The 58,961-nt window shown below is 34.5% G+C and overlaps 1 protein-coding gene across 1 annotated transcript; it reads right to left on the reverse strand.

Moving 5' to 3' along the window:
* Positions 1-480: 480 nt before the first annotated feature.
* Positions 481-54,370, reverse strand: LOC111061328. The gene is made up of 7 exons (XM_039425968.1): positions 54,180-54,370; positions 53,551-53,596; positions 23,015-23,253; positions 22,618-22,827; positions 3,176-3,342; positions 2,252-2,411; positions 481-1,526 (listed from the first exon to the last, which is right to left on the reverse strand). The coding sequence occupies exons 1-7, from the start codon at positions 54,250-54,252 to the stop codon at positions 1,330-1,332; spliced, it is 1,092 nt and encodes a 363-aa protein (XP_039281902.1). The 5' UTR covers positions 54,253-54,370; the 3' UTR covers positions 481-1,329.
* Positions 54,371-58,961: the final 4,591 nt, after the last annotated feature.

A 58,961-nucleotide genomic window follows, 5' to 3' on the forward strand; every position in this document is an offset into this window, starting at 1 on the left:
GCAGGTAAGGCAGCTCTCGGCAGCTTATCAATAATGGAGAGCTAATATTTCAAAAACAATTTAGGCACCTCTATCCTTTACCTCATTCCTTACTGGCAAATGATAACAGGAAAGTACCCAAAACAAATCAGCAGTGACAAAAAAGTGTACAGTGCGGTTCTGGAAGCTGCTGTGTAGAGTTGCTGCATCATCTCTCATGTTGCCGTGAGTTGTGCCAAAAAATCCACATTTTGTCAAAAATATCCAGAAGTTCACTGATAAAACTGTGTGCATGTATGCAATCTATTTTTAACATCGTCAGTGAGTACAAAGATAAACATTATTTTATAAATTGTCATTACTTTCTATCCATATTCATCCTACATAATATCAATTTTCCTGATTAGATTTTCCTGTATTTCAAAAATAAATTCAATTCCATTCATTGAACCCTCTTTTTAAAAATGTTTGCAAATTATCAATTTCGAAAATAATATAAAAATCCTTACAGTAGGTAGAGCAGTTTATTCAAAAGAACACATATTCGAGATATTTCACCTGTAGAACACTTCTTTTGACAACTTTCAAAAAATTGTCAAATTTCACAATTCACACAAAGGAAAATGTACTCTGAAAACAATATAGTTTTAAATATGTAGCCACCAATCGTCATTAATTTATTCCCCTTAATGATTCTCGTTTAAGAATGAGGCTTTCAGTTCAATGTGCGAGGAAAGTTGTCTGAGTGTAGCACATCAGATTTCTTTTGGATCTATTTCAGTGAAACTTTGAGTGTTACCGTATTGTTAATCTGGAAGGTTTATCGCTTCTAATGAAAATGTAGGGAGTATATGTAACACAATGTTGTCTGTAACACAAACAAATAAAAATCAAATGCCAAACCAATTGATTATTGATATTAATTATTCGTTTCATAAACGTTCATTATTATTATTCATGAATATAATTCTTATAAAGCAATATAATTTCAACTCAACATATAGATACAAATATATTACAGAATGATTGAATCTTGTGACAAGACTAAAATTTATTTATTATATTATACTGATCTTACAAATCGTATTTTTTCAGCTACAGTTAACAAATTACAATCATCTAATACTGTGTAATAACAACTATGGCATTGCAAAGTTACTAGTTAACAAAATCTTATTCAAAAACTGTAGATATTGGAGATGATATAATATTTTCCAATTCCAGGAATTATTTTCCAATTTTCAATGACATGATAGATAATGTCAATATAGCAGTAATATGTGTGAGGTCCATACGTTCACAGTTTGGTATTCAGCATTTGAAATTCAAGAAGAATTTGATGATTGAGACTTATTTTCCGCGATAGTTTTTGTCAATCAAATCAGAATAGAAGCGTGTCATGTCATCTAGAGCCTCATCCGACCTGGGTCCAACAAAAATACTGAAAGACTTGAACAAGCGTGTGAGAACACCAACGGATCGATTGGCTTTCAAATCTTCATCATAGTAAATAGCTCCGGTACCGAGAAAAGATTCCGGGAATCCTCCTGAAAGGAAATTGGAAAATATCAGAGATGGAGAATTATTGCATCCGGAAGAGTTTAGAGAAATTCATAAAAATCTCAGATTCAAATTCCCGATGATAATTCTGATTATTCTATTTTTAAGTTTTCAGATTGAAGATACTGCTTCTATCCCTATTATTTAGAAAAATGAAGAGATAAAACATTCTAGCACATAATTTCCATTATTTAGAATCAATACCAATATTAAATCATTATTATTGTAGAGTGTTGGGTCTGGTGTGATACAGAATTTGAATAACTGAATGATTGGCATATTGCCAATGTGTGAACACACTGATTTAAGATTCAATGGTACAGATGAATCTCTTTCGATGAATTGTTTTCTATCTTGATTCTCGATGTACCATCTTTATGTGAAAACTTGTATCTCTAAAATTCTGTCTTCTGTTGAACTCACTTGCGATATGTGAACTATCTCTCTGGGAAGAATTTATTCGACACAATTAGATATTTTATTCCTGACCAGCAAAGCAGTATTCGATAGATAGTCAGACCAGTGGGGCTTTAAACTAAAGAGGGGGGGCTTTAGTCAGAGAGTATAGATTGTGAGTATAGTATAGAATATCATAGCAGTATAATAAAATGAATGAATAAATAATAATTGACTAGAATTATATCTAGGATGTTATTCTATACCTAATCTCTCGTTCTAGTGAGCCAGTATTGTAAGAATGAAAATTACTTACTATCAGTGCAATAGCTACCAAACTTCTTTATCTCACTCTCAAGCTGTTCACGTTCTTCATCATCCTCATCCAATTCTGAAATCAATTCTCTGCAGTCTGCATTATTGTAGAATGTAGTTCTGAATGAAAAGCGTTTTCCTGATTTGTCCCAACCTGTTACCTATACAAAAGTCAATGAAAATTTTTCATATTCAAATCAACTTCCATGAAGGTTGAAGTACAATCTATGGGAACGTTCATATTGGATTATAATGAGCTATATGAGGATTAAATAGCAATATCAATATCAATAATAACAATATGGAATCATATATGAAAGCAGTTCGAGAATGAGCTGAGTCGGCTTGTAGATTGGAAATGAATAATCGAATAATAATAGTTATGCTTGTGCAAAGTTTGCAAAATTGTTGAAATGAAATAATTGATTTCTATATTTCCAACTTCAGTTGATTCTCCTTGATTGATTATAATGATGTGAATAAAAGTTGATGATCAATATGCCAAGTTATTACACATTCTCCTCTGCTCATATCTATTTGGTAGATGGTTTAAGTATAAAAAAATCATACATTATTTATTAATCTACTAGCAGTCTCAAATCATGATATAACTTACTATATGATCAACATGAACTTTCTACTCTAAATTTTGATTGTTACTGAGTTACTAAATAACATCATAGAATAAATATTAGTTTGAAAATTGATAAATGACATGAGAAACTCTTCCAGTAAACGTACACAAATTAGGTGAGCTGAAATGGAGTCGTGCTTATTTCATGTGTACTACAAGTCATCCAACTGGGAAGTTAATATTCAAGATGGAAATGGACATGACTTTATAATGATTAATTTGAAAAATGAAAAATTGAAATTTTTATACATTTGCTCTGCCCATAACTATTGAGTGATCAATGTAACTCACTGTTCCATTTAAATATCTTATGTTGGATTTGGAGACCTCATGTCGATGACCTTCCAAATGTTTTCGAGAGCAAATTGCTCGAACAAACGAATTGAATTCGACTCTGCCTTTCAGTAGCAGAAAAGACATCGATTTGAGCATTTCTAGAACACCCTTGTAGCCCTTTGCTGCTATCAAATGAAGAAGAAGAAGAAGAAGAAGAAGAAGAAGAAGAAGAAGAAGAAGAAGAAGAAGAAGAAGAAGAAGAAGAAGAAGAAGAAGAAGAAGAAGAAGAAGAAGAAGAAGAAGAAGAAGAAGAAGAAGAAGAAGAAGAAGAAGAAGAAGAAGAAGAAGAAGAAGAAGAAGAAGAAGAAGAAGAAGAAGAAGAAGAAGAAGAAGAAGAAGAAGAAGAAGAAGAAGAAGAAGAAGAAGAAGAAGAAGAAGAAGAAGAAGAAGAAGAAGAAGAAGAAGAAGAAGAAGAAGAAGAAGAAGAAGAAGAAGAAGAAGAAGAAGAAGAAGAAGAAGAAGAAGAAGAAGAAGAAGAAGAAGAAGAAGAAGAAGAAGAAGAAGAAGAAGAAGAAGAAGAAGAAGAAGAAGAAGAAGAAGAAGAAGAAGAAGAAGAAGAAGAAGAAGAAGAAGAAGAAGAAGAAGAAGAAGAAGAAGAAGAAGAAGAAGAAGAAGAAGAAGAAGAAGAAGAAGAAGAAGAAGAAGAAGAAGAAGAAGAAGAAGAAGAAGAAGAAGAAGAAGAAGAAGAAGAAGAAGAAGAAGAAGAAGAAGAAGAAGAAGAAGAAGAAGAAGAAGAAGAAGAAGAAGAAGAAGAAGAAGAAGAAGAAGAAGAAGAAGAAGAAGAAGAAGAAGAAGAAGAAGAAGAAGAAGAAGAAGAAGAAGAAGAAGAAGAAGAAGAAGAAGAAGAAGAAGAAGAAGAAGAAGAAGAAGAAGAAGAAGAAGAAGAAGAAGAAGAAGAAGAAGAAGAAGAAGAAGAAGAAGAAGAAGAAGAAGAAGAAGAAGAAGAAGAAGAAGAAGAAGAAGAAGAAGAAGAAGAAGAAGAAGAAGAAGAAGAAGAAGAAGAAGAAGAAGAAGAAGAAGAAGAAGAAGAAGAAGAAGAAGAAGAAGAAGAAGAAGAAGAAGAAGAAGAAGAAGAAGAAGAAGAAGAAGAAGAAGAAGAAGAAGAAGAAGAAGAAGAAGAAGAAGAAGAAGAAGAAGAAGAAGAAGAAGAAGAAGAAGAAGAAGAAGAAGAAGAAGAAGAAGAAGAAGAAGAAGAAGAAGAAGAAGAAGAAGAAGAAGAAGAAGAAGAAGAAGAAGAAGAAGAAGAAGAAGAAGAAGAAGAAGAAGAAGAAGAAGAAGAAGAAGAAGAAGAAGAAGAAGAAGAAGAAGAAGAAGAAGAATGAGAAGAAGAAAAAAGAAATAAGAGGAAGAGATTATATAATTATGGAGATGATGGAGACGAAAAATTAGACAAATTTAGAACATGAGAGAAGGAGAGTAGGTACATGAGAGATCATAGAGAGGAAGTGGAATAGGAATAGAACATAATAATGAAATGGGAAGATGAGCGTGATAGAGAAATTTATTGGGATTGCCCTCTGACTAGTAGTCAGAGAGGAGTTTTGACTCTACCAGAATTACGAAACATAAATCTACCATACATAAATAATGACATTATTCACTCTGAAGTGGTGTATAACATCAGTCATTCAATTGCCATTCTCATCAAAATAATCACTCACTTCCAGAGTTTGAGAGTAGATATCACGTTCATCATTCCAATCAACATGGGTTTTTCCCATGTTGAGTTGTTGAGTTGTAGCAGTGGTAGCGGACGGTTGTGTTTTGGAGCAGCTCAGATAAGATAACCTGTTTCCATTCATTTCTTGCTTTTCAGAAATTAACGTAGATTTTCGTTTCATAACTATTACAGTAACATAATATCTTAATTTTTGCACGCCATTACATTTAAAAAATAACTTTAATAACATCATTCAGTAAGTAACCTCTTTAATAATATTATCATTAATTAATAATTTTTTTTATACTAATACCTCAACCTCTCACTGCATCAAATACTGAATCAGTAGTTCAAATTAAAGGTAATTTAAAGGTAACTTCAGTAGTTTCTTACTAATAGTATTTTTCATTCTCTGTTTTATCAATAGATATAGTAATAATAATAAGAATATAGTATAAAATAAATTAATTCCATATTTAATCAAGAATTGATCAACCATTTCCTTTTCATTCACGACAGAAGTTGGCAAAGTACATTTATTCATTGTAAATCCACGTTTATTATATCAATCTAAATTTACTCAGTGAAGTTCAAATATCTATTGAAACTTCTATTTTTATCAAATAACTAGTACAATTAATAAATAGAATTACTTTATTTCAACAATAAATTTGAATAATCTAAACCTTTTTAAACGTTCTCAACAATTTGAACGTGTCAGACCATTGTGATAGATTCAGATCACTCCTTTCCAGAACCAAATTCCGTTTCAACCATTTTCTGTAATAAACTTCGTAATTATTTGTCTTCTCATCGCTATTTTTCACGTTAAACAGATATTGTACAGGCCGAAATGGATGTTGAATTGGCGAGCTGCTTTGTGGAATATCTGTAAACATCGCATCTTGCGGCAGTTGCTCGTGGCCTGGGCCATGACAGGGCACGACCAACATTAATCCATTTCGCATTATTTTTTGCCTGATTGTTATAATTGAAATAATTATTTTTTCCGGTTATTGGTGGAGCGGAGTTGGGGACGGGGAGAGTCTGAAAGCCGTTGTCAGGGTTTGATGCGCAAGTGAAATTATCGTGAAGATAAGACTGGTTTTTGTTCGAGTCAGATAACCGCTATCTCCTTTTCATTCAACAGCAATAACTTTGAATTTTTCTGCTTTCCAATCTACAGGATACAGTACCTATTTTAATTATTATCAGCCAGTACAGAATTTTCTCAGCCGGTAATAAAAAAAATAAATAAAAATAAACAGTATCATAATATATTAGTATCATAATAATTAACATCTAAATCTCCTCTTTCAGTTAAAACCTACTTAAAAAAATAATAATAAAATAAAACAAAAATTATCAATCGGATGTAATAATCAAAATGAAATAGATAATTTAAAAACTATTGATACCTGGGACATTGATTTTTCTTTCAATACTAACTTCTATATTTAGAGTAGTTCCATCACATTTAATATTTTAGCAAATAAATTGGTGTTGATGTATCTGTCTAGTCGTATTGTTTCTTACTGGTATTGAGTTGCATTTGAATATTGTTGCTGTAAGAATTGTGTTTATGAGTCGCAATATTCTCTCTGTTCAAGTGTAATAGTCTTAGCATACGGTACGATAATAATGGCACTTGAACTTATAAAGACTGCTAAAGGGCAGCCAGGAATTGTATTTGAAGATTTCCGGTACAGTAGGGCAGTCAAACAGCGCTCAGGGGAAATTGTATGGCGTTGTACTAATAAATACTGCTCAAGCTGCATTCGAACTGACTCTATTAAATCTAAAGTGGTGGGAGAGCCAGGTAAACACAATCATGATCCACCAGCAACTAAACGGATGTTAGACGTACAAGAAGAAAATGTTGACAGCGATGATGCAAATTCGACAGGCCCGTCCTCACTCACATCACTACTCTCGCCTTATGTAACACTTACACCAGAAACTCCAAAATATAAATCTATTTCAGAGGAAAATAAATATCTTAGGCAAAGAGTGGCTGAACTAGAATACATGAAAAATGCGTTGACAGATAGAGCAGTAGAACTAGAGCAGCAATTGATGGAAAGGGAGGAAGCTACTACAAATAGGAAGTGTGATGGAAATTGTAACAGTAACTCTAAGCACATGATAGATATCGCATCACAGACTGATGGTTCCTCTGATGTTGTATATGACTCGCATTTGAAAGAGGACAGCGAGAGTGAGAAACGGACCAAGTCGCTATCCACTGGGGTGGAAGACTCCTCAACTATTGAATCATTATTGAATCTGCATCGCAAATCTGTTGATTATTTAAAAAATGTTAACGATAGGTTTCAAGAAGATATTATGGCTCTACAGAGAGATCTGTTGGAGAGTCGCCAACAGCTACTCAGAACAGAGGAGACAAATTGTTGTCTTCAGCGAACAATTAGTGATCTAGCAAATGATATCGCTCTATTCAAAGAAATGAAACCGATCCAAATGAATTCCACAGATGAATTTTCATGCAGAAGTAGTATGAGCAATCTTAGGAGATCTGATGAAGTGAAGATTAACATATGGTCGGATAGTCATGGGAGGGGAGTCCGTGAGTTGCTGGATCAGGCCTTGCCCTCAAATATTACTTGCACCTCATTTGTAGCTCCTGGAGCTCCTATTGAAAAAATATGTCAATCTATATTAAACGATTCTCAGATAAAAACTAGTCCTAATAGGGAAAATGAATGGACGATTATAATAGGAGGTACAAATAGTGTCACTGATGATTTTTCTGAGAATCATATTAAGGTGTATCTGAGGTGGCTGGTCAGGGTTATGGAGGAACATGCTAATAGAAATTTAATTATTACTACTATTCCTTACAGGTACGACTTATTTGCTAACTCACACATAAATTTGATGATTACTAAACTGAATAGAGCCATCCGAAAAATTCAGTATGTGAGTAACGTTAAAATTGTCGATCTCTGGATGTTTGAACCGACTAAGCATACACGGCATGGCCTTCATATGAACAGGTTGGGAAAGAAAACAGTATGCAAATTGATAGCGGGTATCATAACAGGAAAAAGAGAGCAGATAGAACAGACACATGAAAACGGCAGCCTTTACAAGCAGAAAAAGAATAATGTAATTGCATTTAAAGACACCATACAACCTTCACACAATATTCAATCTGTTGAGACATGTGACCTGATTGATTTAAACTGATTAGTCATGACAACTATGATAAAAATTATTTTTTATCAAGGCAAATAAATGACATGAATAAAGATAATGTTCAGAAGAGGAATATAGACAACACTTCTACAAAAGAGGTGAATTTTATGACAGAGGTAAATAATTGTGTAGATTTAACAGAGCAAGAGTCCTTAATAGATGAAAGTAATGGGTCAAGGGTGGAACAAGGTGAGATTATGGATCTGAATGGACTCGACAGGTCATATGTTATGTGTTTGAATATCCAGGGGTTTGCAGGGAAAATTGATGAAATAGAGGCTACCTTTGAAACATATAAGCTTAGACCATTGGCAATCTGTTTGAGTGAGCATTGGCTGGAGGCGGCAAATTCAGGTATCCTAAACTCTCTCACTGGCTATTCCTTGAGGTCTCTTTTTTGTAGGAAAAATAAGGCTAGAGGAGGAGTTGCAGTTCTACTCAGAGATGAAATTTCTTATCTAGTGAGAGATGATATTGGCGGTTTGTCAGTGGAGTGTTTGCTTGAGATTTCGGCAGTGGAGTTGAGGGATGATTGTTTTCAAAAAGGAAGGGGCACTGTTATCGTTTCAATCTATAGGCCACCCAATGCTTCATTCAAGGAATTTTTATTTAGTCTTGAATTGCTTTTTAAAAGATTACGTCTTGAGTCAATAAAGAAAAGTATATTTGTTTGTGGCGACTTTAATATTAATATATTGGATCAAAAGTCTAATAATAGCAAAAAGTTCCTGAATCTATGTTCTTCTTATCATTTAGGACCTATGAATAATTCCCCTACAAGAGTTCAATTTCAATGCAATCACACATCTATATCTTGCATAGATATTATTTTGACAAACTTAGAAATAAGTAATTTGAACTGTACTACTCTGGATATTGGGCTGTCAGACCATCATGCATTGTTCTTTCAGGTTTCTGAAGCTGCTTTGAAAATTAAAGGATCCTATGTAAGTAAAAGATATTTTCCAGAACCTGCTATTAAAAATTTTACCTCACGGTTGGAAAGGGAGACTTGGGAGAGTTGTTTGAGAGCCACTTCCTGTTTGGAGGGTTTTGGCAGGTTTTTTCATAGTTATAGACAATGTTTCTTGGAGTCTTTTCCATTGAAAACATTCAAGGTGAACACTGGTGACAGAGCTTGTAGGGGATGGCTGACTAAAGGTATTAAGGTATCATGTAAACGCAAAAGGGAAATTCTTGAGATGTTGCATTGCAATCCTAACCCTACCACTATGGAATATTTCAAGAAATATAAACTAATTCTGAGAAATGTTATAAGATTGGCAAAAAGGAAATTCCTATCTCACTGCATTACTTCTTCCAGCAATGTAACAAAGACAACTTGGAGGGTTATCAAAAATACACTTGGTAATAATAAAACTGCAGGTCCTTGTCCGGTACTCAGGATGGGCTCCAGCTTGATCTCTGATCCACAACAGGTGGCCAATTCCTTCAATAAGTATTTTAATACAGTTGCTGAAGGATATATAAACTTGTCTTCAAGGAATTCGGCTGGTGGAAGGAGATATGAGAGGACCTTTGATGCTCCCCATAATAAGCCTAAATCAGCTTTCCATTTCAAAGAAATAACATGTGATGAGGTACTCAATATTATCAATGGTTTAAAAAATAGCAGATCATCAGGGTGGGATGAAATTCCAACATTTATTTTGAAACGAACTGCTCAGCTTATTTCAAAACCTCTCTCACATGTTATCAATTTGTCGTTTGGAAGGGGGGAATTCCCAGATTTACTAAAATTCTCATCCATAAAGCCACTGTATAAGAAGGGTGATTCACAGGAAATGTCAAACTTCAGGCCAATTTCTCTGGGAACGGTATTTTCAAAAATATTTGAGAGAGCAGTTCATATTCAGTTGAATTCCTATTTTGAGAGAAATAATCTTTTCTGTGATTCCCAGTTTGGATTCAGGAGGGGTAGAGGTATTGACAATGCTGTTTTTGGACTGAATAAGGAGGCTCTTAGTGCTTTGGATGGATCGCAGAAGGTACTTGGTATCTTTTGCGATCTGTCCAAGGCCTATGATTGCGTGGATCATGACCTGCTTTTGTCCAAGTTGTGGCACTATGGTGTGAGGGGAGTTGAATTTTTGTGGCTGCAATCATTCTTGCGGGGTAGATACCATAGGGTTTCAGTTGTTGCTGATGGAATGGTTTTCAACTCTACTTGGTTGGCAATGAATCGGGGTATTCCACAGGGATCTATTTTGGGACCATTGCTCTATCTGGTATATGTAAATGATATCTCAAAGTTTGTTAATTATGATCTAACTCTATTTGCTGATGATACAACAGCTCTCATTAAGGGTGGAAATGTTGATTCTTTGATTGAGGGAGCAAAAACTTGTTTGAATGAGCTTAATGAGTGGTTCAACTATAATGGTTTGTCATTGAACCCTAGTAAAACCAAATTGGTGCCTTTTCATGCTCGAAATGCCCAGGGAACGTTTCATGTTAAACTAGACTCAGATACCACCTTGAAGCCCTCTGATGGAACCACTTTTCTGGGATTGTTCTTGGATAGTGATATGAAGTGGAAGTCTCACTCTTCTGAACTGTTGAGGAAGCTGAGTAGAGCAACATTTGCGGTGGGTGTGATCTCCAGGGTTGCAGGTACAAGTACAGCGTTAATTGTGTATCATGCGTATTTTGCATCCCATCTACGCTTTGGTATCATTTTTTGGGGCAGAACAACAGAATTTGAATCTATTTTCAGGACTCAAAAAAAAGCTTTGAGGCGAATATTCGGCCTGACAGACAGGTGTTCTTGCAGACCCATATTTAGAGAACACTCCCTCCTTACAGCCCCGGCAGTTTATGTCTTAGAGTTAGCTCTATTTGTTTTTAGAAATAAGGACCGTTTCCAGGAGAGACAAGTGGCGCATTTATATAACACGCGATTCAGGGGACTCAGGTATCCAGAGCACAGGCTGACTCTCTTGGAGAAGGGCCCTTATTACATGGGCATCAAGGTTTACAATGTCCTACCACAGATAGTCAAGGAAAGTGCTACTCCTGGTTTATTTAAGAAAAAATTAAAAACCATTCTCATAGGTATGTGTCCATCTAACGCTTTCCCATTTTCCTGCACGCATGGTGCAGCTGAAAAACAAAAATTATGGTCTCAGACATTTTATTGGGATGAAAGATGAAATGGAAGTAATAGGATGAAGTTTCTTTATCCTTCATCCTTCATTCCCTACAGATAATATACATACATTATTTATTGGATGATAAGCCTATTTTCTTCAATTCACTAGGCAAATCAAATAATCAATAAGAAACAAGTCTCAAACTATTTAAAAGGAATGAAATAAAAGATACCATCAGATCCCAGATTTCAATGAAAAAATATTCTCATACATACCGTATTGTATGTTTTGTTTTGTTTTTTCATAAAGAACGGTGATAATTTATTTACGCTCATATATGAACTCCAGTTTGATGGAACAGCCCACCTTTTATGTGAGACTGTTTATTCCTGAGTTGAGAGACAAGTCACCTTGTATCTATGCTGCTAAGTATCTAAGTATATATATCTAAAGTATATATAAAAATTATATTCAATTATAGGATATATTCACTGTTCACATTATTGATGTCACATGGTTACACTTCATGGTTGCTATGGGCAACCAACTTAATGATGACCTTGTTTATAAGTTATTCAGTTTGTACTCAACTATATAACAAAATGGATGTTAATTGAACATATAATATTAATTACTTTAGAACATAACATTGGCGACGAGGGTAATAATTGGATAAATTGATAATGCCGAAGAGAAATACTACGGTGCCGACGAGGCACAAGGAAGGAAACGATACGGAACTAAATGTACAAACAACCTTCTCAAACCAAGAGAATTGGCGATAGACTCAGACTCTCCTATGGCTGAAAGGGATTGGAATCACTGAAGAAATACTTTTGAAAATTTTATTCAGGTTTCTGGAACGAAGCCTGAATACCAAATGATGATGCTGACAAATTCTCTATTACCTGCACTATACGAAATAGTGGAAAACTATTCAAAGTACAAGGAGATGATGTCCATGTTGGAAGAAATGTTTGTTAAACCCAAAAACGAAATTTATTATCGATACTGTCTTGGTACAGCGAAACAACAAAATGGTGAGTCAATCGATCATTTTTACACTGAGTTAAAAAGGCTCAGCTTAGCATGTAATTTCACTGGTGTAACTACCGAAGAGAATAGAAACGTAAGAGATGCTTTTGTTTCGGGGTTAGATTCGACAGAAATCGATGAAAAACTTTTCAATTAGGGAATATGAGCCTGGAAGAAACTGTAGCTCAAGCACGTATTTTTGAAACCGCTAAAGCACATGCAGATTCATTCAAAAATACATACATCAATTATTTTTATAATAATTTTTTTATAATAATTTTTCAATTATTGATGTATGTATTTTTGAATGAATCTGCATGTGCTTTAGCGGTTTCAAAAATACGTGCTTGAGCTACAGTTTCTTCCAGGCTCATATTCCCTAATTGAAAAGTTTTTCATCGATTTCTGTCGAATCTAACCCCGAAACAAAAGCATCTCTTACGTGTTCGTTTCTATTCTCTTCGGTAGTTACACCAGTGAAATTACAATAGAATTATTCTATTGATGAAAATGGATTGAATCAGTTTAACAATGGAAATAATCGATATAAAAATAACACTAAAAAGGAGTTTACAATGCAAAATGAAACTCGTAGCTCTAAATTTTCGTGAAACCAAGACAGGTACCATTTTCTCTCAAAAGTAAAGTTGAAAGTGATCTCACAAGATTAGAAGATTGTGGTATTCTAACCAAAGTTGATAACTCGGATTGGGAACTCCAATTGTTCCAGTTGTTAAACCTAATGGACAAGTGCTGATTACAAGGTCACTGTGAATAAACTAATCACAGATGAGAACTACCCAATTTCAAGGATAAAGGACATTCAATCACAAATGAATAGAGGCAAACTTTTTTGCACTCTGGATTTCTCTAATGCAAACTGTTTTGCACTCTGGATATCTCCATATGCAAATGGATAAAAGGCATGTATAGAGTTGACCGGTTAATGTTTGGAGTCAAATTAGCACCTGCTTTTTGGCAGAATTTCATGGATAGAACTCTGCAAGGAATTCCTGGTGTACAATATTTCTTTGACGATATAATTATTCAGGGTAATTCAGCGGAGGAGTTGATGGCTAGACTGTGTATGGTACTAGAACGAATGTGACGTAGCAATTTGAAACTGAACAGAGATGGATGTAAATTCTTTGAAACAAGTATAAAATACCTTGGACATTGACGCTCAAGGACTTCACAAATCAGAAGACAAAGTTGACAAAGTTTATCTGGTAGACAGTCAGATAATAGCTAAAAAGACTAAAGAAGATAAGTTCTTACAACCAGTACTACGTGCACTGCAGACAGGAGAATCTGTTGAGAGATTGGGTTTCCATGACAATGAACTGTCACTTCAGGATGGATGTATATTCAAAGGTTGTAGGATACTAATACCAGAAACGCTTCAACGCAATCTACTCAAAGAACTGCATGTACATGGAAAAACATAGACAAGGACATTGAAAATATGGTAAGGACTTGTGAACAATGTTGTTTGAAACAGAATCAACCAGAGAAAGAACCAAATCATACATGGCTTGCTACTCAAAGACCATGGGAGAGGATACATATCGACTTTGCAGGACCAACACAAGGGCAGTACTATTTCATCATAGTGGATTCATTCACCAAATGGACTGAAGTAATTCCCACTAAAAACTCGTCTTCAGAATGGTGTATCAAGGAGCTACAAAAACTATTCGCCACATTTGGCCTACCCTTGGTTTTGATCTCGGACAATGGGAGTCAATTCACATAATTTACTTTCAATAAATTCTTATCTGCAAACGGAGTGTACTCAAAACAGTGGCAACTTACCACCCATCTTCCAATGGGCAAGCAGAAAGATATGTCCAGACCGTAAAGAATTCATTGAAGGCAATGGAAGATGAAGGAGGAAAACTGGAAGTTAAACTCTTCTGGTTTCTTATGCAGCTTAGACAGTCACCCAATGCAACTGGATCGAACGCCTACAGCTTAATTCACGGGATAGATATTAGGACACGCCTAGGACTGTTGCGGCCACGGTCTAATACAAGTGCAGGAGCACACGAAGGAACTAGAAGAGCCAGGCGAGAGTTTAGGGTGGGAGACAAAGTACAGGCACGAAATTATTCAAATCCACGACTGAAGTGGAGCTTTGGAGAAATAATTGCAAGAGAAAGTGAACTTTTTATATAAAGTGAAAATGGAGGATGGTTCAATATGGAGAAGACATATTGACCAATTCCTCAAGTGTGCAATTTGAGTGGGGAGAAATGTCACATGGTTACACTTTATGGTTGCTATGGGCAACCAACCTTATGATTATACCTTGTTTATAAGTTATTCAGATTGTACTCAACTATATAATAAAAAAAATTTCAATTGAACATATACTATTCATCACTTTTGAACATAACAATTAATGATAGATATATGCATATATTGTCAAATATTAATATTATAATAATCATGAATATTGTCATGAGAAGAAACAGTTCCAGCCTGATATGTTAATTTCTTCAAAAGTTACATCACTTTATTCTATCCTCTAAATAAGTATTATGTTTTATCAATGTTATGGAAATTAATTCCACTATCCATTAAAGAACATAATATTATTTATTATTCAAAACTTCCCTATTCAAGTTCATGAATCGTTGTTGATAAAGCATCGCACTTGGATTCTCGTAGCTAATAATTCGTTATGTTACTCATCAATAACAAATAATAATATTAAATTCTCCTGGTATATTGGAAGTATAAGATGGAATGTGAATTCTTCAACAGACCTGTCACAATTAGATCAGTTCCCACAATAGACGCACTGCAAACAAATACAAAATTTTCAGAAGTATTGCTCCATATGTAAACTCCAGCAATCCAGGGAGAAGACACAACTTCCATCAGATCTGTATCGTTCGATTTGTATTCCTTGTCAATCCCTTCACAAGCTGTGGAATATAATTATGGTGAAATACTCCATCATCAATATGAAATGAAAACATCACTGTGTATTTTTCCAGTGCTGATCAACTAGTTCTCTGGTTTTCTTTCGAATGGGTCTAAACTTTACATGATTCAAAGGAGAAAATCAGAGGGGAGGGGGTAGTTGGTTCGATAGAAAAATGTATATTTCATAGCAAATAATAAGATATTTTGAAAGCAAATCAAATCAGAATTATATAATTATATTATGAGAGTAATGGTACAGTATAATGAGTATTATGGCACAGCAGTAACGCGCGTGATTCTGGTATTGAATGTTTCCGATTCGAATCCAGCCGAATTCGAACGGATTTGCTACAACTGGTACGAATTTTTCAACTCCAATAAAATAATACTTAATGCTTTTTTTGCTCATTTCCAATTTTCACTTATTGCGTAGCGCGAGTTACACCTGTCCAATGAATTATTAGTAGCTGCTTACAGTTAGGAGTATATTTATGTCACTAGTAGTTCTGTGAACAGTAGACCTTACGCAGTTTTCTCATCCACAAGAATCTAGTGTCACCTGTTTACTAGCTTCTCCAGATATCAGTGTAATGCATGCTATGAGTAATCCACTTGTCAGCTGATTGATTATGAATAGTTCAATAGTCTGATTAATCCTAGCTTCAGAGTAGATGATATAGTAATAATATCGGAGTATGGAGGAACTTCGTTTTCCTCTCATATTATCTTAAAAATGCAAAATTTCAAAAAACCTTGTGTATATATCGACGCGCAGTTTCAAAAGGATTATTCCTGCCAAATCTCATAGAATTCTTCCAACATGTTTGGCCGTAAATGCGTTACATACACACAGGCGAGAGAAAATCTAAATAAATAAATAAATATCTTTATTGTCACAGAATGTTTACACATTATAGACAACGTCATGTTTGGTAACTCTAGTAAATACAAGGCAAACATGAGCCTGCAACAACAAGCACACAAAGTCAATTTTACAAAGTTCAATACATCCATTACACTCTAAATTAGGTATAAATTATATTTCCCAATCACTTATCAACTACTTATATATCATTTATCATATTGATTATATATACATTTTCCAATTTATAGAAAAATAGTCGGCTATTTTATATGGGGTTTCTTCTATTAAAGCTTCCTTTACTTTCAACTTAAAAGCACTTTTACATAAAGATCTTATAGTGGCAGACAAATAATTATAAAGTTTCACCGCCATATAGGGATTTAGTTTTTGAGATGCACTGTGCTGATACCTAGGAACTCTTAAGCTATTTTCATTTCTTGTTGCATAATTATGGTGGTGTCTATTCACATCAAATTTTTCAATGTTAAAGTGTACATATACAACTGTGAAATGAATATAGAGAGCTGGGAATGTCATCACTCTCATTTTTTTAAACAAAGGTTTGCAGCTTTCTCGTTATTCTGCATTGCATAGGAGCCTCATTATCTTTTTTTACAACCTGAAAATCTTAATTGTCTCAGGATTATTCCCCCAGATCATAACACCATAACAAAAGAGGCTCTGTACATGAGCATAATAAACCTTGAGCAATATTTCAACTCCTACACATGTTCTCAACCTTCTAATAAGATAAAGACCTTTTGAGACGTTCCTTATTACATAGTTAATATGATGATTCCATGTCAGGTGTCTGTCAATCCAGATACCAAGAAACTTGATTGCCACAGGGCAGCTACTGGGATCATCATTTTTTCTAAACGTGAAATAGATATCACTAATTTTGTCCTCATTCAATGAAAGGTTATTCGCCGAGCACCAATCTTTTAAATCAGTTGTGAAATTGGATAGAGCATTTTCAACTTCAGAATTTGGCTTACCTTTAACCTTTAAGCCAAAATCATGAGCAAACAAGAAGCCAGAATTAGATTCACTTGCAATAGAGTCAGGGAGATCATTAATGTATATATTGAAGAGTATAGGTCCCAATGAAGACCCTTGAGGTACTCCATAACTTATGTGTCGACCTTTAGAAAGACTACCATTTGTATACACAAATTGCGTTCTATTGCTTAAGTATGATAAGATAGTTTTAACTGAGGTTGTATCTAAACCATAATGTTTAAGTTTATTGCACAGAAGTTTGTGCTCTACAGTATCGAATCCCTTTGTCATATCGTATGATCTGAATCCAACACTCGACCCCTGATTCAAATCAGACACAACAGAGCTGATAAGAGAAGATACTGCATGACTAGTTCCCCTCCCTACCTGGTCTCAAGCCAAATTGAGTTTCAGTGAACAAATTGTTTCTTTCAAAAAACTCAGAGAGTTGATTATGCATCAGAGACTCGAATAACTTGGAAAGAAATAGGTACAATATGTATCTCATGCGCATGCGCAGGATATGTAAGCAGGCTCTAATATAGCTCTTCATTTAAACATTGAATTTAAAATTTTAATGGTGAAGTTTCAAGTTTTATTCACGATATTGTAAATCACAAAGGTGGTAGTTGCTGTATTGTGAAATTGATTTCCTGTGCACTGTGAGTTTTTTATTGGTGATCGGTGGTTTTATTTCTGACTATCTACTTAACCTAAGTTTCAACCAGCTAAACTGAGTAGACAGTGGTTTGTCATTGCACGTTTTCTCTTCTTCAACATAAATATAAATCCGGGAACTTATCGAGTGACAGATGTATACAGCTATATAAGAATTGAACTATTGTTTTCACTTTTGGACTGCTTCAAGTGATAAGATAAGGTAGTATAGTTCGTTTCTGAATTCAAGTGCTCTTTTACCGCTAGTGAGTGCAATCAGCTGGGCCAACTTTTAACATTTATGCGGGAAATCTAGTATCCTAGCAACCTGTAGATTTGTTTATGCGTAGTTCTGATCGAGCCACCGCGGCGGGAGGTTTTGAAATTGAACAATCAACTCCGCATTCAGTTACTTTTTTTCGGTAACTGATTGACAGTGTGACAGTTATTTGTCAGGTAGAAACATTTCTCACATAGGCGATAAGAGATAAGAGATTATCAGTATCAGATACTCTGGTAAAGAATTTAAGAAACTTTGTTATTTCACTTACTTTCATCTCTCCGTCTTTTGAGGGTCACCTGATTGTTGATATGAACACGTGTTGATCTTGTTCAATACGTATATGGACTATAACTTTTCATTATAGATTTAGTGAGTTATATATCATATTAAATGGGTGACATGAGCTCGACAATAAAATCGTGTAAAACAACCAAAGGCCACCCGGCAATCCTCTATAAGGGTTTCAAATTTCGAAAAGCTTCATCAACAAGTAAGGGTGATGTATGGAGATGTCTGACGAAAAACTGTACCGTATCACTCGTAACGAACTCTGGCTTGTCTATTGTGCGTGATGTTTCGGGGGCGCACTCACATGACACATCGGAGGGCATAGAAAATCAAGTGCTAATCTCTACTCCTGTGAAAGAAGCACATGACGACACCAATGATGCGTTCTTGGGAGAACTACAACAGGAGAACGAGCAGTTGAGGGAGCGGATTGAGGTACTAGAGAAGCAGTGGAGCGCCGCCATAGATCGTTCGATGGAGTTAGACATCCGTCTAATGAATAAGTCATGCAGCGAGCCAAGGGGTCAGGACAAGAGAGCGGAGAGCAGCTCACTAGACGGTACCATAGATGAAGGATAACTATATTATTCTTGTCTCTGACGGTACACTCATTGATCGACTTGGACGTTTTCTCAGAACAGAGCTTGTCGCTGATGCCGACATGGACTGTTTCTGTGAAATTTTTTAATGAACTCTTATCCAGGAAGTCATATAGTTTTGCCTAGTGTAACTGGTATGATCATTAACGATAGAAATTCTGATTTATCATTTCTGAATGAAATAGTAAAAAATAATAGTATTATTGCATTTGTGATGAGTGATAGTAGGCCTAAACAGGACGGATGCACCGATGACGGTTGGTCAGGCTCTCATTGGAGTGTAGTAGTGTATGATAAGATCTTCAATAGGTTTTTCAGTTTTGATTCTCTCGATAAATATAATTATAGATCTGCTGAAGATTTGGTAGGGAGGATTGGTACTTATTTCAATTCAGAAAAATCTGGTGTGGCGCACTCACACAACTTTCCTTGCCGTTATGAAAATTGATCACCTGACGCTAGTGTTCACGCGCAACTCAAGTCTACTATTCAAAGATTTGAGCCAGCTGGTGACAGGGCAATAACGCTGGAGACACACATGAGGTTTGATATCTCTTCATAGTGAATGATTTAATAGAATCAACAATAATTTGCAATTGAATAATCACATTTTCTCAAATTTAAATCTTATTTTGAATTTTAGGTGAAAATGTTACTGAACATTAATTGTAGAGATTTTCATGCTCAATCTACTCCACTTGATTTTTTTCGTTTCAATTGTATCTGAAGCCTGATAATTGGGAATCTATCTGCATTGATGGGGCGAAGCTCCTAAAAATTTTTACAGATATGGGATTTGTGGCAGTTGATAGAGCTTATCGATGACTATTTTAGGTATGAATTTGATCAAAATCGTTGGAGCCGTTTCCGAGAAAATCACGAAAAACCCTGTTTTTGACAACATTCTCGCCATTTTAGCCGCCATCTTGAATTGCATTTGATCGAAATTGTTCGTGTCGGATCCTTATAGTGAAAGGACCTTAAGTTCCAAATTTCAAGTCATTCCGTTAATTGGGAGATGAGATATCGTGTACACAGACGCACATACACTCATACACACACACACACACACACACATACACACACACACACACATACAGACCAATACCCAAAAAACAGTTTTTTGGACTCGGGGGACCTTGAAACGTATAGAAATTTAGAAATTGGGGTACCTTAATTTTTTTCGGAAAGCAATACTTTCCTTACTTATGGTAATAGGGCGAGGAAAGTAAAAAATAGTTACAATGCCTTGTCCACGTCAAAATAATAGCTTTGATTGTGGTGTATATGCATTGTATTTTATTGAGGAGGTGTTTCAGTTTCGATCAAATAACACAGTTACAAGTTTAACCGAGGGTCTCTCTTTGAATGATAAATTTAATTCTGCTAATTATAGATGGAGAATGTTGAATAATGCATTTGAGGTACTGAAACCAGTCTCTTTCAAACAAGGGACGGTTGTCAATCAATCCAATAATAGAATAGTAAAAAAAGGAGTACTCAAATCCTCATGTACTAAGCGGAAAAAAATTGCAAATAATGAGAGTTGTACTAGTGATAAGATAGACGGAAATTCTAGTAATAAGAATGACGGTAGTGTATTTAGAGTTTATGGGAGTAGCCACAGCCGAGATCTAGTGCATCACTATTAGATTTTCAATCTAAAAAGCAGTTCATCACCAGGACATGATAATATATCACCGTTATGTCTTAAAAAGGTAGCTCTTAGCATTTCTAAACCTCTAACTAGTTTAATAAATAGATGTATATCTGAAAGTTATTTTCCAGAACAATTCAAATTAGCAGTGATAAAGCCATTACATAAAGGTGGAGACCCAAATGATCCCAGTAACTATCGTCCAATAAGCCTTCTTTCGAATCTTTCTAAAATATTGGAGAAGATAATAAAAGCTAGGTTAACGAGTTTTCTAGACAAAAACAATTTTATAAATAAAAACCAGTTTGGTTTCCAAAGTAACAAATCCACAACTGATGCAATCTTAAAGTTAACAAAAATGGTTGATAACACATTCAATGATAAGAAAAAAGTCTGGCAGTCTTTTTAGACCTGGCTAAAGCCTTTTACACAGTGCCCCATGAACTCATGTTGGAGAAATTGATGATGTGTGGAGTTAGAGGCAGTGCTCTCAAGTTGTTTGCTCGTTACCTTGCTAATAGAAGCCAGATCCTCACACTCAACAATGAAAAAAATATCCAAAATCTTAGGAGCTATGGACTACCTCAAGAACGGTTTTGTCTCCTCTCCTATTTCTGATATATGTCAATGATTTGCTCAATCTAAATATTCCTAACTGCAACATTGTCTCATTCGCTGATGATACAGCTCTGCTGTTCCATGGTAAAAATTGGGATGATGTTTTTAAATCAGCTAATTCTGGACTAAAGGAAATTTATACATGGTTGAAGAGCCACATTTTAACTTTAAACTACAAGAGAACTAAATTCATCACATTTTCCCCAAATGAATCTGGACAACCACACCTAAATTCTAAACTTAAATTACATTCAACTGAAGACAAACACGAACCTCTAAACTGCATGTGTCCAGAAATGGAAGTAGTGAAATCGATAAAATATCTTTGTGTTATGTTAGATAATCATTTAAAGCACATACAGAATATCTATGCTCCAAGTTGAAATACCTTATACATACTTTTTACAAAATTAATCAGTTAACAAACCATGACATCATAAGGAATATCTACTTAGCATATGCACATGTTCTATTCACATATTGTTTGGAGGTGTGGGGTGGCGCATATGATACTCATTTAAAGAAAGTTTTCATTTTGCAGAAATTTTTAGTCAAAGCAGCCTTGGGCAAACCAAGGATCTATCCTAGTAGGGACGTTTTCCAAGAAATGAATGTTCTCACCATAAGACAGCAATATATAAAAAACTTAATCCTTTCTATTAATAAAACTAAACATTTACCAACAATCCGTGCTCTCAATTACAACACTCGTCCATCGATTACAATGACTTTCAGTAAGTAGAAGACAGTATGAACACAACTGCAATATGCTGATTAATATGATTCCCTTGAACTTATTAACCCATAAAATAAACAAAAAACTTACAAAAGATATTGATGAATGGGTAAAAACTAGAATATTTCTCAAAATAGACTTTTAATCATAAAATTATACATAATAGATTGATTTGGTGAATACCTAAAATAGAATTGTGATTTTGTGAATTTCAACAAAGTTCTTCTTTTGTGTTTCAGTCAAAAAAAAAAAAAATCTTTCAATGATCTGAACTGAACTCATTGCTATAGCGATCAGACACGTGTCTCTGCTAGCAATTATTGCCGGTAAAATGAGTACAACTGGGATTTCAGTTATGTTATATATAATTTATTTTTATTATTTCCAGAATAGAGTATATTCTGAATTTCTGTATGATGTACCCAATTATTATGTGAATTTTTAATTGTATAAATCTTGTATATATGGCAAATAAATTGAATTGAATTGAATTGTTTTTATTTTCAACTTATTGTGATGATGAGTATGATAATATAGGCATAAGTTATTGTGAATATAACTTACAGTAGTATTGAATAACCCAATGATATGGAAACAAATCCTCCATGATTCAATTAGCAAAATAAAGAAAGAGAAGAAGTTCTGGACTACCGCCTGTTGTTTCTCCCTAATTTTGTAATGTTTTCGATCATAACATGAATGAATATAAAGATAAAAGATAATGTGCTTACATATGAAGCATTCCACGAACTGATAACTCCAATTTCCAGTATTGAGGCAGATATTTCTCTCATTTCTTTTGGTGGATGTGTCATCGTAGCCTGCTTTACACCGATTATCAGCCACTGTGCCAGGTCTCACGTTCTCCTGGCAAGATACCGGTTTATCGTTCAGGGTGCATTCTGTCACTGAGTTCAACAGGTTTAATGGTGGACAAAACTCTGTTAATCAAATCAAAGTTTAATTTGCAAAGTATATAATCATAGAGGAGTCAAATCAAATCATGTTGTAATTTTTTATTGCTCAAAATCTTTATAACAATATTAATCAATATAGAGCTTAAATATCTAAAGTACCGTAACTGAAAAACTCACAACTCAGTATAACATAAAAATATTCGTTACTCACTTATACAAACATTTCCAGAAGGATACCATTCTCCATTGTAGCATACCATGTAATCCTGGCCAAACCAACTGGTGGTTCCTCTGTTGGCCCCCTGGCACTCAATATGTACCACTGTACCATTGCCCTGTACAGGCGAGTTGGGCAGTAAAGTTACATGCTCCCTGTCTGACTTCATCAGCTGGTAGATTGTGTTTTCAGCTGTTGGTATTCGACATGATTTGAAGCTATTGCCAGTAGTCCTGTGAAATTCAAAATCTCTAGAATGTCAATTTGTTATTGGCCTTCCTATGAATAGTTTAAAATAATCTACAAATTTGAAATTTCTAGATGTTTATTTTACATTTTTGCTTAGTTACAACTCAAATTGCAACTATTAACAAAATTTTCAAAGAAAAAATATTGCGTATGGACAGGGCCGCCCCGAGGTTAATAGGCGCCCGGGGCGAGATTTTGATATGCGCCCCCCCCCCAAGTATAGCGTGATGAGGTAGTATTTAAAAGTAAAGCTACATTGCTCTTCCAGGAGGAGAACTTCCATTATGGGCTGCATCCTCTCCTTGATAATCATGCTATAGATTTTGTAAGCAGTGTTTAGCAAGCTGATGTCTCTATAGTTGTCACAGGAACTTCTTAGTCCAGTTAATATAGACATAAAAAAGTGTGCTTGCAACTTGCAATTTATATTGTAGTTATTATTTTTAAATATATTTTTGGATACATGAGAGAAGACCGGAACAAATAGTCCAGAACCTCGTATTTTCAGCTCATTTTCTAGTTTTCAGCTTTTTCTGCCAAATCCAGTGATCTGACGGAAAAATTTGCTCCAGCCATTGTTTTAGAATATAAAATGAGATCATTCGCAACTATCTATCTCCAATAAGTACTGAGTTATGATTTTTTTAAAAATGAGTGAAATTCAAAGAAAAAATCAACCTGTATCCTGATCTTAGATTTTAGAGCACAAAAATACGCCCAGAGGGACTTTGAATTATACATTTACATACAATAGTTAGTTACAAAAGATTCCTATAATGTGTTCTCTTCTTGTTTAGTTTTTCTGTGTGGAAATTGACCTACTCCACTATGTTGTACCATGTGTCACGTGGTAAATTAATACCACCAAATATTTTAAAATGAACCAATGAAATGTAATAGAACTATAAAATTGGAAAGAAGGTTAGACCTACCCAAAGGATAAATCAACTCAAATCAAGTATTATTAGCGATTAGGAGTAATAGCATTATCAACAATGATAAGAAAACATGTATAATTGTGATTTAATAATTATGAGAACCCATTGGTAAGATCAAAAAATTATAAAGTGGCTTACTTATTATTGGCGGATTATAAAAAATAAAATGCATGAACATTGAGGTTAGAGTTATTTGTTTACATTTTGAAAAGAATTAGTCGATCTTGGATAAATCGATAATTATTAGAATCAATACTGAGCGAACCAGCTGATTATTCGATCAACCCATATGACAGGTTGAATTATAAAATTTACTCATAAAGGATATATCATATATACTAAAGGAAGTCGATGTGTAGAAATACGAACACCCATTATTTTTGTATAAATATTTATTATAATCTAAAAAAGCATGATAAATCAAGAGTATACAAAACTCATATAAAGACTGAATGTATTAACATCGCATGTTAGGATTTATTTATGAAATCAATTTAAGATAAACACTCCACACATTTGTATAAAAATTCTTTTTTAGTTAATTTTTTCTATTATAAAGCCGAGGAAGCCCTGATTCCCAAGGCAACCAATTGTATTGAGTCTATTAAATTGAAGGCCAATCAGAGAGTAGCTTACAGAATTATTCGTGGAAGAGACAAATTTTTCTAAAAACCTCCTTCTTCTGGCTTAAGATCCCAACCTGAGAGGATGCACATAGAGTTTAGGGTTCTTTCTTCCTCTTTTTAAAAAATTTTAAAACTATTAAGCCAAACCCTTTTTTAAATGTAAAGTATTTGTATTAAATGTCAATTATCTGTGAACTCAGTGCTGCCAAAGAGTTCGTAATTGTAATCGTTCCCTATAAATATATCTGTAATTCGGAAAGAAACTTATAAGAATCTGGATCACGAGCTAGCCCAGCAGAGACGAAAAGGAGCCTACCTAATTAATTATTGGAAATAATTAATTCCGACCACGAGACCGTCAGGAACTTCAATTCAGTGAGTGATAATTCAAACGAGCTCGTTTTTTCTACGTTCAGTGGGGTAATTAATAAAAAAGCGCTATTCCAATTAATTTGAATTAAAATAAAAAGTCACCATGTGTTGAATAATATCACATAGTTCATAAGAACATTTTATAAATTTATTTAATATATGTAGGAAGCTCACTTCCACGCACGGCCCGAATTCATACAAATCCCTGAGATCTCATGTTTGAATATTAATTTATTAATTATAAATTTGTTAATTGAACCAAGTATAGTACCTATATCAAACCTATAGACCGCACAGGTTTTTATTTGCAGAATTTTGTATTGATTGGAAGTCTAAGTACCAGTATTAAATATAATATATTTATGAATTTGAAACTCACTATTGTGAATATTGGCAAAGCCTGTGATAATTATTCAGATTTTTGAAATAGATTATTTAAGTGAATTATAGATATATTGAATATTTTATGCACATATTTTTTATGGGAATATATCTTGTATTTTATGTCAGCATACAAATCGTAGAAATTTATTTTATCCTAGTTCATCTCGTGATATACAGTTTGAGCTGTTTTAATATCAACAAATATTTAGCAGCACTTAAAATTATTGAATCAAGTAATATTAACCTTATTCAGAGCACTCAATATTTATCATCCTTTGATGATATTCATTTTATCAGCCAGAACAAGTATATTGAAAAATATTATATTAATAAGGTTCCAGTTATATCATATAAGGATCCAGAGAGCTTCAAGAACTGGCGTTGTAAGTTCTAAGGAATTTGAAGGGGTATATTGGTGAATACTTGTATTCACGACGAGCGTTTTAAGAATCAACTAGAAACAACTATAGTTGGTCCTTATTATTCTCTAGTGGTACATGGTTACTGATAATCAGTCATCAAATATTCTTTTAATTTCCTTACTGGTATTCTTCAAGAACTTCACAGAAGCAGCGGTAAGAATTATCAATCACTGGTCATTGAACCTTATGGTAATTACTTATATTTGGAATATTCGTGTATCTACCACTGAGCTAGAGCTGAGGTCTGAACCCAGTAATTTTGCGAGCCGGACGGCCTTAATTTTTTGTGAATTTATTCGCAAAAGAGGGAATTTGGAGACTGCTCTTATAAATACTAATATCATCGCTCTATCATGAGAGGTAACCCTCCAAGGGCACAGAGCACAATCTCACATAATATGTCACCCAATCAGTGGGGCAAAGGTTTACAATGTCACACATGTTCTAGAGTAGGTTTTATTAGTTTTTGTGTGTATTATCAATTAGTTAGTGTTTAGTAAGTCATTGGGTGGTTAGTTGTTATTTGAAATAATGTTTTCTATGTTCTGTCTTCCTTTGCTCATCAACCAATTGTGTACTATTGCTTTGAACTTTCTAGGAGGATTAATCTGTTTAAAGTTTGCAGGAAGTAGATTATATAATTTTGGTGCTAAATGATTGAAATGTCTCTGGTATAGTGCCTTCCTTGCAACACTGGTGATGAGAAGATTCCTGTATCTGGTGTTGTGGTTGTGGTTTCTAGTTTGAAATGTTGTTGGGTTCTTGTGTAATCTGCATAGTATCTCCTTGGAGTAAAGCTGTCTTGCATCCATCACGTCAAATCTGCTAGAAATGATTTGAGATTTGGAAAATATAAGCCAAACTTATCTAAGAATCTTACTGAGTATTATATTTCTCGTTTCAACATTGCTAAGAATCTAATTCCAGCCTTAGATGAAGATACTATTTTCAAGTTTTTGAAAGGTCATTTTGATGAAACCATATCTACAGCTGCTATTATTTGTAACATTAAGACTAGTGATGAGTTCATTTGTTTGTTGAATGAGTTTGACAATACTGACACTTACAAAGTAAACAAACAAACGAACAAAAGCCCCGTGATCATAACAATGCTCAAGCTGGAGGTCAAAATAAAACAATAAGTTTTCATCAGAGTGAACATAGGGATGATAGAAATAGGTCTCAGAATTCAAATGGTGTAATGTTTCATGATAATAATAAGCAGTATCAAGGAGGTAGGAATTATTTCCAAAATCGAAGGTACCAAAATGGACCAAACAATAATGGTCATAGAGATCAAAATTTTCAGAATAATTTCAGAGATAATAGAAATCATCAACTTGTGAATTCAAATCGACCAGCTAACAACTACCAGTTAGATTTCAGCTTCCCACCGCCAGGTTATATGCCTGCTCAAACTTCAAATCAGATGAATGCAAATCGTCCAAGACAGAATGTTCCTTTAAACTAATAAGGGGACGACGAAACGACAGCCCTGTTCTCCCAGTTAAGAAAAGGTCAAATTTTGATACAGCCGTAGACATGAATAAAATAAATTTTGAATCTGAAACTTCAAACAGATTAGAAATAAGAAAGCCAGAATTAATCAGTCAAATTCATGTGCAAGAAAATAGTTGTAAAAATTTAAGTAATGAAGTAATACCTAGTTATCAAGAAAGTCATATTAAAGCATCAAGTGTTAATATAGTACATACTCCAGAAATTCAGGTAGATGAAGCTATGAATAAATCTGAAACTGTTTGTCAAGAAGAACCATACATGGTAGGTTGTATTTTTAATGAACTATTGGAGGAACAAGAGAACACTCCACCTACTGGATATTATTTAGCAGAACTAGAAGTACAAATTTTCAATAAGAAATATCAAATGATTATTGACACAGGCTCTGAGGTAAATGTAATTAATGAGAAACTTGTTGATGAAATGAAGAAAAACAATCTCAAGTTGAACTTAGTACCAGCTCCTAATGTAAGTATAGTTGTAGCTACTGGTATGAGACATAAGAAGGTAAATAAACAGATTATGTTAGAGGTATTTTTTGATAAGTTAGAATTGCCAATAGTTTTTCTTATAGATCAAGATTTAAATGTAGATATTTTGGTGGGTTGTGATTTCTTAAAAGATGATGGAGCAGTTATTGATTTTAATCAAAATATGATATCATTGAAAGATTGTTGTTTACCATTTATAAAAAAGGATACCTTGAAGTACAATAGACTTTTTCATGTTAACATAGTAAGAAACCAAGAAACGTTTGATACTTTATGGAATCAGCAGATTGATAATTTAAGATTACAGCTAAGCCATGAATCTCCTGAATTGGTAAACAAATTAATTGAAGTATTTGAAAATAACAAAGATATTTTCTCTGATAGTCCTGGATCTGCAAAAGATTATTTATGTCAACTTAAAATGAAAGATGATGTGAAATTATATAAGAAGAGTTATCCGATTCCATATCAGTATAGAGATCAAGTTAAGAAAGAATTGAAGAAAATGTTAGATCAGAAAATCATTGAACCAGGTAGCTCTGAATATACAAGCCCTATGGTAGTAGTAAAAAAGCCAAATAATGAAATTCGATTATGCTTAGATGGAAGAGAAATAAATAAGTACATAATAAAGGATTTTACAGAAACTGAACCAATAGATAACTCAATCATTCGATTCAATAAGTGCAACTACATTAGCAGTTTTGATCTCACTCAAGGTTTCAATCAGGTAAAATTAACTGAAGATAGTAAAAAATATGTAGCTTTCAATGTTTTTGGTCAGACTTATCAATATACATATCTACCATTTGGTTTGAATATTAGTGGTTCTGAATTTATCAAGTGCTTGTACAAAATGCTAGGTGAAGAGGTTTGTGAGTTTACTATTGCTTATATTGATGATCTTGCCATTTCTAGTATATCTCTCCAACAACATATCAGTCGAATTGAATTATTATTCAATAAGTTAAGGGAAAGTAATTTGAAGTTGAAACTGAATAAATCGAAATTTATTGCAGATAGGATAAAGTATTTGAGTTTTATTGTAAGTAAAAATGGTATTGAAGCAGATGACTCTAAGCTAAATGCTATTCAGAAATTTCCCATTCCTCAAAATTTGAAACAATTGCAGTCATTCATAGGTCTCTGTAATTTTTACAGAAAGTTTCAGAAAAATTATTCATACCTGACAAATCGTTTTAAGCATCTTCTATGCAAGAAAAATAAATTCATTTGGACTGAGAAAGATAATGATACCTTTCAAGAAATTAAAGATAGGTTCATCGACTGTGTGATCTTGAAACATCCTGATTATAACAGAAATTTCATTTTGGCCACTGATGCCAGTGATGTAGGAATTGCAGCTGAGTTATTTCAGGAAGGTGAAGATAAGGAACACTATGTCATTGCATATGCTAGCAGAAGCTTAACAAAATCTGAATTAAATTACACAATATGTGAGAAAGAATGTTTAGCTGTATTATTTGGCTTAATGAAACTTCAAAATTATTTTGGTAATCAAAAAATAGTTGTCCGTACAGATCATAAAGCTTTCACCTTTTTAAAAAAATGTAAGATAGGACATGGTCGTTTGGGAAGATGGATTCTTGCATTACAGAATTCTAATATTGAGTGGGAATTTGTAGCAGGAAAGGATAACATTATGCCAGATATCATTTCTAGAACTGATTATGAAGGTAATTGAGATAATCGAAATTCAAATGAATTCAAGGTATTAAATATCATTAAGAGTGATAACAAGTAGTTAATTGAAATAGTAAAGAAAATCAAAGAATTTCAAAAAGATGATGTTTGGTTAAAAAATGTAAGAGAAAAGTTAGAGACAGGTAATTTGAATATCAACAATTTTTTAAAGTAAATTATCATCTTTTGTTCACTAGAAAATCTGGAAAAAATAGTTTTTGGAAAGTTTGTGTGCCTACAGCACTGTATGAAGAATTGATAGTTGAATTTCATGAAAGATTAGGTCATGTAGGTATATCAAAAACATGCAAATTTATTGAAGAAACTTTTTACATAAAAGATTGTTACAGAGTCGTTACCAAAACTAAAAGATACTGTAAGTATTGTCAACTTGTAAAGACATCAAATGAAAAGAAATTATTAGAAATGCATACTATAATTTCTGAGAAAAAACATCACAAAGTGTTCATTGATGTTTATGGATAACTACCAGGTGGCAAATACAAATGGATGTGCATTATTCATGATGACTTTACTAAGTTTACAAAGTTGTATACTATAGTTAAGGCTAACACTCATAATTTAGTAAAAGTTGTTGAAAAATATTGAAATGAATTTGGTAAATTTCAATATATAATCAGTGATAATGGTACTTGTTTTCAAAGAGGATTGTGGAAAGAATCTATGGAAAGATTAGGTATAAGATATTACTACATTTCAGTTTATCATCGCCCAGGCAAATCTTAGTGAAAGACTTCGCAGTGAAAGGGGTAAATCGCATATTGAGAACCTACGTTCCAGTAAATAAGCATAATATTTATTGGTACAAGTATATTGTTAAGTTTGAATTTGTCATCAACAACAATTTTCATGAATCAACTGGTCACATACCCTTGGAGCTTATGATGAATCATAAATTCGCACATCTTGTTTTCAAGTATATCAAATATCCGGTAGAAAATAAGTTTGAACTTGAAGAAGAAAGTATCAGAAACAAACGAATACTGTACAGAATAAAGAATAGAGGTGTCATCAGAAGATTCAAACAGAATATGCATAATAAACCCAAGTATAAATTCAAGGTTGATGATCTAGTTGTAATTTGAAATTACATTTTGTCGAGCAAGCTGAAGAAGTTTTCTGCCAAGCTGTGTCCTAAATATCGTGGACCTTACATAGTAAGAGATGATCTCAATAAAGGGTGTTTCAAACTTGAAGAGATAAGTACAGGTAAAATTATGAGAGTCAATCAATATATGATGAAGAAATACCATCAGAAAGCACATAATGATTAGGAATCCTGTGTTATGCCGGGATTCAGAATAGCATAATCGCTACGCAGTGTGTGGTAAGAGTCCATAATTGTGTCTTTTTTCTTTCCTATAGCCTATTTTCTTGGCCCTTAATCTTTTCAAATTTCGATTCTTTCCTGTCTTTGTGTAATGTTCAGTAAATTTCTTCTATGATGCCTATCTTAATCAATCTTGTTCATAGTCATTTAAATTTGTATTTTTTCTGAAATAATTTTGGAAGTTAAAATAGTAGATTATTTTCCTAATTTTTAAATTGTTGATAAAACTTAACTTTTCTAAAATCTATCTATTGTAGTGTAAATAATTGTGTGCTTGCTGTATATTTTTTCATCATGTATTACTTATTTTAATTACGTCTATTTTTGTCAGGTATCATATTAGGTAACAAGGTTTTTCAGAGCAAATTATGTCCCATTTTCTCATCTTTCATTGCATATCGTGTCATAAGCCATATGTAATTAGGTTATAGTTTTCTTCTGGGCTTTTAACCCATTTTGCAATTTTTTTATTAGAAGAAGAAATAGAATAGAAAATATATTTATTGATACAAGAAAAAACATAACATGACACTCAATCAATAATAATTTGATGATTACACAAATATATATATATATATATATATATATATATATATATATTAAGACATGACCTGTTGGTCGTCTGCCAAGTTGAGCTATTTTATTGATTTAAAATTTACATGCAAGTATTTGAAATTGAATTTTATCCAATTTGAAAAATTCCAAATTTTAAACAATTTTGGAATCAATCAACCAAAGAGATCATGGCAACAAAAGTATTACATATGAAATTACATTAAACTACATATGCAGGAGTAAAAAAAAAAAAAGAAAAGCAGTGAAATCATCAAGTATTATATTCCTGTATTAGCATTTTTCTGTAAGCCCAAGCATTCCTCACAAAACCTATCAGCGCCCTCCAATCACTACCATTCAAAAACCCTACCACCTGATCCTCTGATAGCTCTCTATCGCCTAAATGCGCTCCTCTTATCTCTGCTAGTACTGGACACCTTCCGATAAAATGCATTGTATCCTCCCTTTCCCTCCTATTACATAACGTACATATGGTCTGAATTCCCTCTCTTCCCACACTACTTTTCAAGTACCATAGACCTCCCCTTGATCTGAATATGATTGACTTCTCATTGCGGGTGAGATTGGCTCCTATATAATTATTGTGTTCGGTGATTGGGTTCAAACGTGAATAGACAGTATAATTTACAGATTGCCTTGCTCTTTCTCTCCATTTCTCTCTACATTCGTTTTTTATACATTCATTAATATTATTCAAACTTTGCCTTAGTACATCCCGCATTCCTTCCTCCCATCTTGGCAATTCAATGTTATATTTTTCAGCCTGCTCTTTCCACACTTTATACCATCCTACTTTCTGTTCAAACATTTTCTGTGCAAGTTTTCGTGGCAGCCTGTTTGGTCGCAAAGAAAGGGTTCTTATAATATAGCTGTAATGCATCTCAAACAAATAATGGTGTAAATTATACTTATTGACTTCCAAATAGATGATATAATTGGGTGTTGATTGCGGTAACGAAAATAATTTCTTGATAAAGGCTCTGTGTAACCGTTCTATTTCTTGAAATTGCTTATAGCCCCACACCTGACCACCATAGCTCACAAGAGCTCTTACAACCGCATCAAAAACTACCCACTTACTCTCCATGTTTATTTCATTTTGGGCCACAAAACTATTCCACACATTATTCAATGCAAACTTTGCCACTGACACTCTCTCTCTGACATGCTCACTGAACGCCAACTGAGGAGTGAATGTTACGCCTAGATATTTGTACTTGTTTACAACTCCGATCCGCTCTTCTCCCCAGAACCACCTCTCATGATGGGCCAGTCTCCCTCCCCTTCTCATCACCATTATCTTAGTTTTGTCGGTATTGATTGTAAGTCCCCACGTCTCACAGTAATGTTTCAAACATATTATCATTTTTTGTAATGCTTTCGGCGTGGATGCAATCAGAATCAAATCATCGGCATACATAAGTCCTTTAATATTCAACTCGTCCACCCATATCCCTTCTTCCATATTATCAAAAATATCATTAATAAACAGGGTGAATAAAATCGGGGACAACAAGCAGCCTTGTTTTAATCCGTTCTCTGTATAGAATGCATTACTCAGCCCATCCTTCTTATTTTGACTATTTTTACACCAAACAAACGCCCGTGTATTCTCATATAATTTCTGGACAATTCTCACAAATTTGCTAGACAACCCAATCTGAAACAACTTATAAATTAAAGCATTACGATCCACTTTATCGAAAGCGGCCTTGAAGTCAACATACAAACAATAAACTCTATCTTTCCTTCTCCTCAGTTTCAAATTGATGATGCTGTATAAACTGAATATATTATCCACTGTACTGTATCCTTTTCTAAATCCCGCCTGTTCCTCATTTATTACTTCATTTTTCTCTACCCATTCGTTTAATCTATTCAGAAAAATTCCTGCGAAAATTTTTGCAAATGCATTGATGAATTGTATGCCTCTGTAATTAGCAACTTCATTCAAATCACCTTTTTTATGAATTGGGAAGATAACCGCTTCCGGAAAATTGTCAGGCACCAATCCTGTATCATAAATATAATTATAAAAATTGAGCAGCAAATTTAAGAATTGATCTGGAGCTGATTTGAAAAATTCTGCCGGTATGCCGTCAGTGCCTGGAGCTTTATTACATTTTGCCTTTTTCAATACCAAATTCAGTTCTTCTTTCGTTATTTTTGCATCTAGTTTTTCGCCCTCTATGAACGGTATGGCATATGCTATTTTATCTGCCTCAACTTCAACGGAAAGTAAGTTTTTAAAATGTTTGACCCAGCTTCCAATATCTATCTGGCCTGTACACTTGAAGGATGTTCTTTTAAATTTTTTCACCGAGTCCCAAAACTGTTTCGAGTCGCGCACATTTTCTAAGCATTTTCTAATATTATCATAATACTCGGCTTTTTTAGTTTTACACAACTGAATGTTCTTTTTGTTTTCCTCTGCATAGATTTGTCTAGCTTGCTGACTATTCACCCTCCTAAAAAGTCTAAGACAGGCAAAACTTCTTTTTCTCGCTTTATCACATTCCCAATCAAACCATATCTGTTTCGCATGTTTATTTTCTCTCTTAGAAATTCTTGCATTGTTACCCGCTGCTTCATAAACGATATTGATAATCTTTTCTGCGGCTTGACTACTATCGGGTGACAAGATAACATCACAGCTGCTCCGCGATAACTTATTACAATTTTTTTATTTGAAGTATATTTTTATTAAATATACTTCCTTACGAAAGTTTAGAACTGACATGTAGGATAGGCTCTAATTAATCTTTCTCTTCCTTGTATTATTTAGGAAATTTATTTACCCAATTTTCTTTTTCTCTTATTTGTATTTTTTAGGGAACTTATTTACCCATTATCCATCTTGATCGTCTTTGTATTGTAATCTTGAGATGGTTTGTACTTATTATACAGTCTTCAAATTCTGAAATTATTTAAAAAAATAAATGGTTCAATTCAGAACATGCTGAAATTTAATCTTATGTATAAATTCTTTTGTTATAATAATAAAACTTCAAAATTTGAAAGTATTAATGAATTGTGTCGCCATAAATATGAGATGTTCAATATAAATGAAAGTTAACTTGAATAATAATGATTTCATTAAATAAAAAATTCTTGTCATATTATTAATTGAAAATGAGTTAAAGGTTAAAATTTCTCTAAAGTTTTTGTAATTGATGTCTTTTTCTAAATGTAAAAACTGTTAGTTCTATAAATTTTGATATGATTGATTATCGTTTGAAATGGATGCGGGAGTGTATGTAGAATTTTTAGTGGGGTTTGCTGATTAGAATTTTGCTAGTATGTGATTGTTTTTTGAGATGGAAACCCATTATTGCCTAAAGAAGGAATAACAGAGGTTATGACTTAGAGAGGAAGTAATGAGATAATATTTTTTGTGTTGATTACTTGTGTTAATTGCCATAGATGCAGATTATTACTTATGAATATTGATTGCCTTTGAAGCAAAATATTATTGATGTTTTGAATGATTTATTGTTTGATGATTGATAGTAAAGTTTTGTCATGAAATGTAGTTTGTGTTTAGAACATTGAAAAGTCGAAATAAACTATAGTATCCAACAAACGATGATTAATAATATTAAATATTTTGCTTTTTATACAATATTTGAACAAAAATAAAAATAAAAATTTATAAATTTGTCTACATAAATAATTTTGAAACCCTGAATGATAAATCATAAATGTGAAATGCTATAATTGAAATGTTATACTAAATGATAATGAAATGCAGATATATTATGAAATGATTGTGAATGGAAGACCAATTGTCTGAAATTATTGAAATATGTATTGAAATTATTTTTGTTGTGATGATCTGATGTTTTTTACAATTTTGATAATGATACAGAGTGTTATGAAATTTATGTAACATGTATTTGTTTATGTTCTAAATTTTGAAGAATGGATTAAAATTTGTTATTTGAACAGTGAATAAATGGAAATAAAATTATTTTTTATTAAAATTTTGTAATTGATGTCTCTATTGAGTTTGAGGAAATTTCACAATTTATGTATTGCTGACTGTATAATAAGATGTTAACAATAAATTTGATTTTTTATATTGATTATATACTTTTAAATAATTTTCATGTGTATTAGATTGTATTGGTAGCCTAATCAAAATTTTTCTTTTTAATTTATAAGCATTTTAAAATAACAGGTACAGCGTGGACATTAACATCGAAATAATTATCACGTGAATCTCAAAATCAACAACAAGTGAACGCCATGAAGAGTGTTAAGAACATTTGGGTGATTTTTGAACTAGTGTGACTCATTAATTGACTATCAATGCCAATATCTACGCTGATGCCGATGCCAATATCAATACCAATATCTATGCTGATGCCTACACCAATGCCAACGCCAATATCTACACTGATGCCAACGCCAATATGCCAATATCTACACTGATGCCTACACCAATGCCATCGCCAATAACTACGCCGATATCTACACTGATGTCTACGCCGATGCCTGCGCCGATGCCAATGCCTGCGCCAATGTTGATGCCAATGCCTATGACAATGCCAACGCCAATGCCGACACCAATGCATATGCCAATGACAATGCCAACGCCTATTGCTTACCATGTAACTCAAACTTCAACACTACCACATTACCTGGAGGTAATTGCCATCCATGTTCACGTTCACAACTTTGAATTCAGAATAACAGTCACAGTATCATGAATGAAATTGATTCAAAAAAATCCTCTCCTGAATTATTCCTGTATGCAGAACTCTAAACCTTGAAAGCTGAAGATATCAAAATACCAAACCTTACCTAAATTAATCCTCACCTAAGTTAATCCTGTATGCAGCGTCTATCTCTTTTCCAAAAAACAAATTACATTGTCATTTCAAGCCTGAAATGTACATTGTATAATTATATGATACAAAATTTACGTGACTCTTTATCGAGTTTGGTATGCAGCCGTCTACTACAAGCATGAGGCAATGCTAACTGAGATGTCACCTGTATCGAGTTTGGTATGCAGCTGTCTACTACAAGCATGAGGCAATGATGACTGAGATGTCACCTGTATCGAGTTTGGTATGCATCAGTCGACTGCAAGTATCAGCCCAACACTACAAGTATTCAGATCAGCCCAACACTGATGTCATCACACTGGAGTCACACTTAACTGAAATTCATACTGAGTGCCTTAACGGACTGCTTTCCAAAATTCGCATCAATAAAATCAACCACGTCAATAGTGAAAGAAATGAACATTTTTTGATTTATTGAAATTGTATGTGAAAATTAAATGTAACAATTCATCAATTCATTTAAAAAAAAATTTTTTGTCAACATACTAAATTTTTATGCAATAAAAAATTGAATTTTTCTATCTACTAAATTTATATGCAATTTCAAGAACTATTCTCTATATATATTAAACTTTCCGTTGAGATATTTTCCTTAAATTATAAAGCTAAATCAAAAGTAATTTTGATATTCTATACTTTGAAATATTGTTTGGAAATGTATAAAAAATGCTATTGATGAATTTTTATAATAATTTTCAATATTATAGGATGACATGTAATGTTTTTATAGAAAAAACTGTTCCTGTTCTCGAATTCAATTTCAACAATTTTCATTTGTTTCAATGTAATTTTTTCTTTAAATTCTCAAACAGTAAATTTTTTTATGTTAAGAGGGGGGTATTTGTAATATTACATTTCTTCTCAATTAAAATTGAATCTTCAATTCGAGATCTATAAAACTTGATAGTAAATATCAGAGTAATCGATATGCAGACAACTTTTAACTGAGAATTTATCATAAATAATTGTGTTGCACATTCCATGGTATCACTGAAACAGAGTTCTATTTCAGAATTAATAGATCATTATAAATAGCATAGAGGATAAATAAATTTAAAATAACAGTTTCAAAACAAAGTTTTATTGAGAACAAATGTAAAATGTAAATTCTAAACTTGTAATTTATAATTTTTTGGAAATTAATATCGATGACGTGTTCATAACGTCACTTCATCTAAACACTAATGCTTCATCTAAAAGGCGGGTCTTTGTTTCTCTTCTCTGAAAAAATGGTGGCTGGCTGTTGAAAGTGTTCGTGCTCTCTGAATATTTTTCTGTTTAATTGAAATTTATAATGTTTTAATTTGAGATTTGAACAGTTTTATGGTGTTCTAATTTTCTATAATTTGATTTGTGTGTTTACAAGCCTATAGCCATTGTTTTCATCTATATAAATGGATAAGTATTTTAGCTTGTAATGATGCTATATGTTTAAGTGTTGTAAGATGTTGTTCTGTGGATTTGTGTTGTATATTGCCAAAATTCTTATGAAAATTATAAGTTGGTTTGCTCTGATAACAGGATTTCTTATTCATAAGCAATAGATCCATTCATAATTTAATTTATCAAGAATTTACCATTTTGGAGCCGATAACTTTCTTTAGGTTGATAGGTGAAAAATGCTATCCAACCTATTTAGGAGAAAATGGTAGCATGGCAATACAGTACATTAACTTTATATACACAGCATTCATAGAAAAAGTATTCTATTTGCCTCCAAAATATAGCATGAGATGCAAGATCACCAATAATTCCATGAACCGGCAGAACAATCATAGAAATTACTTTGAATTCTGTGCTGCATATCCATTTATTTCTGTTACTTTGATGTCGAAGATCGCTACTTCAAAGAGCTAGACTATTGTGTTGGATAGCTCTACAATAGTGCTGACTGCTGACAACAAACACCTGAAAACTGAAAACATTGAGCTGACAACATAGCAAATTATAATCCATATTGAATATGTGCAGGCTATTTGTCTCATTATTTATATACTCACTGTCCTGAAAAGGTCGTGGTACGTTTCTGAAGGGTGTCCTAAACCACAGGATGCTTCTGGACTGCACTTATTAAAACTTCAGTAATCTACATCAAAATCCATTTTAGAATACAATTTTAGAAATTTCAGATACAATTCTAAGAGCTCGGTCTTCACTAATTGCGAAGCACAGACTGAGGCACTATGTTTGTGGATGTGAAATTGTACTGTACATGCTTTGTGTTGAATAATAGAATAGTTGTTAAATAGGTAGCTAACTTGGGAAATTTGTAAATTTCTAAACATTATCCCTCAGTTTTTACTTATAATATTCAATCAGAATTTTATAAATGAGCCTATACCAAATCCCTTATACATTATTGAAAACCTATGTCTAATTGTATTTCACTTAAATTTGAAGTAGTGAATCTCGATTATTTCATTATCACTACAATATTACCTGAACATACGTGAGTCCAGTTTTAAGAGCCAAGTCCTTTTTCTCGGATCGATTAGGATAGGGGTTCTTCCTCCTTTAGTATTTTTATACTACCGTACACTACTAATACTGGAGAAAGAGAAAGAAGAATACTAGAGAAAGAGAAAGAAGAATACTTCAGTATTATATGTTCTTAAGTAGAAAGTTCACCTAATCATAATAATATAGCTATGACATTGGAGGAAAAACTAGGCTGAGCCTGTACTATTTCTCTCCAAAAATCTTGAAAGAATGTTTATGTTGCCAAAGGTTATGTATGATCTGGATGAAAAGAACCTTCCTCCTTTAGTTCTTCCACCTAAACTTAGAAATCTAGGTGAAAGATTATAGAGCAGTGGACTTATAATTTATTCAACAACCAAAAAAAGTATTATATTCTTGTAGTACAAGAATACTATGCAGTACTCACACAAATTTGGCACATGCTAAAATCACAAGCACAACTATATGACTCACTATATTGTGACAAACTGACTGAGAATAAACTTATTTTGAATGAAGCATGCATTACCAAGAATTGTTGGATTTCAACGCAAACATCAATCTAGCCGACTGCTATCCGACATTCGGAGGTTGGTATTTACCGTATTTATATATTATTTCAAATTTTCACGCATTCTGACAGAAAAGATGAACACATTATCAGAAGCCATAATAGATGAGTACCAGTGTGGATTCCGGCCTGGCAGGTGTACAACAGACCAAATTTTCACCCTAAGGCAAATAATGGAAAAGTTTTATGAACATAACATCAATTTACACATGCTCTTCATTGACTTCAAGCAGGCCTTTGACAGGGTGAAGAGAATTAAGTGCTGGAAGCTCTAGAAAAATACGGGTTCCCTAGAAAACTAATAAACTTAGTGAAAATGACCCTGAGTGACACAAAAGGTATGGTTCTGAGTGAAGGGAGAGTGAGCAGGGAGTTCACAATAACTGATGGCGTGAGACAGGGTGATGCACTATCGGCCTTACTCTTCAATATTGTTCTTCAGAGGACCATGGAGATCGTTGACAGGAGAGGCAATATCACAAATCGAATGACGCAGGTCTTAGCGTATGCAGATGATGTTGTCATTATTTCAAGAAGCATGCGGTCACTGGAGGAAGTCTTCTTACAGATCAAGAATGAAGCCAAGATAGTAGGCCTTGAAGTACACGAACAAAAAACCAAATATATGGAAATGAACACCAGAGGACTTGGAGACCCAGGAATCACCAAAATAGGAGAAAGCACGTTTGAAAAGGTTACAAGCTTCACATATTTAGGAACAGGAATTAACTGTAGAAATAAAATATCTTCGGAAATTGAATGCAGGATAATGCTTGGCAACCGTGCCTACTTTGCAAATAGCAAACTGCTTAAGTCAAAACTCCTCACTAGAAATACAAAAATGAAGATTTACAGAACGCTCATAAGACCAGTTGTCACATATGGATGTGAAGCATGGACGATCCTGCAAGAAGACTGCAATGCGTTACTGGTGTTTGATAGAAAGCTGGTGAGGAGGATCCACGGTCCAGTACATGAAAATGGTGCATGGAGAATAAGAAAGAATGCCGAAATAGAAGCCATCCTGCAAGGTAGAAATATTCTCCGGTTCATCAAGGCAAGAAGAATAGGGTAGCTTCGACATGTTGAAAGAATGGCCGATGAACGAATGCAAAAAGGAATGCTGTATAAGAAACTGGAAGCTGTAAGAAAAAGAGGGAGGCAGAGGGCTCGATGGATGCAGGATGTGGAGAGAGACTTGAGAGCGATGGGAGTGAGAGGTTGGAGGCGAAAGGCAGCAGACAGAGACGCTTGGAGGCAGATTGTGGAGGAGGCCAAAGCCCACAACGGGCTGTAGCGCCAGGATAAGTAAGTATATATTATTTCAAAATATCTATTGTTCCAATAAGATCGAAGATCCTATATTTCATAATAATAATCAGAGGAAACAGAAATGATACAAAGTATGAATGAAGTCAACTATAACAATGAGAACATAAAAATCATGGGAAACTACTCAGGCCTCTACTATTATTATTGAATAATAGTTCTTAGAATTTAATTCTGAGCAAGATGTTATTGATCAAGTAATAATAGTAATAAACGGCTACTGTAATAATAGTAAAATTATTTCTGGACTATTACTTTCACCTCAATGCAATAACAAAGTATGTTATTGTATTAAGATAACTCCATAGCATAGGACAGTTTTTTTAATGAAACTTTGAAAAAACATTCGAAGTATATTGAGAACTGTTTACATAAAATGACTTAATATCCAATAGAGCCACAACTTCTTCAATTTAGATTATTTTCGATAGCCGCGAGGCCATTTGACTAATTTGGAGGCGCTGAATCTGAATCTGTAATCACAATTTCTCTATCACCATTTTTACGCATTTTAAGTTTTTGAAGTAGAGAATGAAACGGGGCTTGCCCGCCTTGACGTAAAGAAAGTGGCGTCCGGCATGCGTCAGCACAGCGTAAGCAAAGCGTAAACGGGCGTGCGACGCTGTAATGTGCACTGCTCTGTACGGAACCCATATACTTCTAACAACTTTTAGAACGCCAGTAAGCTAGTTGTCGCTCTGGTCGTAAAACCGCGACTAGAAATGATGCAAGTGTGCATCGAGCCTAAGGCTACTTTCACACGATAGGAGACGTGCAACTTGAACACTGAACAGTGTTCACGTTTTTTTGTCAAAGTACATTGAGTCAAATCGTGTCTTTCACATGGTGACTCCTAGCCAGGAACCTCCTTTTGTCATGTCTTTTCCCCTCGAGGCAAGCAGAAACCGGCTTGGATCGAGATACTAGTGGACAAATCGTCGCTTTCACATGGTGATTACTACGTCTCTCCGGTCACCACTTTTTTTCAAAAACTATCTTTCTTGAAAATGAAGATAGAAAGATTCTGATTTCGGATTTGGATTCAGAGACCCCAAATTCTTTAAAGCATAAGTCCCGTTTTCGAAAATATCCGAAAACAAGGAAGTTATGGCTGTTTTTAATAAAGCTTTCTATTATCAAAATTATAATTATACGGTTAAAACCAACAGGTACTGTACTATACAGTACGTAAGTACTGTAACTATTATAATACAACTTACACTGTATTCGTGTAGGAAATTTGGTAGGATATTTATCTTGATTTCTGAAAATACCCCAAAATAAGGGAGTAAGATAACTTTGAAAAACCAAAGTTTTCCTGCCGATTGAAGAAACATTAAAAATTAGTCTAAGACATATTATATTATGTCTTAGGACTAAAAACGAGTAACAAATATCTATAGCTATTCAAGCTATCGAGGTGTTCAAAAACTTCTTGAAACCTTTGCCTGTCCCTTTGTGAGGCAGGAGTATTATTATCTTAGTACGTTTACTATATAAGCATATGATAATGGAAAGCTATATTAAAAACAGCTATAACTCCCTTGTTTTCGGGTATTTTTGAAAATGGGACTTACGTGTTAAAGAATTTGGGGTTGCTGAATCCAAATCCGAAATCAGAAATCTTCCATCTATATTTTTAAGGAAGTAAGACTTCGAGGAAAAGTGATGAGTCATACTTTGAGCAAACGTCGGCGTAGTTGTTAGATCTGTCGGCTTATTCGTAAGGCTACTTTCACACGATAGGAGATGTGTAACTTGAACACTGAACAGTGTTCACGTTTTTTTGTCGGAGTACATTGAGTCAAATCGTGTCTTTCATATGATGATTCCGAGCCAGGAACCTCCTTTTGTCACGTCTTTTCCCCTCGAGTCAAGCAGAAACCTGATTTGATCGAGATACTAGTGGACAAATCGTCGCTTTCACATGGTGATTAGGTACTACGTCTCTCCGGTCACCACTTTTTTTCAAAAACTATCTTTCTTGAAAATGAAGATAGAAAGATTCTGATTTCGGATTTGGATTCAGAGACCCCAAATTCTTTAAAGCATAAGTCCCGTTTTCGAAAATATCCGAAAACAAGGAAGTTATGGCTGTTTTTAATAAAGCTTTCTATTATCATAATTATAATTATATGGTAAAAACGAACAGGTACTGTACTATACAGTACGTAAGTACTGTAACTATTATAATACAACTTACACTGTATTCGTGTAGGAAATTTGGTAGGATATTTATCTTGATTTCTGAAAATACCCCAAAATAAGGGAGTAAGATAACTTTGAAAAACCAAAGTTTTCCTGCCGATTGAAGAAACATTAAAAATTAGTCTAAGACATATTATATTATGTCTTAGGACTAAAAACGAGTAACAAATATCTATAGCTATTCAAGCTATCGAGCTTTTCATAAATTTATTTGTCTCCTCATGGCAGAAGGTTTGCGCCCAACGTTTTCACTTAAACATTTCTGTGATTAAATTGTGATAGAACACATTATCGTATTGATCTTCTAAATCCAGTTACATGTACATCGATTTTCGTAAAATTGATTTTTTACCGTTCCTATGAATTCTACCAGGTTCAGCACAACTACTTAAATAACATTATGTTTGATTCAACAGAATTCATAAGGATGACAAAACATCGAACAACAAAAAAACGCTTTCTGAGTAACTGGCTTTAACAAAGCATGGCTTCACGAAATACAGTACGATAATTTAGAATAGTTGGTACAATGGTTATGCTTTCCGCATTATGGCAACACTGAGGATTTAGCTCAGCAACTAAAATTGTCAAGCCATGATTATGTTAATCTTACTCATGATACAAAGTATCGAACTGCTTTGTACTATGATACATGGTTTTCATTCCGTATCATTCTTTAATAAAAATAAAACAAGATTCCGGTTTCAAAAGCATCAAAGTCGCCAGGCTGGTCTGAACTATTCATGACTTTTTCAGCATGAATAGTATAGTTGTATTATCCACTCAGCAGTTCTAATGCACAGACATCACTTGGAATGGCATGACATTTTCTATTCTTTCAATTCCTATTATTACCATAGATCGATTCAGATCAGCACAATTTTTATACTGTATGTTCATAATAGATTTTTCTGATTGTTAAAAAGAAATAGTCAATAATTGCTGGGAATTCAAAGTGATATTCAACGATTTGAACCTGATAAATTGGATTGTTGAATGACAATTGAAATTCAGTGAAGTTTACTGTACAACATTCCTTTTCCTTCTATTTTATTGGGTGATGAGTGGAGATGATTTATGATTTCATATTTGGATTCATCTTTTCATAGTTCAATATTTTTTGGAAAACTAGAACTTTTAAAAATTAAATTTGTTTATGTTTAAACTTCTCAGGTGTTCAAAAACTTCTTGAAACCTTTGCCTGTCCCTTTGTGAGGCAGGAGTATTATTATCTTAGTACGTTTACTATATAAGCATATGATAATGGAAAGCTATATTAAAAACAGCTATAACTCCCTTGTTTTCGGGTATTTTTGAAAATGGGACTTACGTGTTAAAGAATTTGGGGTTGCTGAATCCAAATCCGAAATCAGAAATCTTCCATCTATATTTTTAAGGAAGTAAGACTTCGAGGAAAAGTGATGAGTCATACTTTGAGCAAACGTCGGCGTAGTTGTTAGATCTGTCGGCTTATTCGTAAGGCTACTTTCACACGATAGGAGATGTGTAACTTGAACACTGAACAGTGTTCACGTTTTTTTGTCGGAGTACATTGAGTCAAATCGTGTCTTTCATATGATGATTCCGAGCCAGGAACCTCCTTTTGTCACGTCTTTTCCCCTCGAGTCAAGCAGAAACCTGATTTGATCAAGATACTAGTGGACATATCGCCGCTTTCACATGGTGATTCTTCGTCTCTCCGGTCATCACTTTTTCTCAAAATCTATCTTTCTTGAAAATGAAGATAGAAAGATTCTGATTTCGGATTTGGATTCAGCGACCCCAAATTCTTTAGAGCGTAAGTCCCACTTTCGAAAATATCCGAAAACAAGGAAGTTATGACTGTTTTCAATAAAGCTTTCTATTATCATATAATTATTATAATACAACTTACACTGTATTCGTGTAGGAAATTTGGTAGGATATTTATCTTGATTTCTGAAAAATACCCAAAAATAAGGGAGTAAGATCAATTGGGAAAACCAACGTTTTCCTACCGATTGACAAAACCGATTAAAAATTATTCTAATACATATTATGTCTTGAACTGAAAACGTGTAACAGATATCCAGATCACTATTCAAGCTATCTAGCTTATCATAAATTTATTTGTCTCCCCATGGCAGTAGGTTTGCGCCCAACGTTTTCACTTAAACATTTCTGTGATAATTATTAAATTATGATAGAACACATTATCATATTCATCTTCTAAATCCAGTTACATGCACATCGATTCCCGTAAAATTGATTTTTACCGTTCCTATGAATTCTACCAGGTTCAGCGCAACTTGTTGAATATCATTATGTTTGATTCAACAGAATTCATAAGAATGGGAAAAATCGAACAACAAAAAAGCCAAAGTTTGTGTCTACGGTATACGACATAAGTAGATATAAAAGGAGGACTCTGGTGCACAAGTGCACCAGAGTCCTCCTTCACCTCAAGGTCATCCAGGTCAACCACCCCCAACCTCAAGGTCATCCAGGTCAACCACCCCCAACCTCAAGGTCATCCAGGTCAACCACCCTAACCTCAAGGTCATCTAGGTCAACCACACCTACTTCAAGGTCATCCAGGTCAACCACACCCACCTCAAGGTCATCTAGGTCAACCACACCCACCTCAAGGTCATCCAGGTCAACCACACCAACCTCAAGGTCATCCAGGTTAACCACCTTAACCTCAAGGTCATCCAGGTCAACCACCCTAACCTCAAGGTCACCCAAAAAGAAAAAAAAATTAAAAAAAAAAAAAAAAAAATTAAAAAAAATGAAATGAAAAAAAATTAAAAAAAAAATAATAAAAAAAAATTAAAAAAAATGAAAAAAAAAAAAAAATAAATAAAAAATAAAAAAAAATAATTAAAAAAAAAATTAAAAAAAAGATTAGAAAAAAAAATTAAAAACACATAAAATCAGAAATAAATGGGAAAAAAGGGAAAAAATGGAAAAAATTTCCTCCGGATCCTGAACTGGGGTAGAAAAGGAGTTGTTCTGCAAGGAGTGGGACATTGTGTCTTGGGCAGTCGTGCCGTCAGTACGTGTGTGTACCACCAGTACGTGTGTGTGTGATTTTAGTATATTGGTTTTGGATCACTTTCATCTTTATCAACATCAAGAGTAAGTACCAGTGCATTTTATAGTTCTATATATATATTTATATTATATTCATGATTTAACAATTAAGTTCAAAAGAGTAGAATTTTGAAGAAGGTGGTTTGAGACTGACAATTAAATTCTAAAATTACTTAAATTCGAAAATGTTGAGTTTAATTATGAATTAGGTTCCAATACATAGAGTAAATGACATAGTCAAAAATGACTAGTGTAATTATGAATTAGGTTCCAATACATACAGGTTACAAGTTAATTATGAATTAGGTTCTTCGAGTTGGTGGTTGTAATCCATCCTAACCTAAAAAATGTATAATCACAAAGTAGATCCTAGACCCCCATTCACATTCCCCCATACAGCTCCGGACCATCATCCTTAGAACATAAACACCATAGAGTAAATGACATAGTCAAAAATGACAAGTTTAATTATGAATTAGGTTCCAATACATAGAGTAAATGACATAGTCAAAAATGACTAGTGTAATTATGAATTAGGTTCCAATACATACAAGTTACGAGTTTAATTATGAATTAGGTTCTTCGAGTTGGTGGTTGTAATCCATCCTAACCTAAAAAACGTATAATTACAAAGTAGATCCTAGACCCCCATTCACATTCCCCCATACAGCTCCAGACCATCATCCCTAGAACATAAACACCTATGAACCTCCATCCCCGACCCACGATCCTAGATACCGATTCACCACCTTCATCCCCCACATCTGTTGATAGTGATTTATATATAGAGTTGAATACTGCATACCTTACTAATACAATATTGTTTTGCATTGTTCTAGATGAGCAAAGCTGTACGAAGTCAGCAAACAGCAAACTCAGTGGACGAGTTTGTTGTCCTGGAGGAGGCATTCAAATCCCGACTCACAACTCTATACTACAATAATGCATACAAGGATGAGCCTGCCAAAGATTTCCACACCTTTCTGAGCAGTCTGAAGGATAAAATTGTTCACATCATCAGTCAGCAACTGCAGACACATGGAGCAATGAAGTTCAATCTAGTATTGGAGGCAACATATTTCCGCAGCACCCTTGATAAGACCTTCTTCGAACAAGAAGAGTTTCAGAATGTCGCCTTCAAAACTCCAAACTACACCATGTTCAGTATCATCAATCTTCCAGACATCATCAACCAAGCGTGCATGACCCTACTGGATGAGGAGTTGAAATTCAAAGGAAATTCCAGTGGATGGAGTTTGCTTATCATCGATGGATTGCTCATCAGGATTAGCCTAAGAAACCTGATGAAGACAATGAACAATGGATTGGTGAAGCTACCAAAGTTATCCAGTATCATCGGGCAATGAGTTACTGCTTATACTTTGTGCGGGACCCATATTTGGAAGATTCCTGGCTGACAATCACTAACCTAATCCCTCATGAGCCGATTGTCTACAGGGGTCCTGATGCCGCCGAACATTTCATGAAGACCCTCACCATGTATGCAAAAGATTTAGATGAGGCAATTGACTGCAGGAATATCAAGTTGTTCCCACTAACCAAAAGAGAGAAAGAACGACATAATGCAGCTGATTTCTGTGAGGCCTGCAATGAACGGTTCAATAAAGATAAGGTGTAGGACCATTGTCATATAACTGGTATCTACCGGAATGCATTATGCCGTAAATGCAACCTGCAGCGAGAGCGACAATCATTCATACCAGTGTTTCTCCACAACTCTTCAAACTACGATACACACCTCATTATTCCAGAGCTGGGTAGAGATAAGGATCGGCTGTCTGTCATCCCAAATTCATTGGAAAAGTATATATCATTCACCAAACAAATATCTCCAAAAATGCACCTTCGATTCATCGATACATTCCGGTTTACGCCTGATAGTTTAGACAATCTGGTCACCAACCTAGTCAAATCAGCATCAAATCCAGAAGACTTGTCCAAAGTGCTGCCACATACTGCCAAGGTGTTTGGAAACAAATTGAGCCTTGTCTCAAGGAAAGGAGTGTTTCCATACGACTACTGCGATTCATGGCAGAGACTCGAAGAAACATTGCTACCACCCAAAGAGGCATTTTTCAGCAAGCTGGTTGATAGGAGTGTTAGCAGTGATGATTATGAACATGCTCAAACTGTGTGGAACCAATTCAGTTGTAGAACTCTGGGAGAATACAGCGACCTATACTTGAAAACAGATGTTCTCCTGTTGGCTGATGTCTTTGAGAGCTTCCGCGATGTATGCATGAAGACTTATGATTTGGATTGTGCTCACTACTTTACATCTCCAGGCTTTTCCTTTGATGTCATGCTGAAATATACTAAAGTCAAGCTTGAGCTCCTTACTGACTATGACATGTACATGTTTATCGAGCGAGGTATCAGAGGAGGAATAACAAATTGTATACACCGTCATGCTGTAGCCAACAATGCCTACACAGGAGCGCCTATTGACCCCGAGAAGCCTACATCATATCTCCTGTACACAGATGCGAACAACCTGTACGGCGGGGCAATGTGCCAACCACTTCCATGCCGGAAATTCCAGTGGATGGAGAAAGATGAGTTGGAGGGGGTGAGCAGAGGTATTGAGGGTGTTGGAGATGTTCAAAAGATTGGCTACATCTTGGAGGTGGACATTGAGTACCCTTCTGAATTGCATGATGAGCATAACGACTTCCCATTCCTAGCAGAGAACAAAAAAACTCTTAAATCTAATCATGTACGACTCATGACAGCTCTAAGCAACCGTGAATGATATGTATGTCATTACCACACCCTAAAACAGGCAGTACAACATGGATTGAAAATCACTAAAGTTTATCGAGGTGTGCGGTTTGAGCAGGAGGACTTCCTAGCACCCTACATCATGCTGAACACCAGACTTCGACAGCAGTCGAAGAATAAGTTTGAGAAAAATTTCTTCAAACTTATGAACAACGCAGTTTTTGGCAAGACAATGGAAAATGTGCGAAAAAGGGTGAGTATGGAGCTAGTGAATGACGAGAAGCGATTAAAGAAACTGATTGCTCGACCAGTGTACAAGGACCGCATCATCTTTGGCGAGAATATCTGTGCTGTTACGATGCATAAAGAGAAAGTGGAGCTGAACAAACCTATCTACATAGGGTTATCAGTGCTCGACATCAGCAAAACCCTCATGTATGAATTCCACTATAACATCATGAAGCCCATCTACAAGGACCGTCTTCAACTCCTATATCAAGATACTGATAGCTTATTCTACCTTGTCAAGACAGAGGACATGTACAACGACATCAGATCATGACCCAAGTCATGAGAAAGAAGGCATTGAGCAAAGCTGATGAGAAGAGGTATATTCTAGATGATGGAATTACAACTCTTGCACATGGACATTACAAGATCCCACTCTAGCACACATTGATGAGGAGGATGAGGAGGAGGAGGAGGAGGATGAGGAGGAAGAGATGATTGACTCTCAAGAAATTCCCAAGGTTCAGGCAGCTAGCAGTACTACAACAGCTAAACGGTTACATTCCTCATCACATGATGAGCTCATTGATAAAGTCAATGAGTCAGGAAGCAGTACTATCCTGCTAAACGGTCACGTCCCTTATCAAATGATGAGCTTGCTGATATGACCAATGACTATAAAATAGATGGTGATGCATCCCAGTACAGCATTTTGAGAAAATTGCTTGAAAAGTTACGTCATACCTCATGCCAGGAAGTGTCAACAATCCATTGTGCATACGCAACTGTCTCCACCCATCGCTGGATTTCCTTGAAGCAGTTATTACAAAGTCAGTCGAGGTGTGCTCATCCTGCTATCAACATGGGCTGTCAACAACATCTATATCCAGTACTTCAATCAGCAATGGCGCCAGCAGATCCTGAATCACCATGCCCTTGCGGTGATTGCATGTTTGTCATGAGTGCAAGGTGGAGTGTTGAGCCACAATTCAACATTGGAGAAGGATATTATGATCCTTTTGACGGCACGACTGCCCAAGACACAATGTCCCACTCCTTGCAGAACAATTCCTTTTATACCCCATTTTTTTCCTTTTTTTCCCATTTATTTCCGATTTTATGTGTTTTTAATTTTTTTTTTTTTTTAATTTTTTTTTTCTTCATTTTTTTTTCTAAATTTTTTTTTTAATTTTTTTTCTATTTTTATTTTTTTTTTAATTTTTTTTCTATTTTTTATTTTTTTTTTAATTTTTTTTTTTGGGTGACCTTGAGGTTAGGGTGGTTGACCTGGATGACCTTGAGGTTAAGGTGGTTAACCTGGATGACCTTGAGGTGGGTGTGGTTGACCTGGATGACCTTGAGGTGGGTGTGGTTGACCTAGATGACCTTGAGGTGGGTGTGGTTGACCTGGATGACCTTGAGGTGGGTGTGGTTGACCTGGATGACCTTGAGGTGGGTGTGGTTGACCTGGATGACCTTGAGGTAGGTGTGGTTGACCTGGATGACCTTGAGGTGGGTGTGGTTGACCTGGATGACCTTGAGGTAGGTGTGGTTGACCTAGATGACCTTGAGGTTAGGGTGGTTGACCTGGATGACCTTGAGGTTGGGGGTGGTTGACCTGGATGACCTTGAGGTTGGGGGTGGTTGACCTGGATGACCTTGAGGTGAAGGAGGACTATGGTGCACTTGTGCACCAGAGTCCTCCTTTTTTATCTACTGACATAGAAAGCAAAAGCTAGTGCTTGGTCCATAGTTCTACGACTGAGGATTCAGCTCAGCGACTAAAATCGACAAGCCATGATTATGTTAATCAATACTCATATAATAATACAAAGTATAGAACTGCTTTCTACTATGATACATGATTTCCATTCTTTATTGAAAATAAAACCAGATTCCGGTGTCAAAAGCATCAAAGTCGCCAGGCTGGTCTGGACTATTCATAACTTTCTCAGTATGCATTATCCACTCAGCAGTTCTAATACAAACACAGACATCAGTTTCGTTCTAGTTGGAATGGAATGACATTTTTTATTCTTTCAGTTCCTATTTCGCATAGATCGATTCAGATCACCACAATGTTTATAATAGATTTTTCTGATTGTTGCAATGAAATATTTACTGGTATTTTGGAGTTATATTCAACTATTTGAACCTGATAAACTAGATTGTTGAATGACAATTGAAATTCAGTGAAGTTTACTTGTCCTTTTCCTCGTATTTTATTGGGTGATGAGTGGAGATGATTTATGAGTTCATATTTGGATTCATCTTTCCAAAGTTTAATTTTTTTTTGAACTTTTAAAAATTAAAAATGTTCATGTTTAAACTTTTTAGGTGTTTGAAAACTTCTTAAAACCTTTGCCTGTCTCTTCGTGAGGCAGGAGTATTGTTATCTTTGTACGTTTACTATATAATCATATGATAATGGAAAGCTGTATTAAAAACAGCTATAACTCCCTTGTTTTGGGGTATTTTTGGAAATGGGACTTATGCTTTGAAGAATTTGGGGTCGCTGAATCCAAATTCGAAATCAGAAATCTTCTATCTATATTTTTAAGAAAGTTAGACTTTGAGAAAAAGTGATGAGTCATACTTTGAGCAAACGTCGGCGTAAATGTTAGATCCGTCGGCTTATTTGTAAGATCCCCATGTGAAAGCACAGGAGAGCTGCTAAATATGAAATATGATCTTCCGTAATATGATCTTCGGGAGCTAGGATTCTGCCGTGTGAAAGAGGCCTAAGATCCCCATGTGAAAGCACAGGAGAGCTTCAAAATATGAAATATGATCTTCCGTAATATGATCTTCCAGGAGCGAGGACTCTGCCGTGTGAAACTGGCCTAACTAGTCCAAAACGGCTATTCATTTCATTTTCAGCTCTCCTGCGCACCGCGCCGCTCCACCGACCTAGTGCACGCGCAGCTTAATGGGTGTTCAACACCCATCCCCCTCATTCAACTCCCTACACACATTAGCATTCCACCAATACACTCCATTCGCTATGACTGAGCTGATTCTTTCTCAGCGCCTCAACGAATGCCAGGCATGAGAATGACGTCAACTTGCCGACATAATTTTAAAGAAATAAACAATATTTTGAATGAAATGATAATGCTTTTCTTTATAGATTAGGGCGATACAAATAAAAAACATTAACAACTTCTTTGATTTTTAACAGTTATTTCAAAATCGCCCGATTCACTGCCAGACCCTTTAATAGCTGAGATTGAATATTATTTCCCACAAGATGAAATTGCGTCTAAAGAAGCTTGATAGTGAGGGACCAGCATCACCAAAATATCATTATTACTGTAATAAAGCCCTAAGTAAAATAATAGTAGGCTACACAATGTATACAATATTCTTGACTATAGCCGTCAGGCTCGCTTCTCTCGCCATATCCGTCTAGCCAGGGGGCTCTGCCCCCTGGATCCCCGACTAGATCGTCCAAATATAAGATTAGCAGACTCGCTCCGCTCGCCTGCATTTTCATTTGGGCATGCTTCATTCCATCAGAAAGTCAAAGTACTGAGAAAGCTCAGAAAATCTGAGAAAAACACTGATTTTGGGCGTATCTTTGATGAAATATTGAAGTCACTTCATCACAAAATTTTCAGACCCTAGCTAAACCTCTGTACCAAATTTGAACATTTTCAGTCTATTACATGAAAGAACTGAGAAAACGCAAAAGACCGCCAATTTTGGGCGTATCTTTGGGGTTATTTCAAATTCCTTCTAGCACAACATTATTACACCCCAGCTGAGCTTCTGTAGTAAATTCGACATTTTCTGTTCATTTGTTCTCGATAAAGCTGAGAAAGCACAAAAACCGCTGGAAAACGCAGATTTTGGACGTATCTTTGGCGTTATTTCAAATTCAATCACCCAAACGCAAAAAACACCGCTAATTTTGGGCGTATCTTTGGCGATATTTCAAATTCTTCCTAACACAACATTATTACACCCCAGCTCATCTTCTGTACTAAATTTGAACAATTTCTGTTCTTTTGTTCTCGATAAATCTCAGAAAAAGCAAAAAACGCTGGAAAAACGCTAATTTTGGGCGTATCTTCGACGTTATTGCAAATTCCTTCTAACACAACATTATTACACCCTAGCTGAGCTTCTGTACTAAATTTGAACATATTCTGTTCATTTGTTCTCGATAAAACTGAGAAAACCCTAAAAAAAACGCTGGAAAAACGCACATTTTGGGCATATCTTTGGAATTTTTTTCAAATCCGTTCTTAGTGCGCATCTAAAGGGCCAACTGAACATACCTACCAAATTTGAACGTTTTTGGTCCGGTAGATTTTTAGTTCTGCGAGTGAGTCAGTCAGTCAGTCAGTCAGTCAGTGAGTAAGTGCCATTCCGCTTTTGTAGGCATATAATATAAATATAGAGGTATTTTGAATTAATTAACTTACATTACAGTCTTTCCAATAATCGTGGCAGTCGTCTTTTCTGGGATATCTAAATCATGACAAAATAATCCAGTTGTGTAATTCACTTCAAGTATAGAAATATATTGGTGATAATAATATATATTATAGAGAGGCTACCGAGAAGATTAAAATGATACGATACAAGTGCCTACTGTAGCACCATAAATTGAAATTGAATTTTTAACTTAGAATTTAGCATTCAAGGAAATTCAGCTACCGAAAAGATTAAAATGATACGGTACAAGTGCCTACTGTAGCACCCTAATTGAAATTGAATTTAAAAACTTAGAATATAGCATTCAAGGAAATTCAGTTTCGATTGAGATAATACAAGCTTTTTAGCCTAGTGTCTTATTTTCAGATTTTTCAAATTGATTCATTAAAAATGAATTTTCCCTCTATTTACTTAATTTTCCTACAGAATCCTCAATCTATTAATGTAATTGTCAGCCTGAATGATAGAAATGGTCCATGGGTCCTTTCAAACTATAATAAATCTATCAGAACTTTCTGAGAGTGTCTGAGAGAATTTTATTCTCAAAATAAACCTGATTATAATTATAATTTGAATTTAAAGATTTGAGTTATATGCACTCTGTAGGCCCACTTACGTAGAATTGAGACCATGGTTATTGCAAAATATCCAAATCCACATATTAACAGCTTCATTGGTCTCACTCCCATCTAAAAATTTGAGAGAAATTGAATTTTTGATTCTAAGAATTTTACTACAATTCAATAATATGGATTAATCTAATTCCAGGTTGAATCCATAAGAACGCTGGTGAGACTAGTGAAAAAAATACTGTGAATTAGATTATCCTAGTTGAGAATAAGACAGATAACCTTCAATATATTTCCATCCATATCCTATTTCCTGATGATATGTGGTTGATATGTGATTATAATTTGTTTGTCTTTTCTTACGATAGATGATCAAAATGTGTGTTTGGAAAAATTTATTTTGATTGTATGATTGATTGTTAATATTTTATTCGTATTTGCAATGAGCTAATTTTTATTCCATTGGAATTCAATAATACTTCTTAATACACTAGCATATAGAATTGCTAGCCTCTGAGTTTGAATAAGGCTTCCGGCTTCGAAATAGTTATTATTAAATATTAACATTTAAATAAATTTTGGCCTCTACAAAATTTATTAGCAATTGAATATTGTTATAAATTAATATTCATTCCAATAACTCATTACTATCTTCATCAATATTATCTCCGATCCAATATAGAAAATGTGATGAGAGTAGCCTATAGGCCTAATGTAGTATGAATGGAGTTAGTAATTATTTATTCAGCGTAGGCTACTAACAGCTTATTATTTTGTAGTTTTTTCAGGCCGAGTTATAGTCTCGTGAGACAGAATATTCTGTTCTAATTATGATAATAATTATAGAGCTTATAATTATTATTCAAATAACTATTATCATAATGACAAGAGAATATCTGTCTCACAAAACGATAGCCAGGCCTATAAAATCACACAATTATAAAGCTGTACCACAGATAAAGGATAAGCGTAAAAATGAATTTATATAATATACAAAACTCCACTCATCAATAATTATCTACAATAAAACATCAAATCGAGCACATTCCGATAAACAATACGGGTGACATCACCTGTTAAGAAAAAAGTTTTTTTCAGGAATTAATATGTTTTTTCTACAGTTACGTTGAAAAGTGGCCATTGCTGCACTGATTACAGAACGCAAAGAATCACTTTTTCGCTCTAGTGCGGGAATAGTATATTTCGCACCTAGGGCCGAAAATGAGACTTTTCCGGCTCGAAATCGGTTTTTGAAGTCCGAGGCCGTAGGCCGAGGACTAGAAAAGATTGAGAGCCGGAAAAACATTTTTGCCCATGGTGAGAACGTTATTTTTCGCCACACAGAAAAATAAACAATATAAATATGAGAATAATTGTTTATTAGGCACTTCTGAAAGCAAAACAGGAAGGTCATAGCTCTAGCAAATCTGAGGTAATCTGAATATCAGGAAATTGTCCAAGTATTTTTATTTTTTATTCTGATTTGTATAAATAACCTAAAAGATTATGTTCAATTATGTAAGAGGTTGAGTTTATACTTTTTATTCTTCCAAATGACAATAAGATGATATTATTATGAATGTTTTGATTCTTGAATAATAAACACAAATAATGAAAAGTTTTTTGATCAGCTGTTTTAGCACACTTGAAATTTGGCCAATCTGAATGTCAACGTCAACAATGCTTGTTGTCATTGACTTCGGAAGTTTAGGTTAGAAGTTCTATCCTACTCTGAAAATCGAATTTGAATAATTTATAATATTTATATCTTATCTGTATTTCATTCATCCAAATAAAATGATAGTATTATTTTGCAGAATACTTTATTCAATTCTAGAAGCATAAACTGATTCTGTTCAGAATACTTTATTCAATTCTAGAAGCATAAACTGATTCCGTTACATAAAATATTTGTAAAAACGTTCAGCACCATGGATATTGCCCAAGTAGTTCGAAAATTATCCACCAGGTTTCGTGATAAACGATCAAACGCAGTACGATTAAAAGCAGGTTTGAGGTTAGATTCTATTATACTCTGAAAATTGAATTTGAATAGTTTATCATATCTTATTTGTATTTCATTTATCCAAATAGAATGATAGTATCTTATTGCAAAATACTTTATTCAATTCTAGAAGCATAAACGGATTCCGTTTCATAAACCATTTTGTAAACACGTTCACATCAAATCAGAATCAGCTGACTTCAAGGTTATTTTACAGCCCTAGGGCCGTAAAACTTTTACCGGCCTGGTCAGAAAACAATCATTTTCGGCCTCCATATGACGCACGAAAACCAGCTCATTACATCCAAGTGGGGCGAAAAAATTTTTCTGCACTCCAGATTTGCAACATGGCAACGCAAAATAGTTAGTAGGTTATATGGAGCAACAGTGCAGCAAAATCAAAATGAAGTTGGTAACAGTGACTGCTGTGGCTGCTATAGTGAGCAGAGGTGCAACGAAGCACAACGCGCTAATTATTAATCATATATTATAACGGAGGACAGCGACAGCACAGTGCCACCACAGCACACACCACAAAGCCGCCCCGCCATTCAAACACACATACATTATTCAGGCAATTTTACCCATAATTACCCACTTTTCATATTCAATGGTAACTGTAGGAAAAACTTAATGTGAAATATGTGCGCAAAGTTCCTCTGCTGCACTCAAGAAACCATTCCGCCCGAGCCGTAGGCGAGGTAAACGTTTCTTTCGGTGCAGCAAACTGTCACTTTGTGCACTAGTTGCACAAATAACTATTTTCAAGTGAATAAATTTCTACTCTCTTCTAATTTTCCAGTAATTGCAAAATTCATGTATCATTTAGAAGTCTTTTGAAAAAAGTTATTCATGAGACAATATTCTCATTGAATTTATAATGATTGTAAATTGATCAAATAGTCCAATAAGAAATTCCATTGATTATCAGTGATATGAGAGCTTGATTATAGTTTTCAAGAACTGGTAGAGAGAAATGAGTAGAGGTTAAGCTTGTGAATGAACGAGTTATAGCAATGAGCATATATGATCATAATATCTCCTTTGATTTCCTAGAATGGAAGATATTCTCAATGGATAGCAAAATCTTATTTCTCATTTGAATGATATTAATAATAGAATACATTGAGCTCTTGTGGATACATTTGTCTGCTTAAATCAATGGATGAAGAATTGTCTGTTTTTCTCATGTTTTAATGCTTTGATCTATTTTTCAATTTAAAAGAGTTATTTAAGACAAATATCATGAAAAGGTCAAGCGAAAGGGTTGTGAATGATTTTCTAGAGCATTCTAATTTATCGTATCCCAGTGAGTTCAACATTCTTTGAAGAATACCTTGCTGTAAAACGATAATTTTATAAAATAGCATCTCCACACAACTCTCTGATAAAAATCTATTGATCCCTCTACATTGGAACTGTGAGGCAGATACGATAATGGAGAAATGATAGAAATAAATAGATTTATTAAAAGTACACTGCTGAAAATCGATAATTTCCTGAGATGGACTCTCTTTGATAATAATCTCATGTTTATTATACGTCTATAGAAAATTGTAAGAAATCTAGTAATAGTTATCATTGAATGTATTCATTGACTTGACTATAGACAGTGTTGCCAAATTACAGTGACTTCCTTTGAATGAAAAAACCTGTAGACTTCCAGTTTCAAAACATAATAGATGAACAGGTAATGATGAATACCGGTTATGTACCCCATTTAGTAGAATATAAACTCAAAAAGCATACTCAGATCATCCCATTTGGTAGGCTTTATACTTCTGAAGCAGACAACATTTTCTTCATTTTAGCCGCCATCTTGAATTGCATTTGATCGAAATTGTTCGTATCGGATCCTTATAGTGTAAGGACCTTGAGTTACAAATTTCAAGTCATTCCGTTAATTGGGAGATGAGATATCGTGTACACAGACGCACACAGGCACGGCCCTAGGGACTTTGCCGCCCTGGGCGAGATCGGCAACTGCCGCCCCCCCGCAAGTATCCCGTCTTTAATTGTTAATTCCAGGTTCCACCCCTCCTTGAGCGATCGCCTAACGCCGGTTACACATTGGGCGGTTTCTGCCGGGGCGGTAATTTCGCCGTCGCCGCCGTTCGAGCAGTAGTCTATGAACTTGAATGGAAGCTTACACACTGGGCGGCAGAAACGCCGCGCGGCTATATTGCCGTTGGCGGCAGCTGTGCAGCCGTCCACTGCCACTGCGGCTGGCGGTGTTTTGCTGCTCTTGTCTACGCAGTAGCGTACGTGACCAAATGGGCGTTAAAACATTTGGCGGTTGTCTACCGTCGCCGCTGATCAGTCGTCTTTCCCAGTTGCTCCAAGTCAGAGGTCTTTGAGAATCAGCCTTTTAATCTGTGTCTTGTTGTAAAGTTTGTAAGTTGTTTATAACATTTATTTATTGTTTTAAGTGTTTGTGGTTGACGAGTGTGAGAAAATGAGTAAGTTAATAGACAATGAGTTGTTAATATAATTTGTAGAACAGAGGCCAGTTTTGTGGGACAAAACCCCCGACATATTTAAGGATCGAGATGCAACAAGGAATGCGTGGAAGGAAGTGTGTATGGAGATGAGGGGGGATTTTGAAACTCTGGATGACAAGAAAAAAACTGTAATATGTTGTATATCGCTGTCGATTTAATAAAAACGTTCATTTCAATGAATCCAAGCAAGGCGATTTCTCTGCTGTCTTCTTTTCCTTCGACGGCACAACAAAAGTGGTAAAAATTGTTGCCTTTCCATTTTAAGTTAAACACCTAATTATATATACTTTTGGAAAATGTGCAAAATACAATAATTAACTGAA

The sequence above is a fragment of the Nilaparvata lugens genome, chromosome 4 (assembly GCF_014356525.2).
Source record: "Nilaparvata lugens isolate BPH chromosome 4, ASM1435652v1, whole genome shotgun sequence".
Lineage (NCBI taxonomy): Eukaryota > Metazoa > Arthropoda > Insecta > Hemiptera > Delphacidae > Nilaparvata > Nilaparvata lugens.

Coding starts and splice junctions, on each gene's coding strand:
- LOC111061328 (XM_039425968.1), bottom strand. CDS start 54,252: ATGGGAGTGAGACCAATGAAGCTGTTAATATGTGGATTTGGATATTTT. Junction 53,597..54,179: donor AACCATGGTCTCAATTCTAC/GTAAGTGGGCCT, acceptor GTCATGATTTAG/ATATCCCAGAAAAGACGACT. Junction 22,828..23,014: donor TTCTGGAAATGTTTGTATAA/GTGAGTAACGAA, acceptor TTTGATTAACAG/AGTTTTGTCCACCATTAAAC.